A 72,089-nucleotide genomic window follows, 5' to 3' on the forward strand; every position below is an offset into this window, starting at 1 on the left:
CTGGGACATAACGCATCTTGCGTGGGCTCAGGAAGCCTTGATCTGGTCATCTCCATTTAGGGATTCACAGATTAACTGTGGACCGCGAGAATAATAATACTGATCTGACGTTACCAAGAAAGACTTTGTTCTCCGTGACAGTTGAATTGTGATAACAGCCACGGGACTTACAGTTTCACGTGGAATACGAACCAAGGGAATGGGACTTTCCATTTTAAAAATTCTACATTTGTTGACAGGGGTTCGAACCACAGCCACTTTTGTGAGAAGCCAGGTCTCCCATTAGGCATCATTATTCTGATGTTAATATACTAAGAACATAAATTCATTAGGAAGGAAGGAGGGGAGGAAAGAAAGAAAGAAAGAAAGAAAGAAAGAAAGAAGGAAAGAAAGAGTTTAAGAGTTTAAGAAAATAAAGTAGAAAACCGTTTTGCATAATATAGTTTTCTGAGCGTTTAGGAATATACTCCATAGACAGGAATATGACCGAGCGAGTTGACCACGTGGTTTGGGTCACGGAGCTGTGAAACTGCATGCGAGAGATAGCGGGTTCGAACCCCACTATCGGCGGCCCTGAATATGATTTTACGTGGTTTCTCATTTTCACAACAGGCTGTATCTTATAAAGGCCACGGTTGCTTCCATTTCTGTCCTAGATCTGTTTTATCTCATTGTCACTGTAAGTCCTGTCTACGTTGGTGAGACGTAAAATGAATAGAAGGAAAGGATAGGAATATGACCATGATATTCACTCAAATGGCAAATCATTCCGTCGTTAAGAAACTAAAGAGCATTAAAATTCTTTCAAAGGATTACATTTTCAGCTCACCGCTTCAATACAGCCATCAGTGGCTAAGCGCGGGGCTCATTGGCTGAATGGTCAGTACAGTAGCTTTCGGTCAGAGGGTCACGTGTTTGATTCGCGGCCGCGTTGGGGATTTTAATTTTAAGTGGTTAATTCTCCTGGCTCGGGGACGGGGGTTGGTGCTGTCTCCAACATCCATACACCACAAAATACGCAGTGTCCTGTATACGGCATAGAGCTGTCGATGTAATCTATTATTTGAACCGATTAACGGATTAATAAAAAAATCCGATTAACCGATCAATGTGCTTTAGCTGATTAATCGAACAGTTTAAAAATGTAGCGTGGTGAAAGAAAAAAGAACTATTTTGTGTGGCACAAAACCTGCGTATTTTATTATTACTTGCCATTTGGTGTGCTTTCTTTTCTTTCCCTTTTTTTACAAGTTGCTTCAGGTCACACCGACATATGGCGACGATCAGACAGGAAAGGGCTAGGAGTGGGAAGCAAGCGGTTGCGGCCTTAATTAAGATACATCTCCAGCATTTTCCTGTTGTTGAAATGGGAAATCACCGAAAACCATTTTGAGGGCTGCCGACAGGGGGCTTCGAACCCACTATATCCCGAATATTGGATACTGGCCGCACTTAAGTGACTGCAGGTATGGAACTCGGTGTTTTGGTGTGTTAGCCCACTATTTTACTGCACCCCTACCCATAATTGAGGTACAGCCCCATAATTTGCCTGGTGTCAAAATGGGAAACGACGGAAAACTATCTTCAGGGCTGTCGACGGCGTGGCTCGAACCCACTATCTCCCAGATGCAAGACCACAGATGCTCGCCTTAGCCGCACGGCCAACTCACCCAGTGATTGTGTGTCTTAAGCTATGTTAAGGAATAACATAACTCTGGCGGCAGCAGGTATGTGACAGATGTTATTGTATTGCCTGCAGTAACACACGTTGCTCCGTTGTCGATCCTGGGTACATAGCTAGATTTAAAAGGACTCTTCTACAAGATTTAATGGCTAGGATAAATGGATGGTGTAATATGAAGACATATTAGGAAGCTACCGCTCCCCATCCTAGACTTAAATAGCTTAGACATATTGAAGTCTGTGTGGAAAATAATTTCGGAGAGAGACGTGGACCGAGTACAAGATCAAGTAAAATCATGCAGCAAGAAGAGAAAATTCAACTTTGAAATCGACGAACACGGACAGGATTCTGGTCATGCCATTTCGGTTTCGAGCACTGCATCACTTGAGATGGAGATCGCGATCTACAAGTCGATGGTGGAAATAAATGACATCACAGACCATCTCCAATGGTGGAAAATACATTCCGTCCAGCTTCCACATCTCGCACACTTAGCGAAGAAATTGCTTTGCATTTCAGCTACTTCAGCTCCCCGAGAGAGAGTGTTCAATGATTCTGGAAATATTGTTACTAAGAGAAGGGCGGCCCTAAGATCTGAACATGTAATCCTGGAGCAAAGAGGTGTGACTTAGTAACTGCCAAATTGACAGTTTCAAACTTTGTACAATTAAAACATAAACATTGAAATGTATTAACTGATTTTTAATCTGTGTATTACTTGTATGCCATGAATAGAATTAAAATATAAAAAAATACGTCGTCTTCTTTATAGCATACTGAATCATAAAAATATAATATGACAGGTATTTTTCTTGAATCTACACTCTGTGAACCCGCTCAAAATTAGATTAATCGGCCTATTAGTCGACTAGAAGAATGAGTTAACCGATCTAAATGTTTAATCGATCGACAACTCATATACGGCAGATGCCGGCCAACCTCAAGTAGGATCTGCTTTACAAGGGCTCCAACAGGCTACCAATAACCGCACGAAATTATTACTAATACCTGACCAGTCGTAGCCACATGGAAAGTAACGCAGATGAATTATTTTTATTTAAAACAAGACACATTAGTGGGAAGTCCTGTATATTTGGAGTGGCTTTGCTTCCAATCAAAATGTGTGAAATAAAGTAACTTCTTTCAGACCACCCCCATTATACATAGTTAAACATACATTATCTAAGTTTCACTGGACAGAATGTCTAGACTCTAGTGTGATAATTCTAGAAGAGGATGGCTACCTAGTTGTACTTCCTCTTATAACAATAATCACTACTACTTGATAATTCTAGCGAACTCTCCGAACGTCAGCTCACATTCACCTCTGTACATTTTACCTACTGAATGAAGTTGTCCCTTCTGTGCGCACAAAGCTCTATAGGCCTACCCCATAGGTATAAAAGAACACACAAAAGCGACAGTATAAAAGTAAAGACGTTCTTCCTCGATGTGTCCAGGATGTTCATCTTATTATCTTCTTTATCGACAGAAAGGCTGGTTTTAACGGCCGGAAATATTTCCATTCATGTTTACCTCAGATCAGATTCGCGGAGATCATATTTTTGGTGAAAAATACCTTGAGGTCGCAAACGTCTTCGAACATTTCGTTTTAATACATGTGACTCATGCAGAATAAAACTGTTAATGTACTTCGGTCGTATCTTTTATCGTGACGTATGTTATCCTGGGGTCTAAATTATTTTACCTACAGTAACTTTAGTGATTTTGCCTTCTAATAACGATGAAATGGCTGGGATATAAAATAAAGCACTGTCTTAAACTACTGATGATAAAGCGTAATCTATGAGACATACATCAAACTATCGAACTATGGCTTCTTGACTCTACTATAGTAGAAGTCTCTAGGGGAAGTTCCTGAAAAATTTTATCTTTTCTGGTCGGCAGAAAAATTTCATTGCGTTACATCGTCCACGAATTCCTTACTCATGTGATGAAGGTCCCGTGTTTTTTTGTTGTTTTGTGACGTGACACATTTTTAACCTCTCCTTCCCTGTCAGTGTGTATGTGTGTGTAAGTTTATGTGTGCGTTTGTGTGAATACTCTCAAGTTACCTGTGTTGATGGGATATATTTACTGGACCAAGTGAGTGTAATTATTAAGGGCTATAATTGAGGATTCAACGTTATGGCGTTATGCTATTACCAGCACATACCCATAGTGGGTATATGTTAGGAACACAGGAAAACTTCAACACTCTGGGCAAGAGCTATGCTGAAGATGTCTACTATTGCAGTAGGTCAGGAGGAAAAGGAAAGCTTTGTGAAGTATTTATCAGAAGTGCATTGAATGTGCCACAGAGCAAGGTGGCAGCCAATTTTCTTACTATATGAGAAAAGGAAGTTATAATGTCACTGCTCATCCGGATGCTTTACCGTCCTAGTTACAACAGCTGGTGTACGATGTATTTGAAGTGGTTTTCATGCTTTTCAACATAAATTTTTCTCCTCTAAAATGTAATAAACAGCTTATGATGGCGAGAGAGATGTCCTGTTTGTTTCCGAAGACGTGTTTTCCAAAAAGTTAGTAGCCAAGAGAGAACAGCACTAATCCAGTTGAGATTAGATTTACAGGTAGATTGTTAATACAGTTTTAACTGGAAATACACTATGAGAAGCAGAGATTCGTGCTACAAATATTATTCACCTATTAAAGTATACTCACCTACTGTATATACAAGTTGGCGGAAAATGAAATCCCAACACCAGAAGGAGGTGTGATAGATAAAAGAAATTCGGGAGGCTTGTTTACACATCTGAAAGATGTCACATATTCAGATTTTTGCGCTAGTTGACGAAGGGTGATTCTAGTAGTGCCATGTGACCTTGCAAAGCAAGTTTGTTTTAAATAATTGTTGCACAGTTCGTGAGTGATAGACATCGTCCGGTGTTGACGTTGTGAGGTAGGTGTGAGTCAACCATGCCTTAAGAAGACAAATAAGGCAGAATCAGCAGCTTACTGAGTATGAACGAGGCCGTATAATAGGGCTACGATAAGGTGGACGTTCTTTCCGCGATACCGCAGAAAGACTTGCAAGGATGTATCCACAGTGCACCGGTGTTTTGGCAACAATAGTCACGGAAAGGCACTGTCTGAAGAAGACCGGTTTTCGAGCGCACACGGGCGACTACGGAGAGGGAAGTCCGCCATATTCATGACATGGCTGTGGTGGATCGTACTGCATCTGCAGCAGCCAATAGAGATTCAGTTTCACTAGAGTGGCACAGCGAACTGAAACAAATCGATTACTTGAAGGACAGCTCCGAGGCAGACGTCCTGTAGCGATATTTCCACTAACTTCGAATCACTGCCATCTGCGACTTCAGTGGTGTCAAGCTAGATCTCATTGGAGGGCGAAGTGGAGATCTGTTTTGTTCTCATATGAGGGCCGTTTCGGTCTTGGTGCCAGTGATGGCCATACGTTGATACGGAGGAGTCCAGGTGAACCAAGCTGTCTTGCGGCGTCGACACACTGGACCTACACCAGGTGTTATAGTCTGGGGAGCGACTTCCTTTTGACAGCAGGAGCACTCTCGTCGTTATACTCTCGATTTCTACGTCAGACTGGTGACTGAACCGGTTATGCTGCCATTCACTCGCAGTATTCAATGTGGTGGTTTCGAACGGGATAATACTCGTTCTCTTACTGCTGCTCGGATTGAAGTTCTCTGTTGATTGTTTGTTTACTTTCCTGTATTCGAGAGAATATTTGCGTTAGTTAGGAAGAGGAAGCTGTATCGCAGTTATGGATCTTCAGACATGTTATTTCATTCGGGATTACAACGTTGGCACATGCTTATAATTGTTGAGTGTTTCCTCTCAAGTCTCAGTTAGCAATTTATGACTTGGTGTACACAACTAACAGGAATGTTTCATTTTGTTTAAAGTGGAACAATGGAAAAGGAAGGTAACACTACCACGATGAACTTGGAGCAAAGAAATCGTAGCAGAATATACCGGTACAAATGGCTTTGTGTTTTAAAGTGAAGATGCAGTATTTGGATGATTGAAGGTAATTTACGACTTATACTTTGCTGAGTGAATATACAGTATTTACAATTTAGAAGTGATGTGTTAATATAACTCGGCAATTAAATTCGCTTTGTCTTCATTATTGTCCAGCTAGACTCCATTGTTAGTTTTTTACAATGTCAACAATCGAACATTTCTTACGATCACGTAATCAAGCATACAATACAGATCAGAAATTCTATTGACAGTCACGAGATTTTTATGTCATTACCACCCTCATCCAGTCTTTCCTTCAGATTATAAATATTTTTAGTTTTAATAAGCAGGCATATTACAAAGATACCGTCCGAGCCTTATACTTCCGACGTAATTTAGGAAACCTTTACCTTTCCTATAGTTAAATTTAGTGTCAAGACAAGAAAAGACCGGGCGAATTGGCCGTGCGCGTAGAGGCGGGCGGCTGAGAGATAGTAGGTTCGAATCCCACTATCGGCAGCCCTGAAGATGGTTTTCCGTGGTTTCCCCAATTTCACACCAGGCAAATACTAGGGCTGTACCTTAACTAAGGCCACGGCCGTTTCCTTCCAACTCCTAGGCCTTTCCTATCCCACCGTCGCCATAAGACCTGTCTGTGTCGGTGCGGCGTAAAGCCCGTAGCAAAAAAGAAAGACAAGAATATACCCTGTACCATTCCCGACCAGAAGTCTCTAGAAATATGAGGATCGTAACTTCATACTTGGAGGAAATCCTGGCAGAAGGAAGAACTCAAGAGAAAGGGGAAGGGTATAGTACATATGAGATGAAATATGACTCGGAGAAAGCTTATGAAACCGATAAAACCGGTATCCTTGGGCACTATGAGCCATAAATCCGTACACTGCAACGCATATTTTAAAAATATATCACCTGACATTTGCTGTAGCGCTGGTAAAGTGCAGCTTCCGGCCTTCTTCCCTTTTCTTGATCCGCTCTATAGTTTGATCATGGGTCTGCATCTCAGCAGAAATATTTCATGAACCTCATTAAAAAATAGGATGGTTCCTTCCAAATGACTCCTTGCGGGGCAGAAAAAATGATGGAAGATGGGTTTATGCCAACTTTCACAGTGCAGGGCAGGTGAATCAATTGGTAGTCTGCAAATTTCGCCTCAACAAGCCCTCAGTTACACTCATAATCATAAAAACCAGAACACCTTGAAATACTAGAGATAGAAGTTCATATTCACAGAAAATATGCACTAATATGTTCTGAAGAAATGATAAGCATTTGAACCATATCGGTCCTCAGGTTTAAGGTCCACATCGATATATTGGCGTACCACCACCAACTGGTAAAATGGGCGGGCGGCTCTCGTTGTCGCTATGAGCCGAAGGTAATGGATCAGTGTGACTTGAGCAGATGAGCAGAATGCATCGCAGACATATACAAGAACCGTATCGTCAAATGAGTGACCTTGCCAGAATGCGCATTATTGGCATGGCAGAACGCGATGCATCCATCCGAGAAATTGCTGCTCGTGTGGGACGAAGTGTGCCGGCAGTGCGCCGGGTGTATACAGAATGGTTCACAGAAGGTCGTAGAACACGACGAGATGGGTCTGGTCCCACCACTCAGATCACCTCCTGAGAAGATTGACACCTCATACGAATGGCATTGAAGGACAGATCTGCGTCCTCCTCGGTTCTGGCGCAACAATGGAACAGTGTAACACATCATACACTATCAGGAGTGACAGTCTGTCGCCGTTTATTACTGTCTGGGTTAACGGCGCGTCGTCCAATTCTCCGCCTACCTTTGACTAATGTGCATAAACATGCTTGACTACAATGGTGTAAGGAACGACGTCACTGGGGACAGGAATGGCAGCAGATTGTGTTCTCGGACGAATCCAGATTCTGTTTGTTTGATAATGATGGCCGCATTTTTTTCGTCGCAGACAGGGGGAGAGGCATTGCATTCGCGCAAGACATACAGCGCCAACAATCACAAATCACAGCTGGTGGGTTTCCAGGGCACTGTGACCAGTTTGACCTACGTGAATGACATGCTGCGACCCGTAGCCATACCCTTTCTGCACGACACCGCAGACGCCATATTTCAGCAGGACAATGCGCGACGACATGTTGCTGCACGAACACGTGCCTTCTTGTTGTCACAGGATGTCAGACTGTTGCCCTGGCCCGGCCGATCACCGGACTTGAGGCCAATTGATAATGTGTGGGATATGATGAAACGACGGGTGCGGCGCTGTGACCCAATGCCAACCAACAAAGATGAACTGTCGAACCAGGAGAATGCAGCATAGATGGCTACACCCCAGGACAGAATTCGCGTCTTATACGCGTCGATGCAATCACGCATGGAACAAGTTATCAGTGTCCATGGAGGACCCAATTCCAACAAGGCAACAGGACACATGCTGACCCTAGGTGACAAATTCTAATCGTTTCCGCAGAACATACTAATGAAGATGTCCTGAGAATGTCCTTTTTCTAGTCTGTCAAGGTGTTTTGCTTTTAATGAATATGAGCGTAATTCAGATTTATTTTGTTGGAAAGGATGAGACACAGGCAGGCTTAAATACACCAACTTCTCTGATGTAATGCAAGGCCTGGCAAAACATATGTAAGCGATGATACACTATAACATTCCGTGGATGAAGGACTTGAAAACTGCTGTGGAGAAAGTACCTAAAATTTTTAAAATCTTTAAGTTATAGTATACGCTGACAAAAAACCCAGACAATTCTAATAGAGGACGCATTTATGTACCGGCAGCAGGTGAAGTAGCACTTGTTGTAATTGAACAGACGTTTGAAAAACGAGATAGTGGATTACAAAATCATGATTCTTTATAGCACAACAGTGAAGTGCACCATTCGTATGATTCCTTGCAGTATCCACTAACTTTCTGTCATGGTGAGGATAGTTACTTCGTTGATATCTCCAAAATTGATCCGAAAATTAAACTACCCTTCCGTAAAACAGTTTCCGCATTAAGCATTCATTCCTATTGTATCACGATCATACATACGGAAACCAACGATTTACTGTACTGCTAATTTTTTTTGTCAATATTTAGTTGATGTGTAAGCAAAAAATGAGACGGTGTACTTGATTTTCATCAGAAGCAACCAGGTGCAATTCGTAGCTGATAATTACGCACATTATAGAGATGCCATAAAGAGACAACATACAGGTGTCGTTCATATTTCACTGGGTCAGCACGTTATATGCGTGGAACGACTCAGGACTCCATGACATACGTTCGCTATTACGCTCGACTTGATCTGTTCATTACATTTACATATAGTTCTGAATTGAAAGCAATTGCAATACTTTCTGGACAAGAGCCTCACGACCGTCATTATCACAGCTAGGGTTATTCACCTAAATGTTAACTGTTACTGGCAACACTAAGCAGGTGGAATTTGTTTGAGGAAGTGCGTATTTTATATATTCTGTAGAATGACAAAAGTGTAGTCTCCTTCATATTCATATTTTGTTGCGGCTACAACAACGAATTTCTCCACATAAATTAAATAGTGTTATTGGTGGAGAGATACCAGACTCTACAAGAGATTCTCTCCTTCAAGAAAATGTCAAGGCCACTATGATCCACACGCCTTGCAGTAATATTGAAAGCAGGTAGTTGCAGCAAGAAATTTCCTCGATATTTCATCCAAGGAACTAACTCAAACAGCAGAAGACGGATATCCACAGTATCGACTAAGAGCTCCATACATATGTAAATATGTTAATAAAGTGAGTGATCAGGCAACAGTCTTGAAAATTAAAAAATATGAAGTCAAAAGCTATGAAAGTGGTCGATGCATCAGCACTTCCGAGGCTATATGGAGGCTATACGGAGAATTCTGAATTGTCCCACCTATGAGAGGTTCCCTACAGTATTATATCCTACTGTCCATTTACAAAATGGCCAGCGTGTCTATTTTAACCCGAATGACTCTATCACTTCGTCAGTATGATAAACTTTCTTTCAAATACTACTCTAGCATTTCTGACTTATGCAAAACATGCCATTTTGTAAAAATAACTTCTTTATATTGAAGTTTCCTCCTGCAATATACGGAAAAATAATGTTATATATGAGAGGAGAAAATGTGAAAATGACGTCCATAGCTGGCCGTGAGTAAAGAAACACCAGGATTTAGACATTGTATAAAGAATCCATCTTAATAACAGCGAGTGGTGTTGTGTTTGCCTTTTAATTGATGAAGATGGAGGCCCCACAACTTTCCAAGGACGGAAGGCTGCTAACGGCATGATTCAACCCACGTACTAGTCTGCATGTAGGGTTCCTGAGGATATATGGTATCGAGTGGATTTAGTAGAGTTACGACATGGAGATGATCACAAAATTGTAATTGAAGTATGCAATAAATGCTTGTGTTGTCTTGTCCATTCTGTGCATTCTTTGGGAGGTCAATGCACACAACAGTATGGTTTACCTCAGCCATCAGGTATTGCCGCTACGCTGGAGGAAGGAGTTAAACCAGCTTACTTTACCTTCAAACTACCCTTGAACATGATGCGAGTAGAGGCTAATATATCCTAACGGAGTAATACGGATCAAGTTTTGAAGTAGTGTAAACTAGTAGTTTTGCCGGGCTGAGTGGCTCAGACGGTTAAGGCGCTGGCCTTCTAAGCCCAATTTGGCAGGTTTGATCCTGGCTCAGTCCGGTGGTATTTGAAGGTGCTCAAATACGACAGCCCCATGTCGGTAGATTTACTGGCACGTAAAAGAACTCCTGCGGGATTAAATTCCGGCACCTCGGATTCTCCAAAGACCGTAAAAGTAGTTAGTGGGACGTAAGGCAAATAGCATTATTATTATTATTATTATTATTATTATTATTATTATTATTATTATTATTATTATTATTATTATTATTATTATTATTAAGCTAATAGTTTGGGATGAACGCACAATGGCCCACGAGGGTGGATTCAAGGCTCTCAGTAGAACATTAAAAGATAAAGGAGAAAATAATACCTTGGTGGGAGGGGTCACTGTGTTGTTGGCCTGAAAGTTTTATCAAACATTACGCGTCATACCTAGAGGTACATGGTCGACGAAGGAAAATCGTGCCTAATGTCTTCATATTTGTTGTAACATGTCCGGAAACATGCACTTCACGGAAATATAAAAGTACATTTAAGAGATGATACACCCGCTCGGCATTTCGCTGAGGTGCTACTCAAAATAGGCGATGAAATTACCCTGCAATGGAAGGTAAATTTACCATCCTTCATATTTGGATATTGTAGTTACCTCCTTATCAGAGCAAACTGCTAGAATATATCCTGATATAAGCAAAATCAAGGATAAGTCCGTAGAATGAGTGTGCGAGCGTGAGGAGCGATAAAGCAGCCGCAAACATTGACATTCAATTAAAGAAATTGATAGAAGGTCTTTTGATTCGGTGTTCCAAACGGACGATGCTGTCTACTATCCCGTAGAATATCCGAAAACTCGGAATCGTTCTGGTTTTCCATCATACAAAAATCATTCATAAAATCGGGGCACCTGTAATGTATTACAAAGCATATTCAATCTGCCCAAATTGTACAATGGAACTAGACTACAAGTAAAAGCTTTGCAAAAATACTTTGTAGAAGCCACAGTGATCACTGGGTTTCCTCTTTGGGTGGGGGGTTGAGGGGGAGTTGGGAGATAGCTCTCATCCCAAGAATACCGATAATCGCAATGGAATATCCGTTCGAGTTTAAAAGGAAGTCACTGAAGATTTGTGGCATCGACTTGAAATAGGGCTGTTCTATGTCACATATTCTAGAGTTTTCTCTGCCAGTAGCCTGGTCATGTTACCCCCAAAATGCAATACCACAAACGTGGTTTACAAAGAGGTACTCGGATAAATTAATCTCAATTTATCGGTGAGTGTTTATACTTTAAGGATTTTGACAACGTGTTAGTGGAGCACCGATGAATCAAATTAAGAAAACCATGCGAGCGAAGCCGCGGGTTACAGTTAGTCCCAAATAAATTAGTCATAAATATTCCGATTTATTTGAACTTCATGAGAATAATTTCGAAAACAATTGTGGTGTTTTATAACGCCGTGTAAGATTCTTTACACGTGAAATAAAATTTTCTGTCAGTTTCAATAAAATGGTACTTAGCAGTTTTTTATGTCTTCCGGATGAGTTACTTTGTTGTAAATTTGGCCTGAAGGAGTTCGCTTTGCACTGGTAAAATCTTCTGGCGGAAGTGGCGGTGGTGATTATTGTTCTTAGAAGTACAACTGAAGAATCACCCTCATAACACTAATCAAAAGTAAAATGGAGGAGGTCCGACACTTCACAAAATGTAGGTATAGGAAAAGGAAAGGGAATGATCACAATGGCCGTGAGAATGGAAGACTCCCTAGGCCTCGGAAGCCTAATATCGTCGGGGTCAGGAAAGAACAAGGGTTGACCAAACGGGGTCGGAGAAGAGGAGCCTGGCATCAGTAAGTGGAAACAATGTCAGTACTCAATTAAGGGCCCTGCGGTCACGAAATTACGCCCCGAATTTAGAGTCCCTGGGCCGATTTTAGTTGCCTCTTACGACAGGCAGGGGATACCGTGGGTTTTATTCCACCACCCCCACCCACAGCGGATTTCGCATAAGGCAGTCTTATTTAAAACACCATTTATTCCAAAGGAACTGCTAAACCAACTCTTAGGTGTTTTTACCAGTATTTAACCAATTTGAACAGTCACACACATGCAGTTGAACCCACAATAGGTAACAATAACTAATATGTACATCTGCGTGCAGGAAATCTGGCCCATGGCCCCTGATCGAGATGGTGTTTTTATTCCAAGGTTTCCACATTTATCTGACTAACATTTACGATTCCACCCTGCCCTTAGTGCTTCTCTCTATGACTGACTTGAAGGCAACCCCCAACAACTCATCCAAAAAAAAAAAGAAAGAACCAATGAACCTTCGGTGTGAAAAGAAGGGAGGGTCAGAAAGGACCTTGCTTAGTTGTTTGCTATAACTTAAGTAAGAAGAAGTGTGTTAGCCCATTTCCTCTAATATGATTAGAGACTGGACCTTGTAGAGAGAGGGGGAAGTGATTTGCCTGTGTGGTTAAAAAACACCACACAACATAAATAAATGAATTACTATTCTTATTTTTAGCTTTACAATAATAATAATAATAATAATAATAATAATAATAATAATTGTACCGGGTGGTACACCTCTATGCCGAACATTTAAATATTCCGCCTTAAAGTACTCCTCTACAGGAGAAACAGTGAACTTGAAACTGGACCTACTTCACCTTTCCTCTAAAGATGTCACGGTGTGAATTTCGACTTGTTTTTGTTTACTATTTATCAAGAAGGGTGGACATTCTCTCATAGATGTCACTGCCGAAAAACTATTATCATGCACCCTGGTGCGAAGTGAAGGAACTTTTTTAAAGAAATTTTGTACTCATGAGTTTTGTTTCTTTACTAAATTTTGTTCATATTTTTGTGGGTTTGCAATATTTAGCTTTTCCTTCCGCCAGTTTTGAAGTTAGCCAATCAATAATTTCTGTAATTAATTTTCAGCCAATCCCGTATTTCTTCTTCGATTTTGTGTGTAACTGTTTAATGTAGCCAATAAAACCTGGGGGTGTGTCTTGATTATTCATGAAAGGTCTCGAACGTTCCCCGAGGGTGTATAAAGTGCGGATTTTTTCGTCTCTCGGCCACTCGATCAACATTTAACTAAGTGTGTGGACGTAAAGCAGGAGGCGGGAAGCGCCTCTTTCATCAGGCAGCAGGTCTTCAGTAAGGTAATGACCGTTGAACATACTTATTTCTTGCTAGCTCAACAGTTTAACCCGCGGGAAAGGCCCGAAACCTTTACAATGTAACCTAATTTCCTAAATATGTAATTTTCTGCCGGCTTATGTAGAAACTTAATTAAATTTGTAACTGATTTGCCCTCACGGGCTCCCCTCCATTTTGGTTTGAGGTGACTACGTTTTGGTAACTGAAATGTTCTCTTCCGTAAAGTTTAAATTTCCTTCTTATACGGTTCACCTCCATAGGTTGGGAATAGCCCCTGTGTCATCGGCTTAGTGCCTTTTGGGTTTTAAGAATGCATGTGTAGGAGCGCAAATACTCGCCTCCATTCCTTTTGGTTTTTCGGGCCAGTTTCTTAACCTGTTCTTTTTCTGCTAAGGCCCAGTAGACTGGGTACAAGATACCCCCGTGTCATGTTCGTAAGTTGTGCCTTGATGGCAATTAATTGTAAAGTCTGGTATGGCCTTTAATAGGCTTGAAAATCTGAGAGCAGTTCAGCTCTTTTATGTGTTGTAAAAGTGCCCCCAGGAGGCTTGATATTGTAAATGACGGATTTTTTAGGGGATTTCTGCCCTTTGAACAAATTTGTATTTGGTAATACGGAGCTAGGAGCTCAAGCTTGTAAAAACTAGGGGCTTGTAGCCCAAGGGTGTTTAAATTCTGAAATCTTGGATCCTTCCTAGTCTTATTTCTACACCTAATCAAAAATTGTTAGATTTTTGTTGTTATTAATTGTTGAAACTCAGAAAATATAACCGTTGTTAAAGTTTTAAAATTAACTTTGATTTGGTAGTTAGACCCATTCATCCCGGCACCTTCTTCACCTCTGCTGTTCCACAGATACCCCGGAACAACAAGAACAGCAACAACAATAACAATAATAATAATATAACCTATTTCAACAGCCACACAGATGCAATTGAACCCACTAACTAACGAGAACCTAAGCAACTCGCCGTCAGTGTAATTTCTGCTCACCTTTCGTGGAGGTAAGCAGCTTATCAGTCATATTGCTACATTTAAAAAAATGCTATATGGTGGGGCGAGGGGGGGGGGGGTTGTTAGTGATTGAGGTTGACACCGGGAGGGGGACAAGACAAGGCTGTTAGGAATTTCATTACCAGCTTAACTCTGCATTTCTCTATATGCAACTTTTCCTCTGTCATTGTAACATCTTTCAAAATTATTCAGGAAATCTATCTGCAGCCGCTTTCTAATCAATGTATGTACATGTCTGGTACAGCCTTTGGATAGTGTATCATTATCATAGAAGGAAGTCATACTTTAATATTTGCGAGTTAAGCTCTGGACACTTTGTAGCTAGAAAACAATAATTGCCATATAAGTTGCTTAAGTAGGATGGAATTACATTGGATTTTATTGGAATGCAGTTACGAGAACAGGAATAGGTAAAAGTGCGCAAAATCTACCAGTTTACGAGGATAAGCAAATTGTACCGCTCCAAAATTACTGTTTTTAGATACGGATGTATGAATTTACAATTATATACTGTAAATGTTGGAATTCATTTTTTTTAAAAAAAGGTAGTTTTGATTATCTTCAGAGGCCCGTCTACTCACACTCTTCAATAAGACTGTGTTTTACTACCTGCTGAGATAAATTAAATCAAGAAAAATGTAAAGATGAAGGGACTGTCTGCAAGCGATAAGACATCGCACACAAACAACGTCTGTTCTTAGACTTCTAAGCATAAAGTTAACAAGATTATTTTGTTCAAACTTAAAATATTAAAACTCGCCTTTGAAACATTCTATTTTGACTCTCCATTTTACGTGATTATCTTTCAGGTTGGTGTACACGAAGAACGTATTTTCTGCCTTTACAACGTCGTCCTTGCTCTGCCAGATGACTCAGAAATTATACAACCGTGAACGGTGTACAATATATATTTCCGTCTGCCTACAACTTCAGGTTGAGCCACTTGCATGCATAGATTATGTATCGTGGCGAACATTTTATTCAAGTTTAATAGACACAAGCAATAAATATATAAATGGAGATAAGTTATGGCAGAGACGTGAATAGAAATGAAAAGCTAAAAAGAAAGAAATACTTGTACGCCACCTACCATTTGAAAGCACGAACGTAGAAGATATCGCACGTTTCTTCTTCTAACATAGCTTAAAATACCAGTAAAAGAAATTAATTTCACCATAGCCGATGAAAAGACCTATCCGTGCACATTATAAAGCAAAAATAATATCCATAATGATGGAATATTTAAAATATACATAAATGTGGGTGGCATCGTGCATACGAAGAACAATTTCTCAGATATGCAAAATATGTCAGTTTAACAGCACCAATTGCTGACATCGCGCATTTTGTTCTAATTTACATGGTAATGATAATTTCGTGTGCCTATTTCTAGCCGAGTGCAGCCCTTGTAAGGCAGACCCTCCGACGAGGGTGGGCGGCATCTGCCATGTGTAGGTTACTGCGTGTTATTGTGGTGGAGGATAGTGTTATGTGTGGTTTGTGAGTTGCAGGGATGTTGGAGACAGCACAAACACCCAGCCCCCGGGCCACTGGAATTAACCAATTAAGGTTAAAATCCCCGACCCGGCAGGGGATCGAACCCGGGACCCTCTGAACCGAAGGCCAGTACGCTGAACATTCAGCCAACGAGTCGGACATTTACATGGTGATTTAAAGTCACACTAGCACATCGAAGATTTTCGGTGACGTAAGGATTGGAAAGGGATAGGATTAGGAAGGAAGCATGCATGGCCTTAATTATGGCAAATGGGCTGTGGGATTCGAACCCATCATCTTCCATATGCAAGCTTACAGCTACGCGACTCGATCTCCATGACCAGCTCACTCAGTGTTGCTCTTCTTAGCCCTTAATTAATGAACAATTTAAACAAGAAACTGGACAGTATTTAGTAACACCCAGCATTCCCTTCATTCGTCCTTATTCTGTGTGTGTGTGTGTGTGTGTGTGTGTGTGTGTGTGTGTGTGTGTGTGTGTGTGTGCATGACCCTTTCATTAATGTCCTTCACCTTCTGTTTTTGAAGTTACTTTCCATTAGTGTGTTATAATGGCATGCTTTTCTTACTACACGATGGATGTTCAAAAGCTAATCAATTTTAACACACTTTTCTACATTATTCTCAATACCTTTGAAGATACAGTCGAAACGTATAATTGTATTAGCTGCGAATAGGGGTATGTATTATTACACTGCCTGACAGAGCAAATGCAACACCAAGAAAGAGTGGTCAGAACTTTATGCCAATTGCAGGGTAGACTGACGTCACTGAGGTATGCTCATGATGTGAAATGCGCCGCTGTGCTGCGCACGTAGCGAACGATAAATGGGACACGGCGTTGGCGAATGGCCCACTTCGTACCGTGATTTCTCAGCCGACAGTCATTGTAGAACGTGTTGTCGTGTGCCACAGGACACGTGTATAGCTAAGAATGCCAGGCCGCCGTCAACGGAGGCATTTCCAGCAGACAGACGACTTTACGAGGGGTATGGTGATCGGGCTGAGAAGGGCAGGTTGGTCGCTTCGTCAAATCGCAGCCGATACCCATAGGGATGTGTCCACGGTGCAGCGCCTGTGGCGAAGATGGTTGGCGCAGGGACATGTGGCACGTGCGAGGGGTCAAGGCGCAGCCCGAGTGACGTCAGCACGCGAGGATCGGCGCATCCGCCGCCAAGCGGTGGCAGCCCCGCACGCCACGTCAACCGCCATTCTTCAGCATGTGCAAGACACCCTGGCTGTTCCAATATCGACCAGAACAATTTCCCGTCGATTGGTTGAAGGAGGCCTGCACTCCCGGCGTCCGCTCAGAAGACTACCATTGACTCCACAGCATAGACGTGCACGCCTGGCATGGTGCCGGGCTAGAGCGACTTGGATGAGGGAATGGCGGAACGTCGTGTTCTCCGATGAGTCACGCTTCTGTTCTGTCAGTGATAGTCACCGCAGACGAGTGTGGCGTCGGCGTGGAGAAAGGTCAAATCCGGCAGTAACTGTGGAGCGCCCTACCGCTAGACAACGCGGCATCATGGTTTGGGGCGCTATTGCGTATGATTCCACGTCACCTCTAGTGCGTATTCAAGGCACGTTAAATGCCCACCGCTACGTGCAGCATGTGCTGCGGCCGGTGGCACTCCCGTACCTTCAGGGGCTGCCCAATGCTCTGTTTCAGCAGGATAATGCCCGCCCACACACTGCTCGCATCTCCCAACAGGCTCTACGAGGTGTACAGATGCTTCCGTGGCCAGCGTACTCTCCGGATCTCTCACCAATCGAACACGTGTGGGATCTCATTGGACGCCGTTTGCAAACTCTGCCCCAGCCTCGTACGGACGACCAACTGTGGCAAATGGTTGACAGAGAATGGAGAACCATCCCTCAGGACACCATCCGCACTCTTATTGACTCTGTACCTCGACGTGTTTCTGCGTGCATCGCCGCTCGCGGTGGTCCTACATCCTACTGAGTCGATGCCGTGCGCATTGTGTAACCTGCATATCGGTTTGAAATAAACATCAATTATTCGTCCGTGCCGTCTCTGTTTTTTCCCGAACTTTCATCCCTTTCGAACCACTCCTTCTTGGTGTTGCATTTGCTCTGTCAGTCAGTGTAAATGGAACGCATATCTCACCCTACCCACCGACAATAGCACCAGCTGTGGAATGAATCATATACAATAAATAATTAACTATCGCATCATTTCATAATTAAATGACGGATCTTCAAAACAGTATGGTTTTCAACCCAGCTGACACTGATCCATTGGGAAGTTAAGTGAATTGTAGTGTAGGTGGCATATTATGGCCCTTGCTGATGTTCGAGATGTAATACGTGATATTCAGTGAGAGAGGGAGTTAAACCACAAAATTTGAAAAAAAGTTAGGTCATTTTCAGCCTCTTGTTGTCAAATCATCTATTTTATTGTCCGGCTCCATGGCTAAAAGGTTAGCGTGTTGGCCTTTGGTCACTGGGGTCCCGGGTTCGATTCCCGACAGGGTCGAGAATTTTAACCATAATTGTTAATTTCGCTGGCAGGGGGCTGGGTGTATGTTTCATCTTCATCATCGTGTCATCCTCATTACGACGCGTAGGCCGCCTACGGGCCTCAAATCGAAAGAACTGCATCTGGCGAGCCGAACTTCTCCTCGGACACTCCCGGCACTAAAAGCCAGACGCCATTTCCAATTCATTTCATCTATTCTGTTAGTTATAACCTTGTGAAAAATTTCCCGCATTCATTAGATTATGTTTTCTAAATCGATGACATCACCATATTATATTATTTATTTGCGAAACTATCATTCCTCTTCACGGCTAGACTAATGTTGGTTTCCAGGTCAGTTTGTTTGTTTTCAACAGTTTTCGAGGAGACACTCGAGTTGGTTCCTAAATTGTTCGAGGGCCAGTACAGGAGTTGTTTCCCCATTAAACAACATATTCCTTACCATTTTTAACAGTATTTAAACATGTTGGTATACAGTATTAACATTTAATTCCCCAGTTTCAAGATAAACTGTATAAATGAGGCCTATACATAAACATAAACTACGGTCAATAGTTATGTTTAAGCCGTAGATGGTGAAAATTTAAAATGCAGGTATAACAAGAATGAATATGTTATCATACTGCCTTCTTTCAACCTCTCAATCCACTTCTGAACATATTCTTCTTTTGCAATTGTCTTCTTAGGTATTGTTTCATCTTTCCTCCTTAATTTTATGTTAGACTCACACTGAATACCCTTGAGGACATATATCAACTGGAATATATCAGGGTGTACAGCATAAAACTATATATTCAATTTAGCGTGAAAAGATTCACGGTAATTAGTGGTACGTTATGATGAAATTGAAAGTTCAGTCCAAATTGCAAGTGAATATTGGTTGTCTGCTGCAATATAGTGTAAGTGTAAAGGAAATAATCAAACATTTCATTTAACTTTACATCCATGAGTGTGATAGCGATCAAGTCATCGGTGAAATAGATAGGGCACATAACTACTCTCTAAAATGACAATTCTGCCTCTGCTTCTGTATAGGAATCTTAGTAATATGTCGATTATAGTATAAATTTTTAACTCTCTCTCTCTCATTCGGAATCTTTCAAAATTTGGGAAGTATCTCACCACTCTCTAATATGATGTTCAGAATGAGTTCTCGGTAGAATCACTTACGGGAATCAAAGAGAGCGGTGTTGAATTCAAGACCCATATTAAGGGGAATCAACTAGAGCTCTGTTAAGTTCGGATTGGGAGCCAACTCGAGTATTTCACTTTCCTTCGCTCGATAAATTTCAAAAGTAAACAACACAGACTTCTAAATATAAAATACCTGAGTTTCACTGGAGTGTCCTAGTGGCCTCGTCAGTTTGTATGACATATTCCTAGGGTACTGACCTGGTACGGGTTTAAAGCGTCTTTCTAGTTGGGATGGAGACAGCAGTTTAGTTGAAAATTCACAGGAGAACCCGTTTGTAAACTCGGCGGAGCTCATGCAAGTGAACAATATTCCTGGATATCCATATACTTATCAGAAAAACATTGGTAGGAGCCGGACTCCACTGTAGAAAAACTGCCCCCAAAGAGTCTCTCTCCGATGAACGGATGGTCGATTGATGCGCCTTTATCGAGATGGAGTTAAATCGTAATGGTGATCATGCAATGCTCTCTGACGGGACTATTTCTGTCTGGCGGGGGTTGGACCGGTTCATGTCGACAGCCCATGGAGAGCCACACGACAAAATATACGTGGCCGCATATGTTGGAGTTTTTTTTTTTTTTTTGCGAGTTGCTTTACGTCGCACCGACACAGATAGGTCTTACGGCGCCGATGGGAGTGTAAAGGGTTAGGAATGGGAAGGAAGCGGCCGTGGCCTTACTTAGGTACAGTCCCGGCATTTGCCTGGTGTGAAAATGGGAAACTTCAGGGCTGCCGACAGTGGAGTTCGAATCCACTATCTCCCGAATACTGGATACTGGCCGCACTTAAGCGATTGCAGCTATCGAGCTCGGTCATATGTTGGTGTTGGGTTGGGATGCGTGTCGTCAGATTGTATACCACCACCTCTTGCGCCCTTCCGGCCAATGATCTGATGGTGAAACTTTCTTCGACGTACGGGACTCGAACAGGCTAACCACGGTGTCAGAGCATATAGATCTAACGCGTTAACGATCATGGTCACCAGGCAGTCTGTACGAAGTGTTTTACACTATTTATTGTTAGAGCTAATTTCTGTTGTAATAAACTAAAAATGAAATAAATAATCTTTACTAAATAAGGTTAATATTGTTTATAAGTATAACAATGACACATTCTTCACATAATTTGTAAAATATGCAGTATTACGAGGAATATGTAAAAAACGTATAAAATTAAAACCCAAGTATAACCATATCAGAACCATAATTCGTCGATATTTTTCATTTTCAGTGGTCTCAAAGTAAAGGAATGAAATATGTAATTGCATAAGAATCCCGCCCCTAGTGATAATAAACTATGCACTCATTGCAAGCACTCGGAGTGGAAATGCAAAGAATGTCAGTATGCTGTACTTACACAAAGTGACGGAGTCCAGGAAAATAAAATTGCCAATACCTGTATTCGAATCCTGGATCTTCTGCTTTTTAAACAAGGACGTTTCCAGTACCTTAACACTCACACGCCATGAAGTGTTTCATATCGGGCTTCAGCTGCTAGGTGTATGCCTTACTTCACGTATATATCTAACCACTATGGCATTTTGTCATGTATTTCATTGCATTACTTTATGTTCATCTCATATGCGGGCAGCAACAGTACTGACAGTCGCATTTCGTCTGGAATATATCGTTGAACAATCGACGAGTTGTATCACTCGTTCTTGTAGTTGTACCGCCTCACTCGAGGACGTCGATAACCGATAGAAGACTAACATTTTTCATGCGTAAAGTTTAGATTGCCTCCTTTGTGGAGTAGTGGTCAGTGTGATAAGCTGCCAACCCTGGAGGCCCGGGCTCGATTCCCGGCTCTGCCACGAAATTTGAATACTTTTTCTTTTGCTAGTTGCTTTACGTCACATCGACACAGATAGGTTTTATGGCGACAATGGGTCAGGGAAGGGCTAGGAGTGGGAAGGAAGCGGCCGTGGCCTTAATTAAGGTACAGCCCCACCATTTGCCTAGTGTGAAAATGGGAAACTACGGAAAACCATCTTCAGGGCTGCCGACAATGGGGCTCGAACCTACTATCTCCCGAATACTGGATACTGGCCGCACTTAAGCGAAATTTGAAAAGGGGTACGAAGGCTGGAACAGGGTCCACTCAAACTCGGGAGATCAATTGACTAGAAGGGCTCCAATTCCCTCCTTAGCCATCCTCGAAGTGGTTTTCCGTAGTTTCCCACTTTTCTCCAGGCAAATGCAGGGATGGTATGTAACTTAAGGCCACGGTGCTTCCTTCCCTCTTCATTGTCTATCCCTTCCGATCATCATATCCCCCCAGAAGGTCTCTGTTCAGCATAGCAGTTGAGGCCACCTGGGTGAGATACTGGTCCTCCTCCCCGGTTATTTGCCACCGACCCGAAGTCTTACTTGCCAGGACACTGCCCTTGATATTAAACGGAATAATGAAAAAGAAATAAATTTTAGATTATTCAATTCTACCAGCATTAATTGTGATCAATACTTCAAACTTCATTTCATCCTACACCATACTTGTCATGGGAATTTGTATCGGAGTTTCATACTTCTGTATAAATAATATTACTTACAATCATAGGATTTACAGACAGTATCAAAATCATTGTATAAATCAATTTTTCAATGTATTTAATAGTTCGATATAACGTTCAACTTATAATAATTAACATATATTGCATTAATAAAATTCTCCAGACATCATTATTTTGTAAATAAAATAATATTAATTAATGACAGAGAGATGGAAATCAGAACACAGGACAGCCAGTTGAGAAGCCACAGCACTAACCTCTAACACCAGATGGATTTATAAGGCAGAGTGTGTAGGTGAATTCGTTCATAATTTGTTATCGTTTACGTGGGTAATACTCAATCGCGTATTAGTTTCGAGTTGAAATGGCAACCCATGGAAAATATGTTTCAAGGGTGGTTTACAATGGGAGTTTACAGATACTGGTTAAAATGATCAGAGGTCGATGTAATGATCACTCATTCGCACACCCACGCTCCTAAAGTTAGATCTATATTAAATGATTACAAATGTATTTCTGCCGTCATTGGCATCATCTGCAGTAATACTCTAATATGTGGATTTATTGTTGCTAACGCAATACGTATCTATTTCCTTGTGTAAAAATCTTGTTTTTGAGTTACAGTTCACTAGCCCCCAGGTATCGATGTTGTTCTGACCGACGCTGTGCGGGTGGCCTCTCCCACTTCAGCCGCGCCTCATCGAGCTGTGCGCTGGGCCCGGCCCTGGGCATCACCCGGCAAGCGGCTTCTGTGCGAGCCGATCAAACCAGCACTTTGGGATTCCATTTGAGGGAATAAATTATGCATCAAAACCTCCGTTACCGGAAATTAAAAAGTAATAGAGAAATTACACCAAATGGGAGTAGCAATACTGAACTTCATTTTCTAACCTGTGGAATACCAACTAGAAAAAAAACACACCATACTTTATCTTCACATTCATCATGCGATTATTATATTCCTACCCTCGATCGATACGAAGGATATGTGGGATTTGTATTTTTGAATTGCTTGTTGCATAAATACATCGTTCAAAAACGTGTTCGTTGATATGCGAAAGGGTTTGGTTTCATGTTTAGCAGAGAGGTCGCCATCACTCCCAAGTCAACCACCAGAATGATGCCCGCAGTGAATCCCCATAGTCAACACTTTTATTGCCCGATTATTGCCATTATGATAGTGAACATGTTTGTGCTTAATTTTTGAGATCTTACGGGTAACATTCAGTATATTTCAAAGCTGTAAATATTACAATAAAACCTGATTTCCCGGCGTTTTTAGGTAATGTGATGATCAGTGTAGTGTACGTCTTGCGTGCGTGTCATCAGCATTAAGACTAAACAAAGAATAATTTCAATAAGTTCAAGAATGAAGAACATGTTAAAAGACCACAAGAAATAATAAATTGAGAGAAACCGTAAGCCTCGCAAATGTAGTGGGCAGGTTTGGAGTGGAAGGAAGAATGTTTGCTGTAGATAAAATGATGAATTGTCACATTCGGCTGGGATTCATGAACCGCCAGACATCAGCAAATTTGAGCACCAGGGAAGAAACATTTCAATTGATTTATACAAAATGTTTACCTTGAGGTTTCCGTGGCATGAAAACATATTGTTTGATAAGAGTCGTTAATACAATTTTTTTGCTATTTGCTTTACTTCGCACCGACACGGATAGGTCTTGTGGCGACGATGGGAGAGTAAAAACCTAGGAATGGAAAGGAAGCGGCCGTGGCCTTGAAGGTAGAGCCCCAGCTTTTTCCTGGTATGAAAATGGGAAACTACGGAAAACCATTTTCAGGGCTGTCAACAGTGGGGTTCGAACACACTATCTCCCGGTTGCGAGCTCACAGCTGCACGCCCCTAACCGCACGGCCAACTTTCCCGGTAGTCTTTAATACACTTACACAGTTCACGACATACATTCTTTCAACTATCTAGCACACAGTTCGTGACATTCGACTGGAGTAGGCTATTCGCCCGCACCGGGTTTCACCCCCTCCCTTCATCAAATCATTCATTCCATCTCATTAACTCCTCTGATAAGGTTGACGTCAGCAAGGGCATCCGGTCGTGAAAGCTCACCAACGAAGATTCATCTCAGTTCATACCCGACCCCGTAGAGAAACAGGATTACGATTAGACATACATACATACATACATACATACATACAGTTGTGTGTAGTTTTGATCTGTATTTAACCCCTATTCCAGTTATAAGAAATTCATATGAACATTTCCTATTTTACTATGGTAATGGCAGGATATTTCGTGTATGCCTTTAAAAGGTATTATTTATATAATGCCTAGTTCTTATTCAATAGTATTGTGGAAAGGTAGAATGTTTGTGTAATGATAGTGAGGTTCATTTAGTTTCAGGTGTGTTGTAAGGTGAGGGCAGGAAATGTTGTGTAAGGGATTACTCCCTGCCGTTTACAGCAAACTTGAGGAAAGGATTCCCTGGAACTGTGTTGATAGTTTGGATTTTCTTGGTTTGGGTTAGGATTCCTGGAACTGTAGAGGCGTGGGTGGATTTTGGAAGCGTCAGTGCTATTATGGTATTTAAGAAGCTGTCGTGGGGATGCTTTTTTCACTGCTACAGCAGCTGTGTTGAGTACTTTCAGGGATGGTTGTTACATTCCATTACCAGAATACACGACGTTTCTATAATGGCAAGATTCCGTGCACTCGGCTGTATCAATCTTTTGAACATTATTTCATATGGGCCTAATTTCATTTGCCAAATGAAAAATCAGACAAGGGGGAATATTATTTTGCACTTTTCTCATAGTTTCGAATCAGTGGATGAAACAGCTAGTATTGCCGAGATATAGGAACATGCCAGCTGGAGAAAGCTGCTTCATTCCTAACAGCCGCTGATGAGACTTACCTTGTACAGATGTAAATGAAAGGAAAGTTATTTAATGTTATGTACTGATGTTTATATACCATTAAAACAATTCTAAATATTGTATATCATATTTATAGAAGATTTCTTTAAACTACCACCCCAGGTTCACTTGCACCACGTTGTAATTCATGCAAACGTAACAGCTGATATCTGATTCTGTGGTGGAGCCCCACGTTAAGTTTCAAAGACGATTATTTAATTATTTCATACTTCCTGGAACATTTATGCTACACGAGCTCACCAAGAGTTCGACGATAAGATAACATTCTCAATCGTCTTATACCGTATTCATCGAAGACGGAGAACCTCAGGTCGAGACGACCAGATGTGTTATGTTCATCTTCTGCCACTGGATATTCAGGGGAGGGGGAGTATAGCGCAACCTCAACACTTAACTTGAAGGCTACTAAAAAGTGTCAAGAAAAGTTCTAGCCAAATAAATAACTCCAGAATTGAACTACAAAAGAAGAATCGAACAAACTTGATGAAAACCGTTTAAACTGTAGCCTCCACACCATCTGTCAGCAAAAGAAAAAAAATGTACAAGGTCTGTTGCGTGGACGTCTTGTGTCTGTGTCGATAGAAGAGATGGAACCTGGTGATAGGGAGGAAAGTCTCTTGAGGTCAGAAAACTTTACTTAGTTCAGCTCCTGAATTGAGCTCTCTCTCTAAGAAAAAACGGTTGCTGCACCTTTGACGAATCAAACCAAGACAAGCACTCAGCAACTCCAAGAGTTTCACATTGATAATGTCGACCACAATTACTAAGACCATTTAGTCAATCAATTAAACCAGCGTGTTCTCAGGAGTTTACCGTTTTCAAGTTCAAAACTTGAATCAATATTCACAAGAAGAAGAAAAAAATCAATATTATCGTATTTTCAGTACTTATATCTCCAGTAAAGTATGAATTAAACTACAACCAAAAACGCATTATTATTCTTATTCTTATTATCTGTCTTACGTTTTACCGACTCAGATAGGTCTTATCGTGACGATGGGACAAGAAAGGACTAGGAGTGGGAGGGAAGCGGCAGAGGCCTTAATTAAGGTACACTCCCACTATTTGTCTGGTGTGGTAATGGGAAACCACGGAAAACCATCTACGGATTTACCGACGGTGTGGTTCAAACCCACTATTTTCCGAATGTAACCTAACAGCTACACGCCTCGAACCGTCTAGCTAACTCGCTCGGTATTGCTATTATTATTATTATTATTATTATTATTATTATTATTTCTATCAACAATAACATCTATGTAGATAACATGTCGATTTAAATTTTGGAGCTGATATCCCCAACATCAATTCGCTTCAATACTCCCACATCATCATCAGGTTTATCGCACCTTTTTTAGCTCTGTGGTAGTGTTGTGAGGAAGAAAAATACATCTGAACCCGCCCAGAGAATTTTCACCTGGTAGATTTGTAAACTACTGTACACAGCATATCTGTTTTGTACGTCATCGTGTAGATAGGCCTAAGAAAAGACTATTTACAGATTTCCGAACTGTCAAAATTACGATTTTCTTGGGCCAAAGGTAGACGAGTGGAAAACCATTAAAAGTAGCCTGCGGTGGTCTCTTTCATTTCGACAGGGTTGATTATTATCATTGTTGAATAACTTCTTCTAGTGGGCTACTAAATGGACGATTCTGTCCGTTCCTTTTCTACTTGTTTAACGTCGCACTAACATATCGATGGGTTTCGGTGACGGAAGTGTGGGAAAGAGCTAGGATTGGGAAGAAATCGGCCGTGGCTTTAATTAAGGTACATCGCCAGTATTTGCCTGGTGGGAAAATGGGAAACAATAGAAAACCATCTTCAGGGCTGCCGACGGTGGAATTCGAACCTAGTATTTCCCGAATGCAAGCTCACAGCTACACGACTATAACCGCACGCCCAACTCATTCGGTGATTCTGTCCGTGAGAGGATTATTGCTCTTAAAACCACCACCAGACTATTATGTCTACTACTGACCTCTGACGGACACTTACCCGTCAAAGACTGTGGAATTTGGCTTACTCGCAAATTCCCAGGAGTGCTTTGGAATGACTATCAGTTGGCAACATTTCCTGCTTGAGAATAATAGCTACGCCATGTAACATGATACACTGATTGATCGTCTACAGTGTCTAGTGTCCGGAAATAAGTCAGCGATATCTTGAAAAATACAAAGCTAGTTCTGCCATCTCTTTCTACTACGGTGTTTTAATGTCCATCAGTTTTAATAAACTAGGCATACTTGTTTCGAGGGACTGATGTTAAATTGTCTGATAACAATAATGCATGTTTAAGAAAATAAGAAGGCAGTATAATTAATGTCAGTTTCTTGGTATCGGCATTAGTCTGCACTTGTGTAATTAGACCTCCTGCGGTTTCTGAAGTTAAGAGTAGCCGTCCGAGAAGAAAAGGCCACTACTGACTTCGTCCGTAATCTTGGGCACGAGAAAGTAGATTGGAAATTTGTCGTCCACCAGCAACGGTAACTCTCCAGAGGATCTATGTATAGGAAGAGATTAAATAAGCAATAAAATATAGAATTTATTTCATTGAAACCATATTTCCATTTCAAATTACATTTCTGAGAATTGTGTTCTACAGTAAGTCATTGAATCTAAGCTAATCCTTTCAGACACCCTTAGTTCTAATGATCTTGAATGTCACGGCACTGGTTTTTTTTCTTGCTAGTTGTTTTACGTCGCACCGACACAGATAGGGCCTAGGTCTTACGGCGACGATGGGACAGGAAATTGCTAGGAATTGGAAGGAATCGGCCGTGGCCTTAATTAAGGTTACAGCCCCGGCATTTGCCTGGTGTGAAAATGGGAAACCACGGAAAACCATCTTCAGGGCTGCCGACAGTGGGGCTCGAACCCACTATCTCCCGATTACTGGATACTGGCCGCACTTAAGCGACTGCAGCTATCGAGCTCGGTACGGCACTGTTAGCAAAATGTAGTCCCATAAAGTGTCAGGAGATCGATTCATACAGATATATCACATTTTCTCACCGTAATGGGTTAGTAATCCGTACCCGGATTCACTGCCACGAAAGGTGAGCCTGGCTCTGCTACCTGGTGAGTTATCCACAAAGTAGCCTTCACACATGTCTTAGTATGTCTTGGTGATGATGGAAAAAGGAAGGAAGTAGGTTTCTAGTAACTTACCCTTCACATAAGAAATGTGTTTCCCCAAAATCTGATTAGTCCATGTGAAGGTCGCATGTGTAATTTTTGTACCAACATCTGTGCGAATCAGTTTATCCGGGTGTGCATTAATTACCTTTACGCACTTCGTACACAAATATCCAAATACCATGAGAATGTTGATAGGCGTTCGATTTTTACTGATACGTTAATTATGCATTGCAGAAGAAATGATGTGCAGATTGAATCACTGAGTGATGTGCCCAACCTCAGCTACAATAATCCCCAGTACTTGTCAGGATATCGATTTAAATAACGTTTCAATAGTGTCTGAGGAATTGTCATGAACACATCATTCATTCGTATCCAGTGTTCATCATCGCTTGCTTGGAAACGCTTGTAATGCTGTATCCGTCTCAAACATTTTCAATGAACTACAAATCTGGTGATCTATTGCACCGCAGAAGGAATGGAATATCGTTTTCCCATAAGGAGGCACATGTGGTCGCCCATAGATGCGACCTAACAGTGTCGTCCTGGAAGGACATGAGGAAGGGTAGTCTACAATAATAAAAGCTTCATTGGTATCAGAATGGCAGTGACATAATTTGCGCCCGTGATTGCAGTGCGAATACACATGAAATTTATTTGATGTCATTTTTAACTATCTCATAAATAACGCCTTGAATTTGTGTGGTATGTTGTGTGAATACAGTTCTGATGACGAGGTCTGACAAAGTCATGATATTGACCTGGACAGAAGAACGATTCGGCGGAAAGCGTGGTACCGTATTCCACCATTCTTCCTTCCAATTATGCCGTTCGATGAACTATTGAAACCAGGGTATCTTATAATTATGTGTCTGCACTAGACTTTGGAGATGGTGATGATCATTGAAAGCATACAACAATAAATTGGCGTTCATCCAAACTTGCGATATATTTTATCGCACAGCCATTTTACCATACATAGTATGGCGTTCCGCCATCTGATATACCCAGAGCTACTGTAACTGGACAAATGATATCACAATGTTAATCACTTTGTGATTCACTAGTGCTGCAAAAACTGAGCAGGTGAATGCGAATGGTCTCTCACATATCCTGATAAGATTATCTTCGTTTCTTCCATTCGCCTGTGTGTGTCGTCTAATACGGGCTGTCCGTGAGGGTTTACGTCCTCCTTCAAATCATTATCTGCTTTTCACCTCCATTGCAGAAACACTGCATTTCCCGACCACGCAATCTTCCGGAAGGACGCATTGCATTCTCACGAGGTACCATCTGACATTTTTCAAACTCAGTAATATGACCGTGTCGCTGTTCTCCGCTGACGTATAATCCTTAATAGATTCTGTAGACCACCACTAAACAAGTACTGACCCTCTTATCCAAAATTGCAACATATTTAACCAAATGCCATCCACTTTACAGTACATCGTGTGGCATTGTTGCAGTGCTACCTACCCATCGTCACCTGCTGCAACATCGTACCCGTTACTCGCCGCTTAAGTCACGGAAGAACATTCTCCTACGTTTTCGAACCAAGTGTGCGTGTGTATTCCCCTTATTTCCACCCCGTTCTGACCACTATATAATGAACCATGCCCCTTTAAAACGGGGAGTTCGTCAGTGCTTCGGTGTGTCGGGGTCGAGAAAGAGAACTCTTGTTTTACATTCTGGAGCTGGTCTCTCCACTATGAATTCAGCAAGCGTTTGAGGTAAGAGGACACAAAGAGCCTTTAATATCTCCGTAATGAATCCCTTGGTGAACTTCTTGGTGTACGTAACCTCCCACTAAACTTTGAACAAATATTTCACCGAAAAATTAGTCCATCACACTCTTGGAAGTTATGAAAAAGAAATATGACTTATTATTCGCTTTGATATTAATCATTTATACTCTGAAACAAACATTGAAACTCACTTCTCCAAGAAAAGAAGACAACTGGGTGTGAAATTTCTGCAAACTCGTACTGTGAATGTGTTTCGTAATTCAAACCTTGAGATCAGATCAATCACTACTGATCTGCATTTACGGCAGCCGCCCGAGTGGCAGATTTCCTATCAGTTGTTTTCGTACCGAGCGAGTTGGTCGTGCGGTTAGAGGCGCGCAGCTCTGACCTTGCATCTGGGACATAGTGGGTTCGAACTTCATTGTCGTCAACCCTGCAGATGGTTTTCCGTGGTTTCCCATTTTCAGAGCAGGCAAATGCTGGGTCTGTACCTTAAGACCATGGCACCTTCCTTCTCACTCCCAGGACTTTCCTATCCCATCGTCGCCATAAGATCTATCTGCGTCGGAGCGACGTAAAAGCAAATCGTAAAAAAGTTGTTTTCGTAGCCTTTTCTTAAATGACTACAATGAAATTGGAAATTTATTGAACTCCCCTTCCTATAAACTAATATTTGCCCCCAATTTGTCCTCACGAATTCATTATTTCATTTGAAACCCACACCGCTTCTATTTCTACCATTTTTCCCACATCTGTGGGGTCACGGGTGCGAATCGTATTGCACACGTGGCTTTGGCCCTGTTTTATGGCCGGATGCCCTTCGTGATGCCAATCCTATGTGGAGGGACGTAATCACTATTGCGTGTTTCTGTGGTGGTTGGTAGGGTAGTGTAGTGTAGTGTCTGAATATGAAGAGGAAAGTGTTGGGACAAACACAAACACCCAGCCAGAAGTATTAATCAGAGGCGATTAAAATTCCCAACCCGGCCGGGAATCGAACTCGGGACCGTCTGAACCGAATGTCTCAACGCTGACCATTCAGCAAACTATAATTTGCCCAATCTAGGTGTAAATATTGAAATCATATACGCATCCTTATTATTTAAATTGTGCGTTAAATTTCCTCCCCCTTTGTACTTTGTGAAGAACTTTAATATTATATCTCACGGAAAATACCGAGTATAAATTCCACCCCCCCTCTCTCTTAGATTTGGTTGAGCATATCTAGATTATGTTTTTTAACTTTCCCCATAGGATTCCTTTATGATTTTCGATTTACCCTATATTTCAGATTTTTGGTTGAGGGAATAATCACTTGTAATTTGAAAGTAAATTTGGCACTTGTTCAATTTATTTTCATGGATCATAGCTTTTGTTCTACTTAAATTTTAATCTTTTGTTAGAATTCCTAGTACAAATCTCTGGTGCATTCCGGCATGTAAACTATACGTGTTGAGATTGTTAATATTGTTAATATAATTTTTCCGCCATAATTATCTAACGATTTCGTGTACTTCCTTTATTATCCAGAGGCTGTTGGTTAACGAACTGCGGGTTTATTATGAATAGACTATATATTATTGCTCTTTATCGCTGTGACCGGGCGAGTTGGCCGTGCGGTTAGGGGCGCGTAGCTGTGAGCTTGCATCCTGGAGATAGTGGGTTCGAATCCCACTGCCGGCAGCCCTGAAGATGGTTTTCCGTGGTTTACCATTTACACACCAGGCACGTGCTGGGGCTGTACCCTAATTAAGGCCACGGCCGCTCCTTTCCAACTTCTAGCCCTTTCCTATCCCATCGTCGCCATAAGATCTATATGTGTCAGTGCTACGTAAAGCCACTAGCAGGAAAACATATCACTGTGATTATCTCTAAACTGCGAGTTATGAACTTGTCTTGATTTCAAATAAGCCTGTGAAGTCATGACAAATTATGTTATATAAATTTCATTTTCAATCTAATTTTGAGATTAGCCCATGCAAAATGAATACCATTATAATTATTGCTGTTAATGTGGATAGTCGAAGATAATGATAATGTATGGAATGTTAAGATCTTTCCTTTCATCTTAATCTACTCTTTCCTTTCTCGTTGATTAAACCCTCGCTACTGGTTATATTTACAACCCGCGGTGAACTCTCCTAATTTGGAGACTTGTCACTTCCGGCGTGCTTACACTTAGGTTAGTTTTCGACCTACCGGCATCTTTTTCGGTCATCGATTTTTTCTTGAATGGAAACTTCAATGATTTATTAAGTTCGTTTGTACTGCCGTTACAGCTGTCTCAGACATAGACATTTTACATTACTGTTATTGAAGATTCTGCTTCATGTAGGCCTACATGCCCCTTGTCAAGGAGTATTTGATAATGTTCTCCCACTAATTTATGAGTCGAAGTGTATATCCGTACCACTGCACATGCATAAATATCGTTGTACACGTGTAATATACGCGCGACAGTGTGACAGGCCGAGAGCTACTACAACTGGACAACTAAGAGCAGAATGTTCAATTACCATAAAATTCAGGAGCTGCCATGTGGTATGTGGATATTTATGAACAGGAATATGCGTACACATTTTAATTAATTATTATGTGGTCTTAGTAAAACCCAAAATAAGCTGAGTCCCCGGACTGCAAAAGTAAAGAAAAGTGTCATTTAGTTTTTCAAAAACTTCCCTTATTGGAGCAAACTTGTCTTCTTGTCTTCGCTCCGGCATAGTCAATTTAACATCAAATCTGATATGTTTGTGAATATCTAAAAATCTTCTACGACTCATAGTACACACTTCTTCCCAGTAATCTTGACCACAAATCACGTACATGGCATTTTTTATCATTATTTACACCCATAAAAATAAGTAAGCCTACATAGGCTGATATTTCAATATCATTAGTCAAGCTGACGTTCCTTGCCTCAAGTTCCTTATTTGTCTCGAGCACAATTTTACATATGTCACCGTTGAAAAACTTACAGAAAGCTTCCACAGAATTAGGCTCGTGTAGTTTACCAGGAGCAAGATGACAATGTTCTGTACCAGTCGCCAATGATGTTTGTGTGGTTTACTGCAATAGATTCTTTGAATTCTTCCACTAGTTGCAATGAAAGTTTCTGCTTCAATGGTTTCATTTGATATAGCACTAGTTTCATCTACACTGTTGTCCTGATCTTCATCCAACGTAACCTCATTCTCTTCATTTCTTTCTAGAATATCTTCTATATTCTCAGTCCCGTCTTCAGCTTCACTTATTTCAGAAACCTCATTATCACTCACATCTAAACGCTCAATTCTCTCTCAATACTGCTGTCACTCAAATATTATCCATTTTTCAAATATTCCACTGTAAAACTGCTCTCACAACGACAACTGAACTCTTACAACAATGGAAGCATGTGAATTATAAGGTATTATTGAACAGCAGGCACACTGTAGCATAAGAAAAATAAAATAAAAAGGGATACTACAGAAATGCATAAGAGGGAGGGGAAGGAAAGAGGGGAGTTGTAGAAGACAGGTGGTCTAATGTTCTAAGGGGAAAGAGATTGCAAGCTAAGGGCTCTATTCAGGATTACAATTCAGGACAGGTGTCTGTGCGAAATCGGTACGAGTCACTCCAGGTAGAACAACAGAGGGAAGATGAGGGACAGGGAACTGTTGCTGAGATGTGTGGAAGTAGGAGGAAGGGAAAAGGTAGGAAAGGGAAATTAGAGTAGAGGATAGGAAAAAACAGGTGGAACAGGGTCATGGGAAGGAGAAAAGGGGGGAGGAAGTAGCTTCTGCAGCTATCAGGAAAGATAGGGCTGACCAGGAGGGGAGGGGATCAAATGAGGTGGGTAGGGTTGAGGCACTGGTCATGGGGGATTACATCGTTAGACACGTGGGGAAGGTGTGTGGAGGAAAGGGGACCAGGGTAGAATGTTATCCAGGAATTAGGTTCAGGCAGATGTTGAGGAAAGTAGAAGAGGTGGAAGAGGGGAAGGAGAAGGTGGTAGTGTTTCACGTTGGTACCAATAACGTAAGGCAAGCTGATATAAGTACCAACATAGTTGGAGATGCGCGGGATCTGGTAAATGCAGCACGGGTGAAGTTTAAGAATGCGGAGATTGTTATTAGTGGAATACTGTGTAGGAGGGATACTGACCTGAGGGTGTTTGGGGATTTAAATGAGACTATAGAGTGGGCAGTGGGAAACTGGGAGTGAAATTTCTAGATCCTAATGGGTGGGTAGGAGATAGGGATCTGCGGTCATATAGTCTTCACTTAAACCGCAGTGGTACGTATAAGTTAGGAAATTTGTTTGGAAGGGTAATAGGGAGGTACATTCAGGCAAACGGGCTGGCCTAGGGAAGGGTGTTAAGGGAACAGGGAACTGGAAATCAAGTAGGGATGACATAAAATTGTTAGTGTTGAACTGTAGAAGTATTGTAAAGAAAGGAATAGAATTAAGTAATTTAATATATATATATACCAGATATTGTAATAGGAGTTGAATCATGGCTGAGAAATGATATAATGGATGTAGAAATTTTCTCACGGGCCTAGAGTGTGTATCGTAGAGATAGGATAGGAATGGTGAGAGAGGGAGTATTCATTCTGGTGAAAGAAGAATTTGAAAGCTACGAAAAAGTTAAAGATGGGACACATGAAATTCTAGGTGTAAGGCTCATTTCTAAAGATAATAGGCAACTTGATGTCTTTGGAGTGTACAGACCGGGAAAGGGTAGCGCTGACACGGATTCAGAATTATTTGATAAGATAATCAGCTATGTAGGAAACGACATGGAAAGAAATGTGATTGTAGCGGGAGATCTGAATTTACCAGATGTCAATTGGGAAGGAAATGCGAACGAAAAGAAGCATTACCAAAAAATGGCAAATAAGTTAATATGGGAAGGACAGCTGATTCAGAAAGTGATGGAACCAACTGAAGGGAAAAATATCCTGGATGTGGTGCTGATAAAACCAGATGAGCCCTATAGAGAAACTGAAGTAATAGATGGTATTAGTGATCATGAAGTTGTTTTTGTCGTAGTTAAAAATAAATGTGACAGAAGGAAGGTCTTAAAAGTATGACTATTAGGCAGTACCATACGGCTGATAAAGCAGGCATGAGGCAGTTTCTAAAAATTAAGTATGATCGGTGGAAAACGGTAAATAAAACTGTAAACGGACTCTGGGATAGGTTTAAAGAAATTGTTGAGGAATGCGAAAACAGGTTTGTTTCTTTAAGGGTGGTAAGGAATGGTAAAGACCCACCTTATTATAACAGGGAAATAAAGAGACTAAGAAGGAGATGCAGACTGGAAAGAAATAGATTTAGAAATGGCTGTGGAAGTAAGGAGAAATTGAAGGAACTTACTAGGAAATTGAATCTAGCAAAGAACTCAGCTAAGGATAACATGATGGCAAGCATAATTGGCAGTCATACAAATTTTAGCGAAAAATGGAAGTGTATGTATAGGTATTTTAAGGCAGAAAGAGGTTCCAAGAAGGACATTCCAGGAATAATTAATGAACAAGGGGAGCGTGTATGTGAGGATCTTCAAAAGGCAGAAGTATTCAGTAAGCAGTATGTAAAGATTGTTGGTTACAAGGATAATGTCCAGATAAAAATTTACAAAATATAACAATGACATTTACAATAAGATACAAAAGTTGAAAACTAGAAAAGCGGCCGGAATTGATAAGTTTTCTGGGGATATACTAAAGACAATGGGTTGGGATATAGTACCATATCTGAAGTACTTATTTGATTATTGTTTGGTCGGAGGAGCTATACCAGATGAATGGAGAGTTGCTATAGTAGCCCCTGTGTATAAAGGAAAGCGTGATAGACATAAAGCTGAAAATTACAGGCCAGTAAGTTTGACATGCATTGTATGTAAGCTTTGGGAAGGCATTCTTTCTGATTATATCAGACACGTTTGTGAAATTAATAACTGGTTCGATAGAAGGCAATTCGGTTTTAGGAAAGGTTATTCCACTGAAGCTCAACTTGTAGGATTCCAGCGAGATATAGCAGATATCTTGGATTCAGGAGGTCATATGGACTGTATCGCTATTGACCTGTCTAAAGCATTTGATAGGGTGGATCATGGGAGAGTACTGGCAAAAATGAGTGCAATTGGACTAGACAAAAGAGTGACTGAATGGGTTGCTATATTTCTAGAAAATAGATCTCAGAGAATTAGAGTAGGTGAAGCTTTATCTGACCCTGTAATAAATAAGAGGGGAATTACTCAAGGCAGTATTATTGGAACTTCATGTTTTCTTATATATATATATATATACATGATATGAGTAAAGGAGTGGAATCAGAGTTAAGGCTTTTTGCGGATGATGTTATTCTCTATAGAGTAATAAATAAGTTACAAGATTGTGAGCAACTACAACGTGACCTCGATAATGTTGTGAGATGGACAGCAGGCAATAGTATGTTGATAAACGGGCTTGAACGTCCTCTCAGTTTTAATTACTGCGTTGATGGGGTGAAAGTTCCTTTTGGGTATCATTGTAAGTACCTAGGTGTTAATATAAGGAAAGATCTTCATTGGGGTAATCACATAAATGGGATTGTAAATAAAAGGTACAGATCTCTGCACATGGTTATGAGGGTGTTTAGGCGTTGTAGTAAGGATGTAAAGGAGAGGGCATATAAGTCTCTGGTAAGACCCCAACTAGAGTATGGTTCCAGTGTATTGGACCATCACCAGGATTACCTGATTCAAGAACTGGAAAGAATCCAAAGAAAAGCAGCTCGATTTTCCTGGGTGATTTCCGGCAAAAGAGTAGCGTTACAAAAATGTTGCGAAGTTTGGTCTGGGAAGAATTGAGAGAAAGAAGAAGAGCTGCTCGACTAAGTGGTATGTTCCGAGCTGTCAGCGGAGAGATGGCGTGGAATGACATTAGTAGACGAATACGTTTGAGTGGCGTTTATAAAAGTAGGAAAGATCACAATATGAAGATAAAGTTGGAATTCATGTGGACAAACTGGGGCAAATATTCATTTATAGGAAGGGGAGTTAGGGCTTGGAATGACTTACCAAGGGAGATGTTCAATAAATTTCCAATTTCTTTGAAATCATTTAGGAAAAGGCTAGGAAAACAACAGATAGCGAATCTGCCACCTGGGCGACTGCCCTAAATGCAGATCACTATTGATTGATTGATAATTTTCATGTGTGGTACCATCGATTACCAAGGTGTGGCATTTTGTGACCAAACTCAGAAATCAGTTTAAAAGGATAATTGGGGGGAAATATACACAAATATAACAAAAAGGTGAGGGTATAACACAAAAGAACAATAAATACTTTTTTCACATCATCTTCGCATTTACAGAAATTGCAGGAGAAAACCCTGTTTTGTGGTACTTTGTGCCACACCTTGGTACTTCTAGGGATAAGGAAACAAACCTCTTTGCCATGCTGAATGATGAACAACGAAATACAATTGTACGATCTGGACTGATGACGCACTCTCGCAAGTTCTGGGTTTACAAGAGTTGTACAAAGTGGTCACGCCCCGCCCGAATGCATGCTTTGGCACGACGAAGCCAACATGCTCGCACACGTTTACACGTCCGTGCATAATTTCTCATTGCGGCTGCAGCGTCAGGTACATGCTTTTGGAGGTCGTCACGGTTCAGTACATAAATTCTGTACACTAATTGGTCCATATGGCCCACTAGGAAAACATCCAAGAGATGTAAATTTTGGGCTTCGAACTAGCTGCTATACAGGAACACTTCAATCAATCAAGTGGTCCAGAAATGTTTTGTCTGAAATCTCGCTCAATGTGAGGGGGCGCACTATCGTGTACTAACCACATATGTCTATGTAAGTTCAAAATAATATTATCCATAAACTGTGGTAACATATCCACGAGATACTGCAAGTAGCGTTCTCCTGTCAAACGGGGTGGGAGTACTAAAGGAACAATAATTATTTTCCCTACAATTCTTACCCATGCGTTTAAGAACCGCCCTGGAGAGTGACTTTGGACAATATGGTTGGTATCTCGGGCGAAACAAGATTCGTCAGTGGCAAAAATTCTGGAAGGTAAATATGGCTGTTGCCGTTTCTTACTCAGAAACCACTGAGAGAAACGCTCCCTGCGGGAAAAACTCTGTTTCTCCACGGTGCTGAACAATTTATACATTGTATGAATGCAATTGCTGTTCCCTAAGTGCTCGAGGTACAACACAGAGAGACACACCAACCCCTCTAGTGCTTGTCCCCCGGTGCATTTTCGAACGAATCTAAGGAAGGCTTACCCCGCCGTCAATACATGTTGTTGCCGTGAGTGAACCCTTCCCTCAAATCTAGGCTTTAGTTGTCCAAAGTTTCAAAGCCTCTGAAGGACGCGGCGAAAGCTCGATCACTTCGATTGGGAAAACATTCCCGACATATTCGTCCCGTCCTTACTCTATTACATATATCCTCACCATGAATTAAAATCATATCACACATTTCATGATTTGACAATGTCATTCCTGCTGTACTCATAGCTCGTATCCGTCTGCAGGTCGCAGTGCACCGACCTCGAGACACATTGACTTAGTACATTGCACAGTGTTGAAGGGGAGAGTGACGCGGAAAAATTACAGCTGCGCTGGCGTTCCATTTAACAGAGGTGAGTAAATTTTCTTCAGCTTATCCCAATTATTTCCGGGGGCGCTGGAGCCACTTAAGCTCATTTCGACTGGGATTCGAACCTTAGCCTTCCCTGTTGGAAGCCAGCAGCTAAGTCACTGAGCTAATCTCGCCCCTCTATATAGCGGAGGGGAGTATCGAGTGTCCATTGACTTCCCAAAAATATTCACCGAAAATTTGTGATTTATTATCCCATATAATAGAGGAGTAATATTTTTGAAGATGTATCCTTGGAATATAATATTCAACCACCTGTTCAAAGGATGTGTCGCATTTAATTTACATCCTGGATACGTTTAGATGTACAGTAAATTTGACTTCAAATTAAATAATTGAAATATATATTAGCAAACCTTACAAAGCCACACCCTACCGCACGTAATCTCCGGCTCAGGAACACCTCTGCGGAGGTTCGGACCTGCCTTCGGGCAGAATAACCCTTACCTTACCTTTACAAGGCCACAATAATATCTATATCCTATTCCTGTTCTCGTATCATTTATTTGTTCGGTACTCTGGATTAGAGATGAGCGGCCGTTATTTCATTTTGCACTTCTGGAGCTCGTGACGTCATTAAAAACTAAAAAGTACAAGACTAAACAGCACTAAAAACATTCATTGACAGTCACCAACGCCCTCCATTCAATTATTCAGAAATTCAACCTTGTTTCCCAGTTCTGAGAAACACGTATGTCACGTATATAACTTGTATAAATTAGAATTGTAAGAAAGATGGGTGCAAGTACAGTTGGGGTGAGTGAATGTGTATGCGTGCGCGTGTGGGAGTGCTTGTGAATGAGTGTGTATACAGAAGTATGAGTGAGAGTATAAATGGCTGGGTCTTCCTTACTCTAATATGTATAGAATAAATCAAGATAGTTATTATTCTAAGAGTACAGTGTTTGGAGTGTAAATATGTAAATTTAAAATTGTCTACATATATGTAAATGTTCAGTAGAGTTGATGTACACATACATGTGGAGATGGAGGCAATTCTGTGCATGTGAGGCTTGCCCTTTCTCCATCTACCATCCCTAAATTTTACATGCACAATTTAAGGAAAATAAACAAATACATAAACAAATATAAATAAATAAATAAATAAATAAATAAATAAATAAATAAATAAATAAATAAATAAATAAATAAATAAATAAATAAATAAATAAATAAATAAATAAATAAATAAAGTTACCCCCAACCGAAAGGTAATATAAGAAATGCAAGGAAGTTACTTCTGGTGTAAGGGGATATACTTTCATGAAACATTCGTTTTTAAACTACAAGTATGGCGTTATTTAAAGGACTTGAACCCGCAAATACTCTTCAGTCTTGCGGAGGGCCCATGGTTGGTTCTCTCTGAAACGTAAAGGATGACGAGTTTAGCATGCCAATACAACACTATTGAATTATTGATTTGTGTTTGTGGTGTAGGGGTAGCGTGCCTGCCTCTTACCCGGAGGCCGCGTGTTCGATTCCCGGGCAGCTCAGGGATTTTTATGTGGACCTGAGAGCTGGTTCAAAGTCCACTCAGCCTACGTGAATTGAATTGAGGAGCTATCTGACGGTGAGATAGCGGCCACGGTCTAGAAAGCCAATAATAACGGCCGAGAGGATTCGTCGTGCTGACCACACGACACCTCGTAATCGGCAGGCCTTCGGGCTGAGCAGCGGTCGCTTGGTAGGCCAAGGCCCTTCAAGGGCTGTAGTGCCATGTTGTTTTGGGGTTTGCAATTTTCATATTCGGAACAAACTAGCTCTCATTTGTGGTAACCCAGCAACAAAGCAAGATAGAAGTAGAAATGACGCTAAACTAGCAGCATCTACAGAACATTTGATACATAGAACAAGAAAAGATCCAAGGAAAGCTGCACGATTTGTTCTGGGAGGTTTCCAAGAAAAGAGTGCTGTTACGAAAATGTTGCGAACAATGGGCTGGGAAGACTTGGGAGTAAGGAGACGAGATGCTCGAGTAAATGGAATGTTCCGAACTGTCGGTGGAGGGATGGCGTGGAATGACATTAGTAGACGAATAACCTTGATGTAAGCTTTTTAAGGTAGGAAAAATTATAAATTATAAAGATAAATTCGTTAAATTTTCAAGTCGTTTAAAAGCATTTAAGAAAAAATACGTAAATAACTGGGCTATAGCCTTAATCGCAGATGTTATGATTGATTAATGGTTGATTCTACCATAAGGCTAAATTATTTGATGCATTATGTTCCGCGTAAAGAATCAAAAGGATACACCAGGACGGATGAGTACAATGCAACTTTTCAATTCATAAAGATTTAGAAATGTCAGTTTAATGATTGTAATTATATGATGTTTTTTTCTATCCGGCAATGGCAACGACGATACACCGAACAGCAAGTCGGGAAACACTGCCCTGCAGCATTAGACAACACCAGCTACATAACGCTCAATAGTAGGATCACCCGGTACTGGCCGTGTACACAGCCTGCAACAAAGTTCTCTGTCCCAACATTTGTATGCATGGAAACGGAGCTTTAATGTATTAGCATGCAGAGCGAACAATTACATTTTTCTGACGATACCTGCTTGGTGTACACTTAGATATCTTGCAAAATAATGTCACTTCAACTTATGTAATAAGATAGTGGTAGTAGTAGTAGTAGTAGTGGTAGTAGTAGGAGGAGGAGGAGGAAGAAGAGAAAGAAGAGGAGGAAGAAGAGGAAGATAATTCACTGGAAATATATGAGAATCTACACAGTAGAATAGGTGGTAAATGTAATTAAACACCGTTAGGAGGACAAAATCACAGAGCAGCTATTCCCTTTTAAATCCTAAAAAATCACTTTTCATACTGAGAACTGCTAACTGACATCGAAGCGCCACTCAAACTCAGTATCTTTAAATTTTAAGGTGATGCTGTTGTTATTTCACGTAGAGTAGTCTATAGAACCCTCTTGATTGTCACTCATATTGAGAAACCAGTTTGATAGCTAGTGTCTCTATATTTTCTTACTGATAGTGTTTGCTGTAATTATGAAAAACTGCAAGGGGCTCCAGAAATTATTTTTGTAATGTTTATTGTCGCAATCGTAAGAAAGGCATGCAAAGGAACGCAGATGCATTCGTGATAGACACGAAAGTTAATGATGTTATGGGATTCAACCAATACTACTCAAGAAACGTATGTTCTAACCATCCGCTACTCGTGCCTTCCGTCAGATAAAAGTACTCGCATAGTATCTGTGAGATACAGGAATGAGTTGCGGAAAAAAGCATCGCGAATTTGATCACATACGGCCTTATAAATTCAATACCTTGTATGAATATTGTATGAAATATGCATTTGAACACTTATAAACAGTAAATACAAATATCCACTTTAAATGATAAGAGAAAAAATCTGAAAATTATAAGTTTACTATTTAACTGATTTTTTTGGTAGAAAGAGAGGATGTATAGTTATTAATTATACATCTTTCAGACGAAATGCGAGAAAAAGGATGTTAATTTGAAGTGAGTTCTGAACACTCTGAATAAATAACAGGATATGATGATGTTGCTTCTTGTTTAATAGTAGTGTAAAGTAAAATAGAATCTGAGTAGAACTGATTTACTATATAATCTGGAAATGGTCTGTCATTGGGTAACTACTATGATCCACATTTTGAAGTTCTTTGTCCTTCATGACGTTGTGAGTATCAAGTTTGATGTAGCTATAAGTATTACGAATATTTGAAACATTTCGAATATTTATAGCAAGGAAAGGTAACTTGAACCTATTATGGCCCGGTTAAGTCTAATTTTGACCCAGATTAGTAACAGTAGTTCTCCAGGAAATCCTATCTACGATTCGAGATAGATAGTATGAGCAACCTGAGTGTGTGTTGTTTTTAATGGGTTTAACGTCTCCCCGACACACATAGGTCATATGGTGACGATGGGATAGGAAAGGCCCAGGAATGGGAAGGAGGCGGCCGTGGCCTTCATTGAGGTACAGCCCCAGCATTTGCCTGGTACAAAAATAGGAAACCACGGAAAACCACCTTCAGGGCTGCCGACAGTGGGGCTCGAACCCATTATCTCCCGGATGTAAGCTCACAGCTCCCTCCCCCCTCCGTGACTGCATTCAATCTGCTCTGACTACAGAATCATGCTGATGTAAGGAACTTATTTCATTTCTTTGGTTACTTACTTTGGTTATCGTCTTATGAAATCTAAGCCTTACCGCCGCAAGCATAGTTCCCTATTACCAGCTAGAACTTTCAGCTCCTCATACGAAATGCAACTCGTTGACTTAAGAAGTTGATTCCCTTGCGAGAGTCTTGGCCATCCTCTTCCCTTTTTACCCAAAACTCTCAATTCCAGTGTAAAAGAAATGAAATAATTATGCCTCATTACGTGTCCTATTAATTTTGCTGACAGGGGTTAGACAAGGCTGTAATCCTTCACCTTTATTGTTCATAGTTTACATGGATCATATGATGAAAGGTATATACTGACAGCTAGGGATTCAATTACATGGAAATATACTGTACAGTTTGGCCTATGCCGACGACTTGCTCTTGATGGCAAGCTGTGTTGAAAGCATACAATCTAATATTTCGGAACTAGAATGTAGGTGCAGTGAGTATGATAGCGTCACGTAAGAAACAATACCGCGTATGTGCCAATGCTCTTCCTAACCCTTATTTTCCCTAAGACTGGTCAGCCTTCCAGTCACTTACGGATATGCAGTCCATCAGGGCGATTTTTTTTTGTGTTCACGTGTAAAGGAAAATGCTGGAGTTGTACGTTAATTAAGTCCACGGCCGCTTCCTTCCCACTCCTAGCACTTTCCTATTCCATCGTCAGCATGAGAACTATCCGTGCCGGTGCGACGTAAAGCAAATTGTAGAAGGTAAAAAGGAAGAAAGAAAGAAAGAAAGTAAGAGAGTAAAAAGAAAAAAAAAAGACAAGTGTACTTTTCAGTTATTCCAAAAATGGCTTTCACGGATGCAGGTATCTCCATGGGAATACATATTCTTGAAAATTCACTTCTCCTTCAGCAGGTTAGCACGGCGGGACCATGCAGTTGGTCTGCCGCTGCTAAGCAGTCTTGGAGGGGCGTGTCAATACAACTGATGAGCCCAAATGGCAAGTTTATATGATACTCTGCAAACGCACACGGTCCAGCCACCCAAAATCTGGTTCTGTTCCCGAGATTTTCAGTTATTGTTTCAGTTTCTTTATCATTTTGAATATTTTTTCTAAAACGTTACACTATTACACTAATTGATGTGACATTTTTTATGATTTAATATATATAAGAATTTTATATAAAAGTTAATGTTTGTAATTTTATGAAAAAGTTAATGGCATATACAAACTGATAAATACAAGAGGGTGTGAGGGATTAAATTAAATTAAATTAAATCTAACGCCGAAACGAATTAACAACGGTGACACCTTACAAAAATGTAGCATGTGTTGTAAATGCAGAAAAAGTCATAGACATGTCCACAAATGAAATTCAATATGCAAATCAATTAAATTAAATTAATGATGTAAGGAATGCATTCTTGGCATTCTTGTTGTATTTCCAAATGAGAATAAAGTGAATTATTTTCATAAAATTCTTGAGTCAATCTACACATGTTCCTACGTGTTATAGCTCCTTAACACCGACTGATGGTGTGACAGGGACCACTCTTTCCGAACGAATGATCAACGTCAGAAGTGTCAAAGATATTTCTTGTTTAAAATGAATTAATCATTTTCAGCTTACAAGTTCTTAATCAGTACTCTAGAGTTGGGATCAATATACTGCATTAGGGAGTGGAAGGTTTGATATAATACTTAACTTATATGAAACGTACATTTTATGCCAGGTTTATCCCACTTGCACTAAGATCTATGCTATCAAATGCTCAACCTTAATTCTTTCCTCTTTCCCTCTTACATTCAAAACGTTAAGAATTACCCCTGATAACCCAGAAGCTTCTATCTCCGTATATACGGCTGCACTTTCTCAAGTAGTTACGGACTCCAGCTTAATCCATTATCACCCACACATAAATTTCTTCCGCTCCCCACTCCTTGCTCAGATACATAGCATCCCGTGTACATATCCTACAAGAATAGATAAAAAGGATTTAGTACACACGTTCTCTTCCATGAAGTTGAACAATAATTTTAGGAATTATACATTATACATTTTCCGTATGTTTAGCGACCTATATAAGCGATTCTATTTATTCCAGTCACAAATTAATTGGACGACTTAATATTTTATATTTTGATTTCACTGGCTCTTAGATTTAATACACCAATATTTTTGACGTGATGACAGTTCACTATAATAATAACAACAATATTAAATGTAATTTGTTTATACAACGTGTACCCATTGCTTCAGTTGTATGTCTGTTTGTGTAACGATTGGGCGCCATGAGTCATTTATTTCGGCACATTGTGTGATTTGCATTTTGTATTTCATTCGTGCAATTACGAATACATGACCCATTTTTGTAAGATGTCACCGTTGTTACTTCGTTTCGGCATTGCATTTATTTTTGTACAGGAATGGAGAGAGTTTTATTGCGTTGAGCTTAATCTCATAGAGTTAAATATAGAAAACGTATTTTTGTAGGTCATAACAATTTTTTACATGGAGCTTTATTAACTATTATTTACTTCGTTTAATTAATTGAACATAAAATGTGTTTATTCGAAGACTAGTGTTAAAGATTTCCTTAATTTTATTGATAAATATCGGGTACTTCTTTTACAACCTGCTTTACATCCCACCGACATGGATAGGTCTTACATCAACGATGGGATAGGAAAGGGCTAGAAGTGAGAAGGGAGTGACCGTGATCTTAATTAAGGCACTGCCCCAGCATTAACCTGGTGTGAAAATGGGGAAAACAGGAAAACCATATTAAGGCTGCCGACAGTCCGGATAGAACCCACTATCTCCCGAATGCAAGCTGGTAGCTACGTGATACAAATCGCACGGCCACTTGCACGGTTTAATTCCAAATAATCGTTTAAGACCAATAATTTGAAATGAGCATTCATGAATAAATTATAGATTAAATTCCAATTCTGTGTTCTAAAACGAGATGATTATGAATAACTTACGAGGACGAATTACAATTTAATTTTCGCGGTGGTGAAATGTAATCGATATTAGAGTTGAATTTTATTGATTCAGTTGAGATTTAAGCTTTTTATTTATCCCTCTCTTTTGGTTTTATAAAATTTTGGTTTTATAAAATTTACTATTCCATATCTTTTAATTGAACTGTTGGTTCGATAATTTCCATACCCTTTGTATAAGTTATAATAATAATTTATGAATTTTGAACGGTACACCCCTGCGGATCCTCATAACTCGAATGTACGGGCAAAAGACACACATACTGAACCCATAATTCTACCTTGCAAAAAATATTGCAACTCCAAGATTGAGTGCAACCCTATTTGTTATTGCAAGCTCATCTCGCGCTCCGTGGCATGGCAACTCACAGCGGGAGGCGAGCCACCAATTCGAACGAGGTCGGAACATTTCGGCAGACCTCGGGTAATTAATAATGAAATTCTTGATAATAACCCTCATTGCGAGAGATTTCCGCATTGTCATTAACAAAGAAATAAGTAATTAAGAATTTTAGGAAATATTTGAAGAAGCTTAAGTCCACAGGGTAGAAATGTATTTAATTATGCCTGGAGAGAAGTTAGCATCTATGTTGGCCGTGAGGAAAACACGTGTCAAGGACATACAGTAAAAATGTTCGCCAACCCTAATGCACGAAAATAATTAATTACGCCAGGCAAAGTAACAGGAAAAAGCAGCAAACACCATCATCATAACTGGAAAATTAGGTGGAAAATTTGGAGTGAGTCTCGAAGAAATCAGTCCATTGATCTGCAACTGGAATGGTTGCCCCTCAGTACATAAACGTCAAGCATAGCATCCCTAGAAAATGCTTAAATACTCCCTCCCCAGGTTAGAGCGTCAGTCGTAATTCTATGTTCCGAGAGTGTGAACCTTCGTCAGGCAACCTTAAGAAGAAGACTTAAGGTGGGCGAAATAGACTTGTAGAATATTTTACTAAGTGGTAAATGGTGAATGAAAGAAAACTAGCTATTGAAACATTGTAGTTATACCTATCACGGTCGGGGAAGAGAATGAAACGTTTAATAATATTATTATAGGATTCCTGAACTTCTCATACGGAGACCGCAGATTCATAGATCGTTTTTATGAATTACTGCGGGCAAAGTTATATTTTTATTGTGGGTAAAGGAAGACGTTAGTCTGGTGGAGATACGCTTTGTGTCTAACGGTCAATCACACCTGTGAACATCTGGTTAGAAAGAAGTTGACCGACCTCGATAGCTGCAGTCGCTTAAGTGCGGCCAGTATCCAGTACTCGGGAGATAGTAGGTTCGAACCCCACTGTCGGCAGCCCTGAAAATGGTTTTCCGTGGTTTCTCATTTTCACACCAGGCAAATGATGGGGCTGTACCTTAATTAAGGCCACGGCCGCTTCCTTCCCACTCCTAGCCCTTCCCTGTCCCATCGTCGCCAAAAGACCTATCTGTGTCGGTGCGACGTAAAGCAACTAGAAAAGAAAAGAAGGAAGTTCGGAAAATTCCACAAACTGAATTAGTTGAGTTCTCGATATGAAACAGGACGACGTAACGTAAGATCCCCTCGGAATAAGTGTTGTTGGTTCCTTCTGAACATCTGTTTGGGGTGATGCACATTTCAGTATCGGGATTCCTCTGTAACACGAGATGACAATACATGGTAGAATTTTATTTTTGATAGTGACAATTGCTGTTAACTTGTAATGAACACCATGCTTTCCCGTAATATTTCGCAACCTATCCAAAGCAACTGATAGTCGATTTGGTTCGATTAAGGATCCATTCGGGGGATGTTCCAATATCCGATAGGATAGTAGACGGGTGGATAACCTTAATTAAATGAAAAATCCGGTATTCTACTTGTTGAATGTCAAATGTTACACGGATCGTGCGGATTAACTCCCAGTTATCGTTTGGATCAATGTTGCCCGAAGTTCAAGTTTTTTTCTCATTTTCTGGTTTGTGCTGTCCACGAATTTTACACTACGTTTTCGTTCTTGAAATACAATAATGAACAATTCCAATAAAACTTTACCTTTCACATTATGCATTGTGACTGCGTTAAAGCATGTAAAAATTTTAAGCGACTTTTCTTGCCAAGATAATTAATGAATTATCGTGATTTAAATTGAATAAATATTTTAGTAAGCACATTTCTTACTCCTTATTTAAAATAGTTACGCTCTCCTCTGAACCCTATCGTTTGGTCGATGAAGTGACAGAAAAAACTCACAAGGACTCCAAGATCCAAGAGTACGATACTGCTTTACCGAAGCAGCCGAGGCAGGCGACCAACGATGGAACGGTAAGTTCAAAGGTTCAGTAAATACATACATTACACAGAGGGTGATTTAAATGGTTGCACATAAACAGAAGTAGCCCATAGGGTGTTCGAAGTACAACTTTTGAATAAGACCACATAGTCTGTGTCAGGGTAAGCCTGGGAATGTCAGGAACATGAGAGATAAATTATTTCATTTATTTTTCGAAACTGCTCTATATTCGTTAACAATGCTAGCTTGACATTCAATGAAGTTGTAATCGTCTGTACACACAGTAGATACTGGACACAATTTTTTTACAAATTCTGTTCGAAATGTCGCCCACAGCTACATTATAAACTGTTACGATTTTAAGCTTTCAGTTGGAAAACTTCCTGGAATTATCTTTGTAAACATCAGCACAATCCTCCAATTTAAATTAGTCCTCTGGTCTCGTTTAGTTCAATATAACCATCATCGCCTTCTGAATCCCTTATCCTTCATAGCCAAGACTATTATTGTCGTAGATAACCTATCCTTCAAAGTTTGCCTCATTTACGCCTGTTTGTACACACAGCTACACCTACAGAGTTTATTCCTAACTTATCCTTTATATCTTCATTCCGAGTATTCTTCTGCCATTGTTCAATCTTGTTCGTATCGACAAATATTCTCGTTTATTACGCCTCACTTATGAATGACATATCCTATTATTATTCATTTGATAGGATTGTATTGTATATTATTGGTACTATAGTTCACTACGTACTGGTATTTTCAGAGATAAATCAAATTACTTTACGTCATTCACGGAAAACAGCACCGGTACAGTGTTCTCTTTTCAGTGGATTCAACTGATTTTGGCGTATTAAATATGATTAAAATGTTATTATTTATGTTGTTGATCTCGTGTTCCACTGACTTCCTTTGCGGATTTTGTAAACCCCGTTATATCTGTAATTTTGTCCCATAAGAATTACTTCATGTGCCGCTAAATCTAACGACATGAGAATGGCGTATCTGAGCACCTTCCTATTCATTGGGACCGAACATTAACCGAACCCACCAACTTTATCTCTTAATGCCAGTTTTCCACCTCCTGAGGTACTCAACCCGTTATAACAGGATTAATAGAAGTAACCAAGTTAAATTAAGGTGACCATACTCTTAGAAATAACCTGATATACTGATAAATATTTTGAGCATCACCATTACGAATAGAAAGTACTCTATGATGTGAATATTCCAGGATCTGTGTAGTTATTTATTCCTCCAGGTTGTACCATGTTGTTTGTTGTTGTCTGTACGTGCCGTATAGCTTGCCGACGTTTCGAACACACTGAAGTATTCTTTGTGAAGGTGACTGAAATACCCCTACTCGATCCGAGGTAATTATTCTACCAGACAGCGAAATCAACTAAGCAAGCAACTAAGCAAGTTAGCAATTTTACGCGACTGCTCGTAACGTGATCGTAACATATGACACGCAGTTATACGTGGTATCCGAACCACGGGGACATGAACCTTCCTTTCAAAATTCTGTCGTGCGTTGGCCGAAATTCTATATGGTGATGATGACGATGATGATGATGGTGATGATATTTGTTGTTTAAAGGAGCCTAACAGCTAGGTCAACGGCCCAATAACATTCGGCTATCAAGCCTCAGGTCTCCTTCAGTCTCTCTAAATCTTCATCTGATAGTGTCTTCCATTTTTGTTTGTCCATTGGGCAAGCGTTTAACTTTCCCGATTTATTCTTACCCATCTTATATATGTAAAAATAACAACTCCCAGGTATCTACTGTTACTGCAATGACTTCAAAATTCTTCCCACACCTAGACGTAAAATGTGCATATCCCTATGGTTTCTGCAGTTAGTAACGTATGCACGAGTGAACCTCTACGTCGCTGAAAATGATTAGTTGTTTCTCAAATGAGTGATTCAATTATCCATTACGCTTAGAATTAGGAATGCAATCCATGCGGTATGAGGATCATTACCTGTCAGGTGGCGCTAGTCGACCGCTGCGCCACATCACGTCCTGCCAGCAGAGATGATTAACAATGCTCCAACACCTGGATATTGTGTCAATTGTATTGGCACTAAGGGGATGTTTACCTCTGGGAGGCTGTATATTAATCTGTGTCGGATAGGATAAGGGGGAGTACAGCTAATTGTACGCTCCGATTCTCTTGTAAGGAGCTTGAAATAGAATCCAGTACACTGAAAGAACTTGGAAGATATTGTCTGAGTCGATGGTACTCAAAGAGATACAAATGTCTGCAGTAATCAAGAATAGAATTGATAGTACTTCTCAGAACTACTTGGGATTGACCGACGAGGGCAGGAAACTTCTCAGACCAAACACGTGCAAGATGTGAATCATTTTGCGCATTGTAGGTTTCTCCGAGTTTCTGATTATACAGGCCAAGTATTATTTCCGTGCGTTACGCTCCTCTTATACACGGGTTTCGGTACAAACCGTAATACCCCCATATCCTCGTTGAACATCACACACACTTGCTAGTTACTCTTACATCACGCTATTCAGTAACGTCCTTCGCGACCCACACGTTGTCCAACGTGACGTATGAGCAATTAGTAAGTGTGGAATATTCCACGAAGACATGGGAGTTTTACAGTTTTACCCGCACATAACAGACACGTAACACATGGAAGTAGTACTTGCTGCATTTGATATTAGAAAAAATGCAATGTGCTTTGACGTGGGCTATCACGCCCTAGTCTTCGAAGACGCACTCCGTATACGAGTGCATTTCTGAAAAACTGTAGGTAATACTTCAGATTAATAATAATCTTATGATGTCTGCTACTACAAACACGCTTACAATATCATTAGAGACCAATATGCTTTTCAGCGTTCAGTCTGCAAGCCTCTGTGAATTTACTATACGTCGCCACAATCCTCTGTTTGCGACTAGTACTGTGGCCCCATTTAGTTCTGTACCTCTTATCTTTAAATCGTTAGAAACTGAGTCTAACCATCGTTGTCTCGGTCTCCCTCTACTCCTCTTACCCTCCACGACAGAGTCCATTATTCTCCTAGGTAACCTATCCTCCTCCATTCGTCTCATATGACCCCACCACCGAAGCCGGTTTATGCGTACAACTTCATCCATCGAGCTCATTCCTAACTTAGTCTTTATCTCCTCGTTCCGAGTACCCTCCTGCCATTCTTCCAACTGTTTGTACCAGCAATCATTCTCGCTACTTTGATGTCTGTTACTTCTAACTTATGAATAAGATATCCTGAGTCAATCCAGCTTTCGCTCCCGTAAAGCAAAGTTGGACTTAAAACAGACCGATGAAAAGATAGTTTCGTCCGGGAGCTGACTTCCTTCTTACAGAGCACTGTTGTTCGCAATTGCGAGCTCACTGCATTAGCTTTACTACACCTTGATTTAATTTCACTTACTATATTACCATCCTGGGAGAACACACAACCTAAATACTTAAAATTTTCTACATGTTCCAGCTTTGTATCACCAATCTGACATTCAATTCTGTTGAATTTCTTACCTACTGACATCAATTTAGTCGTCGAGAGGCTAATTTTCATACCATACTCATTGCACCTATTATCAAGTTCCAAGATATTAGACTACGGGCTTTCGGCACAATCTGCCATTAAGACCAAGTCGTCAGCATAGGCCAAACTGCTTACTACATTTCCACCTAACTGAATCCCTCCCTGACACTTTATACCTTTCAGCAGATGATCCATGTAAACTACGAACAGCAAAGGTAAAATATTACAGCCTTTTCTAACCCCTGTAAGTACCCTGAGCCAAGAACTCATTCTACCATCAATTCTCACTGCAGTCCAATTGATTTCAGTAATCTACCTTCAATTCCATAGTCCCCCAATATGGCGAACATCTTTTCCCTGGGTACCCTGTCATATGCTTTCTCTAGATCTACGAAACAGAAACACAACTGTCTATTCCTCTCGTAACATTTTTCAATTACCTGGCGCGTACTGAAAATCTGATCTTGACAGCCCCTCTGTGGTCTGAAACCACACTGGTTTTCATCCAACTTCCTCTCAACCACTGATCGCACCCTCCCTTCCAAGATGGCATTGGATACTAATCAATGTGATACCTCGATAATTGTTGAAATCCTTCCTGTTCCCTTGCTTGTAGATTTGTGCAATTACTGCTTTTGTCTAATCTGAAGGTACCTTACCAACACTCCATGCTAATCTTAATACTCTATGAAGCCATTTCGTTCCTGCCTTCCCACTATACTTCACCATTTCAGGTCTAATTTCATCTATTCCTGCTGTTTTATGATAATGAAGTTTATTTAACCATCCTTTCCACTTCCTCAGGTGTAATTACACCAACATCATTTTCTTCCTCCCCATGAACTTGGTTGTTCACGACACCACCATGAAAATTTCCTTTTATTTTGAGAAGATTTTCAAAGTATTCCCTCCACCTGTCCAGTGATTCCCTGGGATCTGTTATGAGTTCACCTGAATTACTCAAAACACTGTTCATTTCATTTCTCCCTCCCTTCCTGAGATTCTTTATTACTGTCCAGAAATGTTTCCCTGCTGCTTGACCTAGCCTTTCCAGGTTATTACCAAAATATACCCATGACTTATTTTTGGATTCAACAACTATTTGTTTCGCTCTGTTTCTTTCATTTACGTACAATTCCCTGTTGCATCGGCCCTTGTTTGCAGCCATTTCTGATAAGCCTTCCTTTTACGTTTACAAGCTGCTCTCACTTCATCATTCCACCAAGATGTTCGTTTTTCCCCGTCTTTATACACAGTCGTTCCTAGGCATTTCCTTGTTGTTTCTACTACAGCATCCCTGTATGCCACCCATTATTTTTCTATATCCTCAACCAGCTTACTGTCCACAGTTCGAAACTTCTCACTAATCATATCCATGTACTTCTGTCCTATTTCCTCGTCCTGGAGATTTTCTAACCTAATTCGTTTGCAGACAGATTTCGCTTTCTCTACCCTAAGCCTAGAGATACTTATTTCACTACAGATCAGACAGTAGTCTGTATCATCGAAAAATCCCCGAAAAACCCGTACATTCCTAACAGACTTCCTGAGTTCAAAGTCGGTTAAAATATAGCCTATTATGGCTCTGGTACCCCTAGCTTCCCTCGTGTAGCGGTGAATAGCCTTATGCTTGAAGAATGTATTTGTAACTGCTAAACGCATACTAGCACAGAACTCCAGCAAACGCTTCCCATTCCCATTAGCTTCCATATCTTCCCAACATTTACCAATCACCATTTCGTATCCTTCAGTTCTATGTCCAAATCTCGCATTGAAATCGCCCATTAGTACTATCCTATCCTTGCTGTTGACCCTGACGACGACGTCACTCAATGCTTCATAAAACTTGTCAACTTCATCCTCATCTACACCCTCACATTGTGAATACACTGAGACAATTCTCGTCCTAATTCTTCCAACTGCCAAATCTACCCACATCATTCGCTCATTTACGTACGTGCCTAACAGAAACTATGTTTCATGCAAGGGTATTCCTGATAATGAGCCCTACCCCATACTCTGCCCTTCCTTTTCTAACACCCGTCAAGTACACTTCATAACCTCCTATATCTTCTTCGTTATCTCTCCTTATCCGTGTATCTCTTACTCCTAGCACATCCAGATGCATCCTCTTTGCTGACCCAGCCAGTTCTACTTTCTTTCTTCCATAAGCCCCATTAATATCGATAGCTTTCCATCGAATTCCATTTCGTTCGCCAAGTTGTTTCCAAGGAGTCCCTCACCTGTCAAATGAGAGTGGGACTCCGTTACTCCCATAGGTCCGAGGCTCGCTTAAAATGTTCTGAGCTCGCTGAATTCATGAAGCAGATTTCTATGCTACTTGCACATAGTTCAAATGAGTATCTATCCTCTAACGGGTTGGGGACCACCGGTGGATTGTATAGTTCTAGACGCCTGAGCACAAGGAGGGCCACGACTCCGAATATGTCCGAAATGCCCACTCCCATTCCATAGCAACTGGTATCCCGACTATCAGGACCACTTACTAGGCCACTCAGCCGTTGCCCATGGTTCATGAACTGTATTTTATTTGACACCATTTAGGCTAAAAAAACCAAGATCAAACACCACGGCGCTACAGCCCTGATCGTTCGAGGCATACAAAGCGATCGCTGCTCAGCCTGAAGGCCTGCAGGTTACAATGCGACGCGTGGTGAGCACAACGAATCCTCTCTGCAGTTACTTTTGGTTTTTCAGACCGAGGCAATTTAGGCCCCATGCATGCTAAATTTTACCCTCCGTTTTTCTCTAGCAGATGGGCAAAGAATCTTAAGTCCATTGGACTACATTTTGTTAAAAATGAATATCCACAGCCTGTTTCCGGTCATTCCACCAGGTCTTTTGCTAAGAGTTTAAATTTTGAAGGATAAACTCCAGATGCGTCATCAGTAATATTTTACATGTCGGCATTGTAGGGCATGAACATAAAAATTAATTTACTTCCACCTTTGAAAAATCTGTGCTCTTCTGTGAGATTTAAACTTACGGCCTTGGGATACGTATGACGATGCTCTAACACACATTTACAGAGGATAACACCACGGTTGATATGAGTCAATGCAAATGTAGGGCACCCAGCGGTTTAGTTACATTTTCAACGCTCTGAGATTTTCAGATATATATAGGTCTACATAGCGCAACGTTATGTTCCCCTTCACAGGTTCCAATATTTTTAATTTCAGTGCAGGCAATGACTGGGTTTTATACAATGGTACAGATACCAGATTCCGACTGAATTATAAACAAGACTCAAGGAAGGAATCGAGTTTAAATACCTACAGAGGTGAAATGCTCGGCGACACGTCCAAAGTGAGTGATATCCAGTGATAATAAAATACTGTCCTTTTGGCCAACAGATCCGTGCAAGGTTAATATTTCACAAACAATTAACAATGAAGTTGAAAGCAAGGAGGGAGTTTATACAAGAGCTGTTGGCGATTTTACCTTTGGCCATTGAACGGTGAAGTGTAAATGACATAATGACAGGCGTCAGGTTATTAAGTTGTGCAATGCTCTATTCAGACGCTTTGAGTGTTTGTTCCAAATATATATTTTTCAGTTTGTTGTTGGAATCATACTCTACTCTAGACATGGAACTAACTCTGGTGCATTATTTGATGTTTCTGTAAAATTCATCCTATTAATATCATAAAAAGCACGAAAAACTACGACTACGGTGAGATTCTTACACATATTTCTCTTAAATTCATGAATTTCAGCTATTATGGCCATAACTTGTGCGTACTGAGCTATCCTAGGCGGATCTCTTTATAACAATAATAATACACTGATTGACAGAGCAAATGCAACACCAAGAAGGAGTGGTTCGAAAGGGATGAAAGTTAGGGAAAAAATAGAGACGGCACGGACGAATAATTGATTTTATTTCAAACCGATATGCAGGTTACACAATGCGCACGGCATCGACTCAGTAGGATGTAGGAAAACCGCGAGCGGCGATGCACGCAGAAACACGTCGAGGTACAGGGTCAATAAGAGTGCGGATGGTGTCCTGAGGGATGGTTCTCCATTCTCTGTCAACCATTTGCCACAGTTGGTCGTCCGTACGAGGCTGGGGCAGAGTTTGCAAACGGCGTCCAATGAGATCCCACACGTGTTCGATTGGTGAGAGATCCGGAGAGTACGCTGGCCACGGAAGCATCTGTACACCTCGTAGAGCCTGTTGGGAGATGCGAGCAGTGTGTGGGCGGGCATTATCCTGCTGAAACAGAGCATTGGGCAGCCCCTGAAGGTACGGGAGTGCCACCGGCCGCAGCACATGCTGCACGTAGCGGTGGGCATTTAACGTGCCTTGAATACGCACTAGAGGTGACGTGGAATCATACGCAATAGCGCCCCAAACCATGATGCCGCGTTGTCTAGCGGTAGGGCGCTCCACGGTTACTGCCGGATTTGACCTTTCTCCACGCCGACGCCACACTCGTCTGCGGTGACTATCACTGACAGAACAGAAGCGTGACTCATCGGAGAACACGACGTTCCGCCATTCCCTCATCCAAGTCGCTCTAGCCCGGCACCATGCCAGGCGTGCACGTCTATGCTCTGGAGTCAATGGTAGTCTTCTGAGCGGACGCCGGGAGTGCAGGCCTCCTTCAACCAATCGACGGGAAATTGTTCTGGTCGATATTGGAACAGCCAGGGTGTCTTGCACATGCTGAAGAATGGCGGTTGACGTGGCGTGCGGGGCTGCCACCGCTTGGCGGCGGATGCGCCGATCCTCGCGTGCTGACGTCACTCGGGCTGCGCCTGGACCCCTCGCACGTGCCACATGCCCCTGCGCCAACCATCTTCGCCACAGGCGCTGCACCGTGGACACATCCCTATGGGTATCGGCTGCGATTTGACGAAGCGACCAACCTGCCCTTCTCAGCCCGATCACCATACCCCTCGTAAAGTCGTCTGTCTGCTGGAAATGCCTCCGTTGACGGCGGCCTGGCATTCTTAGCTATACACGTGTCCTGTGGCACACGACAACACGTTCTACAATGACTGTCGGCTGAGAAATCACGGTACGAATTGGGCCATTCGCCAACGCCGTGTCCCATTTATCGTTCGCTACGTGCGCAGCACAGCGGCGCATTTCACATCATGAGCATACCTCAGTGACGTCAGTCTAGCCTGCAATTGGCATAAAGTTCTGACCACTCCTTCTTGGTGTTGCATTTGCTCTGTCAGTCAGTGTAATTCTACTTTTCTATACGCGGATATTAAGGCCCAAGAAATTGTCGGAAGAGTTTACGTTCCATGTAAGGTCCAACAGGGAATTTGTAAGCACTTATAGGAGATGAATTCACTACAGCGCAAATGAGGAGGTTGAACTATTACGAACGTTTGAAGGGAATGAACCCAGAAGGATCTACATGTTAAGGTAGTCGCACTCGGAAGAAATGAAAACCTCGTCCCTGCTGGCTGGCTGGCTGGCTGGGAGAGATGCAGGAAGCAGCTGAAATTCACGACAGAAGACTTTTTGATCAAGAGAGTTGGCAGTACGCTTTGGTTCTCGGAATTCTGAGCTTGCATTCGGAAAATGGTGGGTTCAAATCCCACCGTCAACAGTCCTGAATTTGGTTTTACGTGGTTTGCTATTTTCACAACAAGGTTGTGCCTTAATTACGGCCACGGCCACTTCTTTCCCACTCCTAAACTTTTCCCATCGTTGGGTCACTGAAATCCTTCGATGTGTTAGTGCGACGTTAAATCAGAAGGAAAAATAAAAACAACTCTTTTGGAAAGAAAGTTGCAGATTTGAGGACAAATGTGAAAGACCTTTAAACTATGGAACACATCAGAAAGAGAATGAGAGAGGAGGAGCCAAAGGTTGAAAGACCTGTGGTGAGAATGTAAAGAAAACTGTGCAAGCATAAGGTCGCGAAAGGCCGACAGGTTGTGTACTCGTAGCCCCGGGTTCGATTTCCAACCTGGCCGAGGATTTTAGCTGCGTATGGTAAGCTCCTCTGTCTTAATAATATATTTTAATCTGCACATAACACACCACACTACCGAACAACACAGAAATATGCGGTTGCCTCCACATAGGATCAGTATTAGAACGGGCATCCGGCTATGAATCTGGGCGAAGTCCACAGCATGTGCAGACCCCTATAAACTGGGTAATGGCCAGGACAATAATAATAATAATAATAACAATAATAATAATAATAATAATAATAATAATAATAATAATAATAATAATAATAATAATAATAATAATAGAAATGAGGTCATTTGGTGAGTGATGTGTCTATACACTGGTTTCATGCAGCTCTCCGTGAAGCCCTACCCTGTGTTAATTATTCATATCATTTCTAGGTAACTACTACACCCCACAACTGCTCTAATCTGCATGTCACATTCATACCTTGGTCTGTCCCTATTATTCTTACCGCGTACACTTTCCTCAAAACCCGGCTGAACAACTTCTGGATGCCTTCACGTCCAATTTAGCCAAATCGATATCCTCTCACCAATTCGATTCAGTATCTCTTCATTTGTGAGCGAGCGATTTGGCCGTGCGGTTAGGTTCGCGCAGATGTGAGCTTGCATTCGGGAGATAGTTGGTTCGAACCCCACTGTCGGCAGCTCTGAAGATAGATTTCCGTGATTTCCCATTTTCACACTAGGCAAATACTGGGGCTGTACTTTAATTAAGCCCACGGCCGATTCCTTCCCACTCCTAAACCTTTCCCACTGTCGCATAAGGCCTGTCTGCGTCGGTGCGACGTAAAGCAATTAGTAAAAAAAAGTTGATGTACTTATCTCATCTTCAGCATTCTTTTATAAAACCACATTTCAAATGCTTCTGTTATCTCTCCTTCTGAGTTAGGTATCATTCATGTTCTACTTCCGTAATTGCCACGCTCCTGATGAAAGTCTTCAAAAACATCATTTTAATTCCTATGTCATTTTTCGCAGTGACCAAATGTCTCTCATTAATAAAGGCCTTACTTGCTTGTAATAGTCTGCAATATATGTCCTCCTTACTTCTGACATCGTTAGTTATTTTACTACACAAGTAGTAATATTCATCTACTTCCTTCAAGACTCCATTCCCTAACCTATTATTTCCTGCATCACATAACTATTCACTTGCACTCCATTACTTTTGTTTTGGACTTGCTTATTTGTACTCCTTCCCCAAGACACTGTCCATACCATTCAGCAGTTTATCCAGGTTTTCTGGAGACTCAGACAAAATAGTAATATCTTCGGCAAATCTCAGAATTGTGATTTCCTCTCCTTGCATTGTGATTCCCTTTCGAAATTCTGACTTCTGATTTCCTTTACCGGCTGTTCTACATAAACAATGAAAAGGAGGCGGACAAACTGTAGTCCTGCCTTACCCCTTTCTGGATTAGTGTTTTTTTCAGTCCTAGATTCTCACAACTGCAGAGTGATTTTTGTACGGATTGTGGATAATTCTTCTTTCTCAGTATCTAATGCCAATCACCTTCGGAATCTCAAATAGCTTGGGCCAATTAACATTACCGAATCCTTTTTCTAGATCTACGAACACTATGTACGTGGGCTTGTCCTTTTTAATTCGGTCCTTTAAGATCAGACATAAAGTCCGGATTGCTTCACGTGTTCCTACATTTCTTATTAAGTTAAACTGATTTTCCCGCCAACTCCGTTTCAACTTGTCTTTCCATTCTTCTGTAAATTATACGTATTAAAATTTTGCAGGCGTGAGACACTAAACTAATTGCGCGGTAGTTTTGACACTTGTCAGCACCGCATTTCTTGGGAGCAGGTATAACAACATTCTATCTTAAGTCGAATGGCACTTCTCCGGTATCATGTATCTTATTTAATAAATGGAATAACCTCACCATGCTTGTATTTTTTTCAAGGTAGTCGTAGAGTATGTTATCAATTACCGATGCTTTGTTCCAACTCAGGTCTCTCAAGGCTCTGTCGAATTGTGACCTCTAAATTGGTTCTGCAATTCCATCAGGATCAACAGCCTCTTCTTTTTCCAGAACAATATCATCTACTTCTTTACAGTGATACGGCTGTTGGACATGCTCCTCTCATCTTTCTGCCTTGTCTTCTTTCCTTATAAGTGGTTTTCCATCTGAGCTCTTGAAATACATGCACCCAGTTTTCCTTTCGCGAAAAGTTGCCTTGATTTTCCGCTATGCATCTACCCTTCCTAGGACGATACAACCTTCAACATCCTTGAAATTCTCCTTCATCCATTCTTCCGTATCTGTCCTGCACTTTCTATATACTTCATTAACCTCCTGTATCCTCATTTTTGCTTTCTTGTACTTTCGTCGTTCGTCAGTCAAGTCTAGTATCTCCTGAGTTACCCATTGATCCTTAGTTGATCCTTCCTTTCTTCCTACCCTTTCTTCAGCAGCCTTGCTGATATCATTCTTTACAACTTTCGATTCTTACCCTACTGTGTTTCTTTCAGCTTTACATTTAGTGGTTGTACAACATTTTCCTTGAATCGATCTCTCACACTCTTTCTTCAACTTGTCTAGATCCCTTCTTCTTGCATTCCTTCCTTCCTTCCTTCAATGTCATCAACTTCACATGGCATTTCATGACCAAGAAGTTGTGGTCGGAGTTCACATCTGCTCCTGGGAAACTCTTGCTACCCAACATCTGGTTTCTGAATCTCTGCCTAATCATAATGCAATCTCTTTGAAACTTTCCAGTGTCTCCAGGTGTCGTCCACGTACACAGCCGCCCTTTGCGGTGTTTGAACCAAGTGTTAGCTAGGACTAAATTATGATCGGTACAGAATATAACCAGCCGACTTCCTCTTTCATTCCTTTGTCCCAATCCTAGTTCCCCTACTATATTACCTTCTCTTCCTTGGCTTAACTGGGGCTGTCTGGCCGAGGCGGAAGGACGTGTGTTCGAACCCCCGTCAGGAAGTCGTAAAACTTAAGAAACGAGATTTCCACTTCCGGAGGTGCATATGGCCCTGAGGTTCACTCAGCCTACACCAAAACTGAGTACCAGGTTAATTCCTGGGGGCAAAGGCGGCCGGGCGTAGAGCTAATCACTCTACCCCATCACGTGCCGAGGTTACGAATGGTGGAAGCCTTTACCTTCCACCCCTCCAAGGGCCTTCATGGCCTGTATGGAGATGACTTTGCTTTGCTTTTTTCCTTGGCCTAATACTGCATTCGAGTCTCCCATCAGAATTAGATTCTAGTCACCTTTTAAATATTGTATGAAATCTTCAAACTCTTCATATGTTCTTTCGATGTCTTCAACGTCTGCTGAACTAGTAGGCATTCAGACCCGCACTCTTGTGGCTGGCATTGACTTGGTGTCTATCGTGACAAAAATAATCCGTTTAATATGCTGGTCGTAGTAGCTTACCCGCTGAGCTATTTTCTTACTCATTATTACAACCAATTCCTTCATTTCCCCGGTTTGATTATGTGTTGATTATTCTGTAGTCGCCTGACCAAAAATCCTCCTCTTTCTGCCTACATACTTCACTTATACCAACTATATCTCAATTTAATCTCACGTACAGGTGGTGATTATCACAATTGTTTTAATCTGGCAAATTCTCCATTTCATACTTAACAAATGGTGGATTAGTATCTGATCTGAGAGTATCTACTCCAGTTCTAGATCAAATAATTAACGCCAAACAAGCACTGCAATTATTCAACAGAAAACCCAAGTTTCACGCATAAACTCTAATATAATTCTTAATTCTAACAGAAACAGAGATCATGAATTTTGATTCTTTCATACTTAAATTTGTTGACTTCATGGAGCTCGATAACCTAACACTCAAGCTTATGAAGTGTGGCCTTGAGTACCCAGAGAGGTAAACCCTTGTCCCACGGAGCAACTAGCCACAGTTTAAAAAGAGTTCAGCTATAAAATGTAGGCGTGCTAAGTAAGTCGTTCACAGTTGAACTCGTAAGGTATTCAAGCCCCGTGAGTCCGTAGTTACAGGAGCTAGGGATTGTCATTGGCAGGCCCGGCTAGGGCGCGGCGCACTTCCTCCAGAATTTATTAGCTAGCAGGGATGCCCCGGGATCTGGCTGTAGGCCAGCCTTCCGCAGGGGTAGCCAATGCCCTATTGTCGGGATGAGTAGAATTGTCATTTTAAATGCATCCTATAATTGTCTCAATGGTCTCATGTAATACTTTTGTTACAATCTCATTGAAGTATACGCCACTATTATGGTAACTTTTCTAGGTGAATGTCCGTCACCGCGGTTGACTGGTAAGTACCTTAGACCTTCGGGACTCTGTTTCTGTTTGAATTACAACCGGGTGGTGGGCTTTTAATCTTGAACCGTTATTTTCTACAGCTCGGAAACTGGCTATTTGTACTGTTCTCCACATTTCTGCAACTCACACAGCACTCACAACACTACCTTCCACCACAGTAATATAGAGTTCTCTATTTATGGCAGACGCTGTCCATCATAATCGGAGGGCTTGTCTTACAAGGGCTGCACCAGGCTATTAACGGTCGTCATTTTGCTCTCGTAGATGCTGGGATGAACGTGTCAACACTCCGAAATGTGAAATGAGAAGTCTACTGCCAATATCACAAATCGAAAAGAAAGTGTTCAATTAAGGAGAAATCAACTACATACAGATTTCGTGCTGAATGAATGCGAATCTCCCGGATAAATTTGGACAACGCGACAAATTCTGGACATGGAATCTCGATATTTCTAGTCAAGGTTATGTGGTTTGAGGCTTTTTCTCGTCGCGGAGGTTTGCAGTTTGTAGTGAAGATTACATTCTTTGTGTAAAACGTATGTGTACTGATGTTACGAGAAAAGACGGAACAGGAGTCCTGAGACCGTAATACAGACTGAAGGCAATTTGAATTGGTCGCAGTATTGAGGAAAGATCCACCTACTGCATGGTGATCGTATTTCAAAACAACTTCGGCCTAGTAAATCAGTTCCACCGTCAGTATGTCTAAGCGTTTGATCGCGCAAAAGACTGGTTTAGCTGGTTTGACTGGTTATTATTACGTTTTACTTATCACACCATGTCATAGAGATAGTTGTCGACTGGAAATCTTATAGGAACTGAACCTGTACGAAGGTAGTTTAATACAAAACGTAACAATGGATTTTCCCTACATATTTCCAATTTCCTCCGTATCAGATTACAGATACTTAAAAAAATGACTGCAATGTATTGTGTAAGTCCCTTGCAGATACATTTATCTCAGAAAGAATTGAACCTATAGATATAACGTTTCTTGAGGATGTCCACAATTGCCTTCATCACACGCTAATTATACATTAATGATAACAAGTAAGTACATAAGCATGAAATAAAATGATTCATAATTTTATGTGGCTATGAAATGCGAGGAACATACAACAGCGTGCACTCATTCAGTTTCAGACTATGCATCACCACTTCATCTCATATCACTACTTCTTATGATCACTGGACTGTACCACATTTCACTCGCTGTTCTACTATCAGTTCTTAGATGGCGGAGTTGGTAAGAAAAATGATCATACACAGAGATGCGTAGTGTGATCAAATTTGCGCATCCAGTGGGCGCATTGATAACCACAAGTTATGAGAGACCGATCTTCGTTTTCACGGACAGCCATTGTACAGTTGCACATTAAGAATACTCCTCACTAAGCCAACTGCACTTGTGACTTACAACGGCGCTTCCATTGGGATTCACTAACGGGTTTTGTTACCATAGAGCAGTTCTGTGAGTCAGAGACTATGCTAAAATTACCATTTATATCGCTTGTTTCAACAGATGTGTAGAACCAAGAAAATATTCATGAGCTTGAGGGAGAAGAAAGCAGGTGTTAAGAAGAATGAAACAGAATGTACAACGAACAGATTCCTCTACCTTGCTTCATGATCTGACAGGACGGTGAATTGGAGGAAGAAATAAAACCCCGGTTAAAATCTGCGTGGGTGAAGTAGAGGAAGGGGTCCAGTGTAGTGTGTTGTGCGACTAATGTGCCAGAAAAACTGAAAGGAAAGATCCACAAATCTGTAGAAAGGACAGCTGTGACTTTTAATAGAGTAGGTGGCGTACGTTATATAGTAACGTAGTAAGCAAATACGCAGAGAGAAAGTGATGGGCGCCAGAGGATAAAGTTTAGAATAGAGTGAACTAGAATATTAACAGTGAAAAATATTTTTAATGATAAACAAGAAATATAACTTTCTATTGATATAATTAGAACACCAAGATGAAATATCGAACAACAAAAATCGTAGGAACATATCTGAAGCGAAGGGAAAATATGCCACATTTACAATATCACATAAATAGCGAAAGTACGTCCAATTAATAAATATAAATTTTTGGGCACGACACAGATATAAATTACTGAAGTAGTGAAGGAACTCCAAATAAAAATTTAAAAAGAAACGAAATGATGTGATAGAAATGCAAGGAAAGGGGAGGGAGTCTAGAAGGAAGAGATTCTTCGCTGGGTAGCTTTATTTTCTGGAGAAATGCGAGTGTGGATGAACCAGTAGATATAGCAAGCAAGTAAAACAGGTGAATCAAATTAATGTTGTTCTAACCAGAGTATCCTTGCCATAGTAATTTAAATTGAAATGAATGAAGTTTGCATATTAAATGTTAACACTGACACTGGCTGGCTGAACGAAAAAGTACATACGAAGCGAGATACAATGAAAAGAAATAAGGACAGACGAGCCAAGTCTAAAGACGGTCTAAAGTCCAAATAACATATGATGTTTCTTGCTCACCAAACTGTCTGATGTAAATAGGCCAAGATGGTAATGGCCAAATAATTAGATGGCCCACAGGTCTTCGGTACTCCACCACTCCGTAACAACGCGAGACTGAATTGTGAGGGGTGGACCTCAGGTTATATAGCACGATGGAAAAATCTAGAAGTATAGATGAAAGAAAGCCGGCGTTTTCCAGAACATGACGTCACGGTCACATGTCCATAGGTGTACGTAGCAGCAGGCTAGCAGGGCAGTACGTAGCGAAGCCAGCAACAGAACAGTCGAAAAAGAGAAGCGGCGGCAGAAGGTAGGAATGTAGGAAACTTCCATCTTTGTAAAGATAAAGTTACAGACTCATGGAGTAGCAAATCGGTTGAAGTGAAGATAAAGTGCTGATAAACTTGTGATGTACCGCCTCAACTAGCTCCACAGTCGTACAACATAGATGACCATTCGGTATTACTAAATACCTCATGTAATAGTTGCTCTACTCTAGAGCTCTTCAAGTAATTTGAATTGGGCGCCAGCCTTCAAGCTTAAGGCTTAAAGGAAAATATTTAAATAAAATTCGTAGACTCTTGAGTCTCCCATGGATGGGGGTGGCAGGACACTAATTAAGTAGGCTCACCAGGGAAGTAAGGAAATTAAGAAGAGCTAATTCAAGTTGGAATTAATATAACTGTTTATTGTAATTAAACTGATGACATTTTCACGAGAACTGAACTTTTATATTAAATTTAAAATACAGTACGAGAAAACATTAAATGAATTTATTTCGTGCAGACTTGCAGTAATTTGTCTGACTCATTTGCTCACAATTTCAAGATTTGTACACGTTAGCTCGTTCCTTGGTCCAGCGATTCCGGTCATCTCTCGTCGTTGATTTGCCCATCTGTCGTCGTAGATCTGGCCATCTGCCGTAAGGTACCAATCCCACCTAAGCCACATGGATCACCCACTAATTGTGTGATGTCTTAAAATTTAATCATTCCCTATCATACACAGTCTCATATAGGAGATGAGCCCTAATGGACGGGCAAAGACCACCATGGGTTAAAATTACGGAGAGAATACCTAACGGTAATTCTCCCAATTTACTGAAATGTATTCATGTATATCTGTAACTCAAGCTTATCTATCTTTAAAAATGGAGTAAACCGGTCTTTTGTTAAATTACTAACACACTTCCTAGTTTCAGTGTGAAGATCAATGAGAAAACACGTTCTCGATATGAGAACTCGTACAAATAGTTGTGGAGTCTCATCAGAATCGGAGACAGAATCAGAATATAGAGAATGAGTGGCTCTCCGATACACGTCACCTAGATTTATAGATTATTATTACTCCCTCTTGAGGTCGTGTCGCATGGTCCAATCAGATACGATGTCCGTCCCCTCTGCTTTCTTCAGACTCTTCTGGCGACTATGGTTATAGAAAGAGTGCTCTTAACGGGTTATATTTCACGCTCTTGGTAGCATAATAACGCCAGCTTCATGAGAAGGGCGGTACCCAGTTCAAAATATCAAGTTCTAAGTAAGTGGTTACAGCTGAAATCGTTGTACGGATGACGTTTTTTCCAGGGAATATGGGCTAAAATAGCATGGGCTGCGTCCTGTTGATTGTGCAAACGGGTAGAAAATATCTGTAAGCTATATTCGTACGTGATGTCACAAGACTTTATACTGCAACGACTTGTTCAGCACTAGTTTACAGCGCCGTATGATGAGATGATTGTGAAAAATATTAACATGAATAAAACGCTATAAATTATATAATTATAAAATGACCTAACACAATAAAATATGCAAATATACCAAACTAATTACACGTTATCACTAATTCGTGAATTGTCTGTGACGACCAAAACGTCACAAACTGTATGTTGCAGAGATAAGAATTCTTATGTTTGCTGCTGGACATACAAGGCTCCGTGAAATAAGAAAAGACGTAGTCAAAAGGCTGCTGAAAGGGATGACGTGTCTGAAAAGGTCATGGATGCCGGCCGTAGATGGCATGGCCACGTAAGAAGAGGGAACCAGAGATATATAAAAAGGAATATATTAGAAATGTTACTAGATGGCGAAAGAAGTAGAGGGAGCCACAGGAGACGCTGGATGAACAATATTACACAAGGTATCAACCTACGCGGGGAGGTGAAAAAAATGTTTACCATAGAAGAATGAAATCCGGATCAGTTATCCCATTAATTGGGACTAACGTTGCTGAAGGAGGAAAGGAAAGATCAGCTTACTCGTAATGTACCTCTCTTGATAATTTTCACACCAGCCCTTAATGACTTAAACCAAATTTTTGGAACAGAGTCACGTTCATGGATCATCCTGACCTAACACAGACTATCCTTTTGGATACATGAAGAAGCACTTAAATGTGAAAAGTGGTGATGTTCAACAAGCGGCTGTGTCCTGTAGTCAGGTGCTGACCATACTTCCTGGTCACTGTGAAGGACACAAAGTTGCCACGTACTCTTGTAAGATACCGTTATTGGCACCTTACATAGTTTGGAAAGGGTCTCTTTTTGGGTCTCCATTTGGCCGGCTGGTCGAATCGTGCAATATCCAGATTTTGGAGGGTATTTGGATGTGACAGTGGCCCGGTATTGGACTGCATGGGAAAGCGAAGGAAGGTATACTCGTGGTCAAAGTTCCGGTTGTCTACGTCTTACCACCTCAAGGGAGGATCTCCGTATTGTGTACCGAGCCCATCGTACTCCCCTTCTGCGCCGACCATCGGAGAATAGGTAATGGACTTCATGACACATTCTGTGTCGTCCCGCATGATTGGTCGCGGAGAGACAGCAGCCAGAGTAGGAAATTAACGGCAGCCTACGAATGGGACGGAAACACCACAACACAAACCGCTGCGTTTGGAGTGGTGCCGTGTACGGGATGCATGGACTGCTGATGAATGGCGTCGCATTGTGTCCACCAATGAATCGTGTTTCCACACTACTGCGGGTGACCAACGTCTGCGAGTATGGTGGCGACCTGGAGAGAGTTTCCATTCTTCCAGTGGTTTGGAGAGGCATATCGGTGTTACTCGTAGCGTCATGGTGTGGGGATCCATCTGGTATGACTTCAGGCCACAGCTGGTAGTGATTGAGGGAACCCTGATGGCACAACTGTACGTCACGGACATCCTGCGTCCTCATGTGTTACCTCTCATACGATAGCATCGTGGTGCCATTCTTGAACAGAATACTGCTCGTCCATATGCGAAACGTGTCTCTATGAACTGTCTGTGTGATGCTAATTTACTCCCGAGGCCAGCAAGAACCCCATATCCGTAGCCGATACAATATGTGTGGGAACAGTTAGGACGTCAACTCCGTTCCAGTGCTAGTAACCACTAGTAACCACCAGTTAAAATAGTTGTAGGCAGAATTACCTCTGCAGGGAATACAACGGCTTTGTTACACCCTCCCCAACCGAATCACTGCATGCATTCGGGAAGACGGGATACAACGTCATACTGATAAATGGGCTCGTACTGCCGAGTCCTTTCCTTTTTGACTCGATATTGTAATCACTGAAATAACGTCAATAACCATCTCAACATGTGAAGATCCATTTCGTTTCCTCCTCCCTTTCTGGGTGCTTCAATTTTTGTCAGATAGTGTAGTTAATTTACTTTACGATAAATCATTTGGATTGAACTCTTACACGTTATCTAAGGTTTTTTCATCATTAAATTGATCAATAAGTCAGTTTCATGTCTATCGTAACTCTTAAGGTTCTAACAGCTGAAATTTCACACCCATAACACACTGGACATCTGCTTATGTGAGCGTGTTTACTCGAAGTAGAAGTAGTCCCTAGTGCCCCACGACATATGTGCTGTTCTTCCTGAAACACACTGTATATTTGTAAACTTTAGGTTTAGAGGTAACAGCACTAAACACGAACAACATTAATGAACTCTGGTGGCCATTCTATCTGTCGCAGAGAAACTCTAATAATTTACATATCCGCCGATGATGTGTTCGTGTACGAAGTTACACTGACATCCCACCATTTCTTTTGCGTGCTTCAAATTTTTTTTGTCTGGCAGTGTAAAATCCTACACAAAAGTAGATTCATGATATGAGCTTGACATATTTTACACATAGAATCTGCAGGGTGTTTAAGAAGGGATATTAACTATTTTAAGATGCTGTAGTGTGGACTATTACAAGTACAAATGGTGATATAAACATGTGTCCAATTGTAATGAGTGCGGAATTACAACTGTCTGTATGGTACGCATAAGGGAAACCTTACGAAAATTATTCAACATATGCAAATGACTCACTGATATATTTAGTGATGCATGAACACAGCATAACGTGTAAGAGTTTGACCAAAATGCCTAAATGATGTATTAATTGACGCACAGTCCTACGACGTTTAGAACAGTTCACAGTAACTTTCATATTCAGAAATCCCACACCGATTTCAATGTACTTTTCAGCTTTCTTAGCAATAGTACGTTTAGGTCGTCTGAGGTCGTTTTGACGTTCTTTTACGAGGAAAGGAATTTTGCGAGTGCCTGATATGTCTCGTGTGTTTTCTTTTATCCGCAACTGCACTTTTCAGCCAACCAGCCAACTCTTCGAAAGAACGGATGTTTCTACATCAATCATTCAATCAACCTCGTAGCCTATTTCCTAAAATCACATTTATTGTCCTATATTACGTCGAGTAGCCGAGCATAACCAAAACTGCAATGTGCTTACCGTCCCTTCAAGGTCTTACAGGATGCGGAAGTGCCAGGAATTTGCGCTGGAAATTGGGTTTTTGAACTAACCATGAATTTACTAACATGGGTGTCCCGTATTTCAGCCCACTTATGAGTTAACCAATTTGCCGCGATTGGAAGCTCCAGAACTGAGCTCTGATCCAGCTTCAGAGCTCAGTCGTAAATTATTTAAAATAACAGCGAAAAACTAGTGAAGTATACAGATTGAAATTTCTTATTTTACAATCAGTAAATCATGAACCATTTTGAACACTTTTGGAGTTTAATCCTCACACGTTGTTTTTAGATATATGCATTACTGTGCACGATTATGCATGCTCATGAAGTGACGCTTGGCCAACTGAACGATTTCACTCGACCGTTATTCTTGGCTTTCTAGACCGGAGCCGTTATGAGATAGCTTCTCAATTATTCTCATATAGGCTGATTGGATATCAACCAGCCCTGAGATCCAGATAATAAAACCCTACCTGACCATTAATCGAATGCAGGGCCTCTGAGTAAATGTCTGACTCAGACCATGGAACCGGCCTACATATTCATGCTATTTATCCTAATAAGAACGATGAGTTGTCTGTCGCAGAAGCTCTACATAGATCTACGGTATTTGTTATAATCAATAAGCGTGGCATCCCTTTGTCGTCGCCGATGTTCAGCGCTGTTCTAGTTAAACTCTGGTATGTGCTTGTATTAGATCTAATTCAATTATGACCGTGGGTGGAGCTTGTGGTTCGCCTACGTACGAATACCGTTTATTGCAGGATTTTCCCGGGCTTGTAGGCTATAAGCTGGGCTCAGGACTACACCGACTCTATACTACTGGCCTTTGCAGAGAACGGATCCTTGAAAATGCTGAGCGCAGTATCCGAAGGAACGTACGGAACATTAAACCCAGTTGGAGCTCTGCTATAAAATCGAGAAACTAGTGTATTCTCATCGTAAATCCTAAGTGAAAGTCTCACTGTTGTGTTATATTTGTATGCTTGCAGGGGATGACAAAAATACACACGTTGTGTAATTTATTGTGCCGTTATTTTGAATATAGCAATCATTCCTTTCAATAATGTTGTTGATAGCTCAGAAAATAACTTGCTCATTTTCCTAAAATTACAAGCTGCTTCTAATATTTATCAGACTCAGGCTTTGCCTGACGTATGTAAAAGCGGTAAACATCCAATAAACTATGTATTCCACTGTAGTCTCACAATCAGTGTTGGCTTAAGTGGGGAGGTATGCGTTATTTTTTTTTTCAATTTTTCTTGTTAAAAATTCTTGGCCCAATAATCGGACGAGAGCATAATCAACAACACTTGAAGAGCTATGTTTATAAATACCCCTGTATCACTTGCTACATCCCACGCAGGGTTTTGCCGATCATTTTGGAGAACTTCCATTTTCATACGTGAATCTAATCACAATTCAAAACTATTTGACGATATATTTTACAATATTGTATTTTATTTACACGAGCAATAGACACTACGGTGTTTCATAAGACAAAATTAAATTTAAAAATAAGTTGGTAGTGTAACAATTTGAAAAATCACAAAATAAATATTTTCTGAAGAATCTTGGAGAATGTAGAGCATATTGTCCATAGAAGTTTTTAAACAATTTTATCGAAGGAATAATATCAATATTAGATGGAATGTAATATTTATAGTGTGACCTTAATAATTTAACTGCATGTAATTAATATGTTAATTTGATAAATGTTTACAGCTAATTGTCATTCCATTAACTAATCTGAGCATTATTTCATTGTTTATAGAAATATATGTTAAGTGAACAATGTGTGCTTACTTAGCATTTGTAGTTGCTGAGGTATAAGCATTTGATGTTCACTGAATTTTAGCTGGCAAATGGAGTACATCCCGCTTAAACGACAGCCGTGTTTAATTGAAATATCTTACTGTAGGATAGATATATTACGTTATCTGGTTTCACTTGTGAAGTCAACGTACATTCTGGGTCTAATTGGATGACGAACCTGAAGCCATGAACGTGACCCTGCTCCAAAATTGCAGTCTACGTCACTCAAGGCCGCAGGACAAATTATCCAGAGACGCCCAGCAGAACCAAACGATGGTTTCTAGAAACGGGGTTTCTAGCTCATACATAACCGATTTATCATAAATGTAAACTCATCGCCTAATCAAGTCTATATAGTCCATCGTTAGCCAGTTCGAGTTCTGATGGTCGAAAAAGTTTTCAGCATTTGAATGTTGGCCGACAGGATGGCAGAGGTGGTGGTATATAATTTGTAATCACTAGACTGCGTTCCACAAGCCTGGATTCAATTCCAAACCTCTCCGCAGTGTTAATATCTATCGTATGAGGGCATATGACACTTGATTATGATTCGTCCGTCGGATGGGGGCGTTAAACCTTGAGTAGACCCCTTGGTGCTCTTCGACACAGTAGGTTATGTTCAGACACCGGGTTACACACACTCCCTTTCTACTACCATAAATCTCGTCATTGATTCCATCTCATGAACTCCCCGGAGTTGACGTCAGGAAGGGCATCAGGTCGTAAAAACTCCCTACGAAGATTCACCTCACTTGATACCGACCTCGTAGAAAAACGGGATAAGGGTTCGACATACAATAAATGTATACTCATATTAACGTCGAGTTATCTGATGTGTCTCACAGATGACGTAAAATTAGTTAAAATGTGTAAAAATTAACGCATTTTAGAAAACAGGCCTATGGGCTCCTCTGGAGGGAATTTCTTCAAGTAGTGCGCGCTTCCTGTGTACCCTAGGTATAACATGACGTCAAGGAATGTATTAGACCTCCTCTGTTCAGTGGTTGGCTACACTGTGCATTTAGAATGGTATTGACTGATGAACATTAGGACGTTACATCAAGCTGCACTGAGTTGAAGTTTGAAATTTGTCTTGACGCACTAAGAGCCATTTTTGAAGACGGAGATGATCAGTGACAAAGTAGGATACCAATCGAAACCGATGGAAGTT

Source organism: Anabrus simplex, chromosome 2 (assembly GCF_040414725.1).
Source record: "Anabrus simplex isolate iqAnaSimp1 chromosome 2, ASM4041472v1, whole genome shotgun sequence".
Classification (NCBI taxonomy): Eukaryota; Metazoa; Arthropoda; class Insecta; order Orthoptera; family Tettigoniidae; genus Anabrus; species Anabrus simplex.